This window comes from Thalia democratica, chromosome 7 (genome assembly GCF_965202585.1).
Source record: "Thalia democratica chromosome 7, ktThaDemo2.hap1.1, whole genome shotgun sequence".
Classification (NCBI taxonomy): domain Eukaryota; kingdom Metazoa; phylum Chordata; class Thaliacea; order Salpida; family Salpidae; genus Thalia; species Thalia democratica.
Window position 1 is genome coordinate 33,736,855 of NC_139171.1, and position 68,629 is coordinate 33,805,483.

The following is a 68,629-nucleotide window of genomic DNA, read 5'->3' on the forward strand; positions in this document are numbered from 1 at the left end:
TTATGATATCTGTTTTGTTACCTTTTACTTCGTATCACTATATAAAAACGAAAAAGTATTTTAAACTACAAAAAAACTATTACAGATTGCTGAACAACTTATTTCAGAATATCCAGCTATTCCAAGCAACTTACGTTTGAGTAATACTGAAAAGTTGTCAAACTTAAAAAGAATAGAAATTGGAATGAATATCATAAAATTTCAAACAAACTTTGAAAGTTATTTAAAGCTTACAACCGTTATCATTATCTAACACCTAATAGTAGTATAAAAATGATTGAAGTTATTAGTTGCAACAACTATAAGATTTTTTCTTTTCTTTAAACACTTTAAATTGTAATTGTAGCAATATAATAAGACTAGAACTACTTAACTCAAAAACAAAGTTTAGAAAAAATACTCAGGGTTTAGAAAAATTAAGTTTATAAATTTACAACGATTACAATCTTCATATAAATATTTTAGAATGTAAAAATTACAAATACATGTAATTGTTTACAAAAAATGAACAAAAAATAAATTGATCGAAAAAAGTACTTAATCTAAAAACAACTCTAGCCTTAGTTATTCAAAAACAAAAGTTACACAAAACTTGTATTTAAAGTCTTAAGTTGTGTGCTTTGCAAAGACCTGACAATGAAAAACACTTTGCAGATCAAAATGTCTTTACAAACATCTTGCCTGTGGAAGCAACTAGTAGAACACCAAAGTTAGTTCATCTACTAGAAGCGAATAACAAACAAGTGAACGGAATGCAACTGAATGTGGCAGATGGGTTCAGTTTGACTGATAAACGAAATAACGAGCCACAAAACCCGCATAACTTCGGGTGCACATCAGCCACCCCTGCTGAAACTCATCATCACAACTCAATGCCGGAAAACATCAAGGAAAACAGTCTTCCTGGAACGAAGAATGAGTCTATGTCGGTTAACGATGAAGCTGAAGCATTGTTTTCGAAAAAATCAAAACCAATCCATCAAATAGAGGTGATTTATTCCGACATGGTTTTGTGCTCCAGCAGTCTTGGTGTGGATTTCTCCTACGCAGAAGGTGCAGGTGACAAGACAGTCACAGTCGTCCGCGATCAGATCGAAGGGGATGAAGTACTCGATAGAGATTTGCACAGATGTTTCTGCATTTCTAAGAACGAAAGTAAAGGCGAACGTAAGATTTGAATAAGTGCATTTCTTAATAAAACTGAACAAATAAGGTGCTAAAAAACTGCTTTTAAGTCTTTTTCAGCAAAAACAAAAAGTTATTGGTTAATTTAAGTAATAAAAATTTTATTTTTGAAATGAATATAGTTGTGTAGGAAACAAAACAGTAGAAAGTACATAACAAAATTGAAGACTTATAAATTAAGTTAATGACTAAATAGACTACTTTAATGCCATTTTTTTCTTTAGGAAGTCCAAATTACCAATGCAGAATTTGTGATCAGATGTTTTTGACTTATGACGAATATTTAAAGCACCTGACGCATTTTCACATCGAGCTTCAGCCTATTGTGTACAAGTGCGCCACCTGCTGTATAGAGTTCTCTGATTTAAACGAGTTCAAAATGCACATTAAATCGCCCAAACATATCGATGGTCTCGTAAACCAGCAAGAACCACCAGGGATGACAATGTCACCAGAAATGACAATGTCACCAGGAATGTTTTCTGGATTTTCATTGTCTTCCTTGTACGATTGAGTTTCATAGTTTTGAAAAAATCGCAACTCACATGAAATAATGCCTCCATAAGTATAATGCATTACAATAGTTTATTAAATTTCTAAACCAAACTAAGATTTTACTTATAAATGAAAGCTCTTATTTTATGTTTATTATGTTGTCTAACTGGCTAGATATTATATCAAAAAGTATTTGGATGTAAAATTACAACAAAAAAAAATATAAACAATTTGTTTTTGTTATAAAATGATTATTTAAAACAGCTTTATTTATAATTTTATATTGCAACTAAAAATAATTCAATTTTTTTTGATAGCAAAAAAAATTTAAAATTTGAATTAGATAAGCTAAAAAAATTAGTTCAGGTAAAAAAACCTAAAAGTTTTATCATTTAGATACTTTTCATTGCTTATACAAATAATTTTAGAAGTAAGGTTATGATAGATTAAGTCAAAATGTTAAGCTATTATTTTCAACTCTGATTTCACCTTTAGTTGTAAGTTAATTAACAGATAATGATTTATGTAATAAACTAACTCTAAAAAGAAGTGTTTTATGTTGGAGTTAGATTAAAAAAATGAAGACTTTTTAGGTTGAATAAAAGATAGCTTTAAAAACATAATAATATGTTACTTCAATTTCTACCACTACTTAGACAACTTTTTAATGTATAAAACTTTAAAAACTAGTAAAACTATATTGTTTTGACTGAATTCTACAATCAAAGTAAACATTTTATTCAATTATTATTATAAACCAAAGTAGTTAGAAAATTAAACTTGAGATTATTTTCCACTATATTGAAATTATTTGTATGAGGCTTTAAACAAATAGTCAATCTTAGAATATGATTGTATAAAACCTTGTCCATTTATACTTAGCTTAGAAGTATCAAATATTTATTTTAATCTCTTTACAAATTTATTTCTACCTTTTTACACTTTTACTTTGGAAATACTTGGGAATTGTTTTCATAAACTTTTATTAAAAACCTTCAGTTATTTTTTTATTTTGACCATAAAATGTTTATGTTTTACTTTTTACTTATATTCATTAGAGTCTGCTTACTTCTAGTACTTCTAGTTTATATGAAAATTAAACGTATCAACTGCGTGACAAAAAACAATTTAAGGAGTTATTATTTGTAAGCGTTCTCAAACAAAAGTGATTGCTAGGGTAAAACACATTTTATAAAAATATTTTTTACTTTACTCCGAATAGAAGAATACTAATTTATTAACACACAATTAACCTACTAAAAATTCAACTGCACCATGTTTAGTAAGCTAACGCAGCAACAATAGTATTTAGAAAGTAATTAAAAAATGCTGGAAACTATTTTAAAACTATTCAATGAACACTGAACCAATTACAGTGAATTTTTTTTTTTTGAAGCTTGAATTTAAGTATGTAGTTTAAAATTTTGTTGTATAAATTCAGTGTTAGTCAGCCTCTATTATTAGTTACTCAAAGTTGCTTGAAGTAATTTTTTAAGTGATAAAAGATTTGGAAAACAAAATGTTTCTATAAAGGGTCGGAGTTTTCAACACAGAAAATATTTTGATTATATGAGTATTTAATTTTTTAATTTTTCTTTTAAAAGTCAAAATCTCTCTGTTGTTAATTGAAAGAAAGTCTTTACTAAAAAGTACTGTGTATAGTTTATAATATTTGACGTATAATGAATCCAAGTTATTGATATAAATTTCTTAAAATAAGTCAATAAACTAAGTCTAGTTTTTTTTTTCGAGCTTTTCAAATGGACTAGTTTTGATAAAAACTTCCTTAAATATTTTACAAATAACTCTAAAAAGAAAAGCTAAAAATTATTTTAAAATAAAGATATAATTATTGATTTTTAATACTTTCGCTATTTTAAAGACAAATATTTTTAGATTGTACAAATATCTTTAAATATAGTAACAATGATAAAGATTTAAAAAAATTAGATTTTGATTTTTTTAAATAAAAATATTTAAAACTTTTTTAAAGTGAATGAGCGAATACATAAATATAAGTGTTTAACTTTCTGTTGTTTTTGTTGATTAGTGTGTTTAATTGAAACTGTATTTGAGTTTTATCTTTTACTATAATCTCTAACTGAGCGTTTCGAAGAGTCATTAGCAAACACCTTGCTTAACAATTTTAAAACGTTGGTTTTTCTGGTTTCTTAGATAAATGCCAACTACAACGGTTTAAAGTTGAAATTTTAAAGCTTTACAACCAACTACAGACAAAATGCAATTTAGTTAGTCAGATAACAATTTTAGTTGTTTAAAGGTAAAAAAAAAGTTTTGAAATATACTTTATTTATAATTTTGTAAAGGCTTTTTTACACTAAAGTTCTAGCAGTTTAATAATGTAGTAGCTATAAAACATAGTACTTAATTATAAAGGAACATGTTATGCACACCAACAGGGAAGTGTAAACAGGGAAACAGTTAATTAAACAGTTTAAACACTTAGTATAAAATACACGCAAATTCGTTTATAAATACTAGTGTTAAAACTTCGAGGGATTTTGTTGACTACAACAAAATGAAAATATTTTTGTGTCTATTCATGGTCTGTTTTAAATAAAGTATTTTGTTTTGTAAATTTCAAATTGCCATTCTACTGCTTGTATTTCATTTAGCAACTTTTCGATCTTAACTAAAGTTTGTTTGGAAAGTCATACGTCGTATGCATTTTTTTATGTTTTCTAATATTCATGTATAAACTTAATTTAAACAATAGTGTAGGTTTTTATTTCCAACTGTTTTTAGATAAATTAAGATTATGGTCTTTATTGTTTTATTTTCTGGTATGCGTCTTAAATATATTAAACACATGTTATATACTACAATTCTTGCTTTATATATGATGCTTTCATAATAGAAACCAAACTCTTTTAATTTTATTTAATTTAAACTTTTAAACATTTTTTTTCTCAAGTAACTTAGATAAGGTCAAACCACGTTTTTTTTAAAAGTATTTTATTGATAAACACGTTTGAAATAGTAACTTTTTTAGTTGTTTGTTCCATACACTACAACTATTTAAGCTGTGTCCATTAAGACTTTAAAATTTGCTGCACAGCTTAACGTGCAAAAAGCAGATGTAAATGAATTGCTTTTGTAATTTTTAACTTATACAGGTTTTATTTTTCAGATTTTCGCTGGGTTTTCTAAAATTACGAAAGCAGTTTCAAGTAAGTCTACCTTTTCAAAACTAGAAGTATTAAGCTAACTGTAGATGAATGATTTTTTATAATTTAAGTTTTCTTATAACGAAATTAGTCTGTTACAACTTAAATAATTGTTTAATAGACACTTTTACTGTTAGTGAAACCTACTTGAAAATCAAATGAAATAATAATAAAAAATGAATAAACTTCAGAAAGCTATTACATATTGAATTTAAATCAAAACTTAAATTAGAATATAAGTAGTGTAAGTAAAATTTGTAAGTTATTTACAATTTATTTTATGTTTGGTCTTCCGAATGGTTAGTTTTACGAAATTAAAACCCAGTACTTTTCACAACCAGACAATAAATATCATTTCACAGAAATATGCAGTATTAAAGTTACAACTGTTGCTGGTTACGAGTGCATATTTCCAGCGAAGGAACTAGGTCATTCTTACAACTACTGCATAAATGATTGGCAGGAATATGGAGATAAAAAGTCATCACTCAACCCATGGTGCAGATATGACCCCACAGACCGCGATTATGTTTATTTGCCGGACACACCTTATTATTGGGACAAATGTTACGGTAGTTTTATTGAACTGATTTTCTTTAAACTTTATAACTATGATAAGTAATATCTGTTTTAGGAATTTTTTCAGTGAAGTTTTTCAGCAGATCAATATACTTAAAATGCTTTAATAAACTCAAAGTACACTGTGCTTAATAAAAGTTCCTTTTAAGACAAACAGTACAAAAAAAAAACCTTTGCTATCATAAATTCTTCCTCTTTTATACCAAAACTAACACCACAAGCTCATGAATGGAAATTTGAGTTTGAAGAGAGCGTCATCTCAGAAGTTACAGACGATCACAGCGCGAGGCTGTACAAGTTTGTTCCAAACAACAATTTCTTCCCCGAAAAGTTTCCCACCATGGGATGGAACGGTTTCGAAAACGTTGCAGATTTCAAAACAAACTTCACCGTCGTGGAAAGCAGCTCGGCTTTAACCGGATACAAGGTTTGTGACGCCATAGTTGTAGTAATTTATTTTTTGCATGGCGGCTGTTGGCAAGGTTGTGTGTTAGAGTTTGGGTCTAAGCGTGGTATTCTTCTAGGATTCGCGGAAATTTTGCAGGTATCTAAGAACTCTTTATTTAAGTATTAAAAAAACTTTTTTAGAAAGATAAAACTAATACAACTACAACAAATGTAAACAGTCATTTGTAAACAAAGGTTTATTTAGAAAAAGTACTTAAAACAGTTTAATAACATTGTGTTAGGTATTTTTTTAGTTGGAGCATCTGCTCTAATGCCCCATCCCTGGGTCTTAGTAAACGGTAACTGTTATAATGTAGCGGTAAAACAAGCCTTCCAGAAATATTCATGATTTTTAATCTCTTTAAACATAAAAAGTACTAAATTTCTTCAAGTCCATCTTTAGTAATTTATCAAGTAACTTTGTTTTTTGAACAAAATAGACTTTACTGAATCATTTTAGGTATTTAATGTTGATCTTATATACTTTATTTTTATTATTTGTAAGTTATATATCCACTTAAATTGATAAAAAGTATTTATGGCTAGCCCAATTTGCTTTCGTATAAGTTTAGTCAGAACTGTACATAAAACGGCATTGTGTAGTTTTTAGATAACGAAAATATTTAAACAAGACATCGTTTAATTAGTAGTTAAAAGCTCTTAAACATACTAAATATTGACTAATTTAACAGTAAATTAAAATTTATATAGTATTTCAATAGTTCCAATTTTTTTTGTATAATACTTCCTAATTGCACAGATTCTTGTACCGACAGAAGGCTCTTTTGAAAGAAGGATTTACGACGAGTCGTTGGAGAATCTCAGGTAGAATAATTTAAACAATAAAACAAAAGTCAAGCTAAATATAAAAAGCATTACAATCGGCTAATGATAATATTTTATTGTAGCAACTTTATATAATTCGGTCAATACAGTTCAGAATTTAATTATACAGTAATAACAGCTGTTAGAATTTATGCAGGAAAATACTCGCGCCTTTCAAAGGAAAAACTGATGCAAGATATTGGTGGGTGAGAGATGTAAACGGCAATAACAAAGACTACTGCATCGCGTATGACGTCAACTACGACTACGTATATTTGGAGAAATGCAGCAAAGGCCCGTTGGCAATTGCAAGGGAAGAAAAGGTTTGAAATACAGTTGATGGTTGCTTTAGATCGGGGATCGGAAAATTGCGGCCCGCGGGCTACTTTTGAGCTGAAACCAAACTTTTATTAAAAAAATTATAACAAAAACTTAAAGAAAGGCTCTATATTTACAAATTACTAACCGATTGTGCTGTATCATTAGTTATTTCTACTTTCTAAGACTAAATTTAATTTAATCATAACTGTGTTTAAAAACATGTATATATACTTCTTTTAATTTCTCTTTTATGTAATGTTCAATAACAAGCGATAACTTGAGTAATGTATAAAATAAAATAATCTTTAAAACATATAATTTGGTTATATAGTCTATATTTTATTTCAAATAAAACAATTCCATTAAAAAACATGAAAAACTTATTATTTTTATTTAACTTTTTTAGATTGGAGTTCCACATTACAATCCTTCAAATGAAGAAATAAGTTTGTAAAACTTACATTTTTAGTTTTATTAAAACTATATGCTTTCAAAAAAAAGAGGTATCAAAGTTATATCCACTAAATATAGTCTTAAAAATGGTTGTTGTAAATACTAGAAATAAAAAATGTTAACAAGCTATCATAATACTTATTTCAAACTACATAGTTATAGATCACAACTAACTGTTTTGTATAAAATATAAGCTTATTTTGTGCTTTTCTGGCTTATGAAAAGTATCACGTTTATTTTTTCCGAAAAACCGCGCCAATAACCAACTAAGAACACAATCGAACTTCAAACAAATCAACAACGTACTTTTGAAATTGCGTGTTTGTTAATAGCATGTCATCACAGTCATTCGCGACCTTTCGATTCGCACGAGGCAAGGGTGCAAGTGCTCGTTCCGCATGAGAGAGCTCGACCACAACTACTACACGTGCATAAGCGACAAGCATGAGTACGGAGACAAGGGACACGTCTGGGAGCAGTGGTGCAGGATCGACACGCGGGACGACAGTTGCAGGAACATCAACTACACGTTCGGAAACTGCCACAGTTGGTTGTTTGAATGTTGAATAACTTATATATATATATAACTTTATGGGTAAAATATTGATTTTACAAAATTAAAACTGTTCTAAAAACTATCTTTTTCCTGGTTCCGAATTTTGCTTCCCATTCTCACTCTTTCAAATGCAAATGTTTCACACACCAGGTTACAACTACACGGTGGAGTTTGCGCGCGACGTCAGCAACCACGCCCGCAACTGTGACGTCACATCGAGGTCCGTCATCTCTGACGTCACTTGCGACCACCGCAACAGGTGGTACACGTTCGACGGCTCAGGCAGTTATTACAATTACGCGGGAGCGGTCGGTAAAGCCTTTCAGAACCTGTACAGACCGGGGGAGCTGGCCGACTTCAAAACGAGCTTCAATGTCGTGCTGAGCAACGAGACCGAAATCGGTTACGAGGTTTGTGACGTCACAACAACAGCTTAAACGAGATTTGTGTGAGCTTCGCTAAAAATTTTGTACATACGTGCGTGAGTTTACTTGTTAAGTTTATTTTCTTTTTTAAAAGAGTAAAATTAATTCTACTTGTTGATAAAAGTTGTATAAACAGATTGTGGTTCCAAAGAAGTTTAAAAACGCGAATGAAGAGTTGAGCCTCGAAAGAAGAATTTATGACGAATCAATGAATAATCTCAAGTTAGCCATCAAGATTGCATTAATTGCAAAAATGCTTATTAAATGAAAACCGATTTAGAATTTCCAGATGCACACTAAATCACAAAAAAGCAAAAAAAAATACCTTTCTAACAACTATAGTAGTAATTTGAAAACTATACAAAATATATAATAACATTTCGTTCTACACAGACAAATACTCGGTCCGTTCGAGGGAAACGAAGCGTTGCGCAAGTGGTGGGTGAGAGACGTCAACGGAAACAACACGGACTACTGCATTTATTACGACAGAATCGACCACTTTGTGGGGCTGCAGGGTTGCCAGCATGCTAAAGCGGCAGCGATATACGAATACCCCGTTCCAACTTAAATTTAAACTGCTGCCGTGATTTTAGTTTAAGTCTTTTTGTGTTGCTTGTATGTTAAAGCATTTTCGTTTTGTAATAAACTACAGTGAAATGTTTGCAGGGTTCTTGTTTAAAGTATGAGGCTAGTAATGCAGTATATATAATCACTATTTTTATCAAAACTAACTTTTATAAATTTCAATTGGCAATCAAATTTAACATTTTACTTTAAATTATTTTACTCTTTCTGTTCAGAGACTTCTAAATTCACGTTTGATATAAAGGTAACGCTGCTTTATAAAACTAACTTAAAGGGTTTTAGCAATAACTTTGCGTATATAAAGTAGTTACAGTGCACAGTCGAATTAAACTAACTACCTTTTTAAGCAGTTGTATTCTAAAAGTTAAAAATATAAAGACTCGTCTTGTGCAGACTTTATATAGATCCAACTAGGGTCTCTAAAAGTGAGTCAGATGGATTCCTTGGGGGTCATTTCAGAAATGTTACGGGTTATGAGCTGCAAAGAGATCAAAGAGGGATGTGACTAGTAAAGGAGCCATAAGGCCATAGTTTAAAACTTATATAAATATTCTGGACTTAGTAATAAAGAGCAAAATAAAAAATGTCTTAGGCGTATTAAACGGTTGGTTTGGACTTATACTAGACCAGGATTTTCTATGGTGGGCAATTTAGAAAGTTAGTCGGCCATAAGCTGCAAAGAGGGAAGGGGGGAGCAAAGATCGTCATTTAAAACTTACACTAAATATTCTGGAGCTGCCGATGAGAGCAAAAATAAAAGGTTTTAGGTAAATTAAAAAAAAAATTGAGGAAGCCATTGCTTTTTTTTTCTTTAAAGGGGGCCTTATTAAAAAATAGTTTGGGAAACCCTGCCCTAGACATTCGGCTCGTCTGTAGCAAAAGTTTAAACAAAAGGTCTGGGAATCAATTTGGTTTCGGATAATTCACCAAACCAAACTTAGCCTATGGATTAAGCCATCAGCATCCGATGGTTTTAACAAAATTTTAAAAACTTTATGAGTTAAAGTTATATTGTCAGTTTTTAATTAACTACAACAACGAAAATTTAAAAGTGTTACCTAAGAAAAAAAAACATTGAGGTAGAAATTATGCGGGAATCTGCTGGGTCCTGGTGTTTTTGCTTAGGTTGCGGTGTGAACGCTTCTGTGCAAAAGTAAATAACTATGTTTGGAGTCGACTGGTACAATAGCTCATCGGTACTATGACTGTCTGAGGAGTCCTATTAAGGATGAAACCAGCCTTCAGACTGACTGTTGTTGAGAGTCGAGTGGTGCAGTCTAGTACCTATTTTATATTAATTAAAGAGTTTTTAACTATTTTAAATGGGTAAAACTGTTATTTAAACTAACAGTATACTAGGTATCGGCAACAATGTTTGTCTTAGGATAAAATGCGACCGCAAAGCAGAAATCTGCGGCCCGCGATGTACTTATTAGCTGAAAACTAAACTTTTAAAATCAAAAACAAAACTAAAATTGAGGTAAAAACTCACAACTAGGTCTATTTTTAATAACTACTAATTACAAGTCCTTTTTTAATACTTAGTTGTTAATACTTGTTGTTTAAAATAACATTTTTATTTTGATTACTAAATTTGTTTTAAGTAAATGAAACCCTCGGGAGACTTTTTTTCATAAAGTGCGGCCAGCAAACAACTGTTTCTATGAAAAATGGCCGGAAATTTATAAAAAGCTACACTGTTCTATAATGCACTTACTTTTAAACATAATTAAAAAACTAAACTAATTACTTTTATTTTAAGTAGAGTGTAAAAATCATGCTTTGTTTTAAGTAGTTGTAAAATAGAAACAACTTCTCTTAGAGGTAAAATCTTTTTAAAACAACATGAAATGTCATGATTTATAAATAGCGACATATAATAGATAAAACAATTGCGTTAGGTATTAATTCAAAAACATCTACTGTAAGTTTAAATTGTTTACCAGAGGTTCAGAGTTAATGAAAATACTTATTTTATCTTAACCTGCATCTTAATCGAAAACAAAAACACTTTTAATCGTAAGTGGGCGTTATAGCATCTTTATACGTATTTTGAAACCGGAAAAAGCTTCAACTTTCATTCAACTGCAGCCATTGCGCCAAGTTTACTTAATTACTACGATGGAAAAAAGAGAAAGTTTTTATTTTTCAACGAATAAGATTTTATTAATATACAAGTTAGTGAGTAAACTTTTTTCAGAAAGTTTTATAATATTTTTGTAGTAGAGAGCTGGTCACGTTTTTCAAAACAATTTTAATTTGTATTGCTTTAAGTTTTAGAAAGTTCAAAAAAGTAATTTTTTAAAACACGTTAAAAGTTTTTTTTTTTAATTACGTTAATAAAGTTCAGTCTATGACTTACAGTGATGTCATTTTTCGTTTGTAAATGATAATGTTTAATGTTTTATACTTTGTATAACTATTTCACATAAAACTACTTAAACTGTGTGTATAAAAAAGTAACATAATCTATTCCAAAATTTAGGTAAAAATTTTCTTGCAATACGATATAATCTAAATACCTAAAGTTTTTATAATTTATAATTTAGATACTTAAAGTTTTAGCTTTTCTAAAACTGAGCAAGTTATTTTTACCTCAAAGTAAATATAATAACTTTTAGTTTAGAGCTTTTTTTTCTAAAATGTTTTGTACAGTAGATAATTTTTTTAATTTCCTGGTGAGCTTGATTAAATTTGAGTTTAAGCAACTTTTAATGATTTTTAAAAAAATAGCTAAAATTTTTTTTTGAACAAAAACAAGATTTTGTTTTATTAAGTTTAAATAGTTTTATAGTTTACTATGTAAATGTGTTTATTTAAATGTTATGACTACTTTTTAGTTTTAGGAAAGCCGTTTGTTTTTTCTTAAGTTAATAGTACTTATTTAAATTCATTTAAAATTACGTAAAGTTTCTTTTTAGTATGTTTTTGTCAGAAGATGTAAAAAAATAACAAAAATAAAAATAACTTATGTTGATATCTGTAAAAATAATGATATAATTTACACTAGTTTTACATACTTTAATTAAATGTAATTTATATTTTTTAGAATGCTTAAAACTTGTTTCTTTTAACCAAAAACCTACTAATAAAACTCTTTTTAATTCTAACCATGAATTCTACAACTTGTGTTTAAACGTTTCATTAAAGTGATCAAACTTTTTGTACTATAAAGTTTTTTCTTGTATACACCTGGCGTTTAGAACTACCGACAATCAGACTAAATTAAAATCTAATTATAGTTTAGAAAAATGAATATCATCGTGCGTGAATAATGCTACTATAAAGTAATACTTTATGTCTTACTAATTAGTTACGTATTTGAAAATTTATTACAATTCATCAAATTAAAGGTAAATAAATTACATTCAAGTTTGAAATTTATATTAAATTTCAAACCTGATGAACTTAACAGGTTTTTATCGTCTTTTACGCTTACATATAAAATTGTTTCCTGCCTTGAAAACAAGTTTATCTAATCACTTCAAGATAAACTTTAGTATTTAAATTAATACTTTATAAGTATGTAAACTATTTTTCAAAGTTCTAAAAAGTTAGTTTGTAAACAAAATAAGTTTTTTTAGTACTTATAAAACTAAAAACAACTTTTATGAAAAGCTTAAACTTGTTAGATAAAATACAAAGCTATCAAAAAAAAAATTAAAAACTAAAAACTTCCCTTGAAGGCAGTCTTTTTTCATTCATTTCTCGTCGTAATTAGTTAAGTTTGTGTTAAAACTTTAAGTTTAACTCGCATAATTAATTTTATAACAATAAATCATTGTTTACGATTAAATCGATTTTTAACCAGTTGTAAAGTCGTTACTAGTTGTATAAGCATTTATACAAATGTAAGCAAACTGTTGTAAGTTTCTAAGCATTTTTTTTTCCTTAACGTTCTATCTACTTTACGCGCTTAAAAATATAACAACTACATATTTAAATTTGAGCAATAAATTAAAAAAAATTTACTTTCAAGATTTAATCAAGTAATTTAATTATATAAAACGCAAGCATGGGCAAACCATATCCACAAATAATAATTCATGTTATTGGAAATGGTGGAGTTGGGAAATATTCTCTCACCACAATGTTTACAAAAGGGTGGCTTCCTGATAAGAAAGAGGACGAAAGTATGTTTTTTTTCATATAACTAGAGCTGCATTTTGGTTATAGTTAACAAATCATATTACAAAAATGTGTAACGATTTCGATAAATTGCCTTAAATAGTTTTGGCAAAGTATTAGTATATTTGAAAAATAATTAAAATTAAGAAATAAATAAAATTATTTATTTATTACAAAACTTAAATTTAAAAACTTAGATCTTCGCACAAGAGTAGTTTCTTATTTAAATAAATTTATTATAAATTAAGGTCACACCAAAAAGCTTAAGTTGGAGAAGCTAAAGTACGAGATCGTCGTAAAAATATTCAACGACGGTGAGCTGCAAAACTACAGCGAACTTCAAAAACACGCCATCCTGTTGGTCTACTCCCTCTCCGACCAGTCCTCCTTCCAGCCAATCAGAAGCGAGGATTCAGCCGTCCGCAAGGCGGTCAGCCAATCAGAAGTGCCCGTGGTCCTGGTGGCCAACAAAGTGGACGAGGCGACGCTGTCCAGGCAGGTCGAGGAGGAGGAGGGGAAAAGGGCGGCAAAAGAAATGAACTTTCTGGACTTTTTCGAAACCGCCGCCACGTGCAACCGCAACGTGCAGAAGTCGTTCAACCGTCTCATCATCGAGTGTTTGGAAAAATTCCCCGAATTGAGGGACGCAGCGAAGAAACGGGGGTCGAAGTGTACAGTTATGTGATTGGTTTAAAATGTTCGGTTGTCCAATCATATCAGCAAAAAGCGGCACTTAGAAATGAATTTAACTTCGAGTTTGTTTATTTGTATTTGCACACTGATATGTTGCCTGAATTTTTTTTTTCAGAATTGTTTTAAAAGCCCTTTCAAATAGTTTGGCTTTAAACTATTTTACAGAGGTACGTGTAGTGTTTAAAAGTTGTTTTTGTTTTTAACAACTACAATAGTTATTTAGAGCGCTTTTTTTGGTACATATTGCTGAATGTACTAAATTCGTTTTTTATAAACTTTTTAATAACAGTTAAAAGAAATAAAATGTAAATACATAAACTTAGAAGCTTTGTTTATAGAAATGATAAAATATTTTGTTTTGTACTTCTGTTGTTAGAAGACAGTTGCTAAACAAAAATTATACTGTAATTAATGAACAATTTTGATGTTAACTTTATTCTCCAGTGTGCGAACATGTTTTCTTTTGCTTTAATCTCTAGAGATGAAATATGAAAATATTAAAAAACAATAACAGCTGCAAAAACTATACTAAATGTCGCAGTTTAATAACGATAAAATTTCAATTGACACTTCAACTGCGTTTAGCTTTTATATAAATAGTATGTTGATCTTGACGTATCGGTCAACAAAATTTTCTATTATTTAATAATCACTACTTGTTTTTAATTTTTTAACTAAGCCTAACTAACTTTTATTATTTCAGTTCGAAACATTTTTCAAATTAAAGTTTAGTACAAACTCTAACTTTTGTTAAAATATTTTTGTAATATTGCTATAATCTTCTTTAAATAACCAGAAAATAGTTTTTAATCAATAAGTTATAAATATTGTTTTGATAATACTATTAAACTTAAATGTTTACTACATGTTTTTTTTTAAATAAAACACCACAGAGTTATGTAATTGATAAACTTATGTATATATAAATATTTCAAGATAAGATGTAACATTAAAAGGCGTTAAATCCTAGAGATTCTGATAAGCTAAGCTTGTCGGAATATATACCACAGATGTTTTTGTGTTAAAACTTTGTTCCGACTAACGGCGTTTCACTGCTCTCAAATAAATTTAAAAACAGATCTACGGAGTCTAAAATATTAACACACATTAGAAAAAATGCATGTATAATTATGTATAATATTTATGTGAGTAGTAACTATAAACAAATTTTATGGTTTAAAAACAAAGTTTGTTTAAAAAACAAAGTTTTTGTGAATAATTTTGTGTTTTTATTCCAAACTTAATCGCACAACACTTCTTGGATACATTTTAACGTCTTGTCAGGGACAGCCTATTTGTTGATACTAATTTGTTAATACTACTTTTTAAAGACTAATTGTTGATGTAACGTTGTTGTTGATAGTAAAGAGCTTTCATTTTAAAATGAACGCTCTTAAAAAGACCTGGTGCCCAAAAATGCATTTCGCTTATCGAGTCGCACACCACGGATACCTTTTAATGTCTTGTCCAGGACATTAAATAGAAAGGAGCTTACATTTTCAAAATGAAACGAGACCTAAAGTAAGCTAAAGTATTTGGTAATATGGATACTTGACCAAAAGGTATGTCATTTAATTACAGTTGGGCTTTTCGGATATTTTACACGTTTACTTGAATGCTTTTTTTTGCAATAAAGTGATAAAGGTGTTTTGTTGTGTTAGTCAGTATTTCATCCTAATAATGTTTGGTCATGTACTAGTTACGACAAATGAAAAGAGATTTTCGGATAAATATATCCGGTTTTTTAGGTATGAAACAGTTGCTTCTAATATAATTTTGCTACCTACACTTGATCTTTACTTCTTTCTAACAGTAAAGCTTTTTTTAAATGCTACGAACATGAATCTTTAGATTTTCACGAAAAAATTTATTAAGATGTTGATAGTTTTATTAAATAAAAAACATACCCTGTAAACGTCAAGCATAAAAATAGTTATTCATTAAAATTGCAACAATTTTTTTTTATAAAATATAAAACTTTTTCATACAGTATTGTTTTTATTATCATACGATGTAATAAAATTATCCATTTTCGTCGTGCGACGTTGTACTCAGGCATCAAAACCTGAGCCAGGTAAATAGAATACACACGAAAAGTAAAACAATTACAAATTTTTAACATCAAATAGACGCCTAACTCTATAAACTATAAGTACAATTAAACGAAAGTCAACAGAAGAAAAAAAAACCTTGAAAACTCACAAAACATAAACTACTATGGCATATAAAAACTAACGCACACAAACTATAATTTAAATCAAGTTTCAATGCACTTCATTCTACTGTCTGCTCACAAACAGCAGCAACGGTGCTCTGAAGCTTGCACGGACCAGCACCAACTTCGTGATCTTCTTTGTTGTAATGCAGGCAGTATTCTTCGTTGTCCCCGTTGATGTCCCGGATCCAAAACAACTTCAGTCCTTTATTAGGCTTTAAAGGGTCCAGTGCAACTCTGTTTTTAGTTTGGATATTTTGTATGCGCAGAATATAAACTTTTTACTTTGAAAAAATATTATGTCACAAAATTTATTAATAAGATCTTTTGCTTTTTTTGACTTGTTATAAACTCTAAACCTGTGATAGTTCTATTGGAAAAAGTTAGGCCCGAAAAATTAAAAGATTTAAAACGAATAAAACTTAGTTCCTGCTACTATAGTTAAAATTTCTTTAATAAGCAAGGTTAAGTAACAAAATTAAAATAAATTTAAAGCAAGAAAAGGGATTATTGCTTAAAACTTAAGATCTTAAATAGAAGACAATCAACTTAAACGTTTTTAAGAAATATAAAAACTCATTGATTAACGCTTTATTTATTCAAAGCAAGTTCTAATAAGAAGTTTCAGCTTTTTTAATAAATAAAAATAACTTTAACTCACTTTAAATTCAACATAGACTCCTCGTAGACTGGCCTATCACTTGAAGTAAATTCCGGTACGTTGACTTTGAAGCTACCATCGGCTTGTTTGGAAACCGTGAAGTTCGTCTTGAAATTTGCAACGTGCTTCGCGCACGAGTATCCATAAGCTGCGTAGTTGTCGTGGCCTTTGTAGTTGGCATCGTTGTAAAATTCGAAGTGCCTGGCCTTGTGGTCGTTCAGCTGTTCTGACAACGGACTGTTGTTCCCGTACGATACCTTCCACTGGTGTCCTTTAGTTTCAAGATTAGTTTAATAGACTTCTTTAAAAATAATCTAGGTTTTTTATATTGTTAACTGGTTTTAAATTCTAATTAAGTTACTTTTTTAAGGCAACCGACATTTAAGACTAATGACATGTTAAGGCGTTTTACATACAATTTTAGTTTATTATTTATATTGCTAATCGGTTTTAAGTTTCGATAGTTCACGCGATTTTTCCAAGGCAGTCAAAGTTCAAAGACCTACAAGTTATCAAGTTATACTACATCTCAATATTTTTTTTTTTTTTTTGTTTCAGCCAAAACTAACCGTTGCAGTATCCCCACCATTTTTCTGTTTCAGTGTACCAACACCAGGGCTGGTTACCGCCACTTCCATCGTACACCCCATCCCCATATTCCGACCCGTCACTGAAGCAGTACTTGTACTTATGACCGTTCATCTCCCTGTCCAAGTTGCACCTGTGGCCCCTTTGGTCGCTTATTGTTACGTCGTACAAGTCTGTGGGAGCGTTACGATCAAAATTGTTTCAAATAAACTTTTGTAAGTTGTACAAATTATAAAAATCTACAACTGAACAATAAGAGTTAGTTAAAGTTTGACGTAGCAGTTGTTTTCTTTTTAATTCTTGTTACATGCTACGTCAACAAAAACAAATACATTAGCAGACGTATTTGCTTTAGTGTAACAAATCTATTAAGTAAACTAAAACAATATTGATAGCTACTGACAAAAAGTATTCTAAATATTTAGAAAATTCAAATTGTAGTTAAAAGGTTACTTGAAGTAGTTTGCTATAACTAAACTAAATACCACTGAATATATCATAAAATTACTAAAGAAAAAATTAAATTAAGTTACTTAATAATTTTATTAACAAAACCATAAGGGCGAAAATAAAAAAGATCATATGGACCAGTGTTACAGATACAGGACATTTGATAAGTTTTAAATACATTCGTTAAATTAATATATAACTAAAAAAATATAGTTACATGTTTCAGTTGATGTCGGGTTACTATCAATAGATCCACCATATCCGTAAGTATCGCAAAAAGGTGGGTTCCAACCTTTATCACAGTGACAATTACCTTTGTTGTTGCAAATCTGTTTAAATTAAAATCATCACATAAGTTTTAATCAAAGTAGTGTTAGAGATAAAACGTTTTTTTAACTGCTTCAAGTTTTCCACTTGACTATTTTTGCATAAAACTTTAGTACTAAACAGTTTTTTTTTTCAAGTTTTCTGTATACTAAAATTTATATGAACAAAAAACCAACCCCTCTATTGTTACAACTGTCAGGACAAGCACTTTTGTGTGCTGGTTTTGGTACACACTCTTGGTTGGAACACACCTGTGAATGCATTAAAATTGAATTTATCTTTTTTCTATTGAGTTACTTTTTCGTTTTTGTAGTAGTTTATTAGTAAAAGGTAAGTACTATAAAAACCAATTAAAAACACAAAAGCATAAAGAAAACATAGCTATAGTAAATACACTTACAAAAAAAACTCACTTTGTCCTGTCCGCAAGATGTGCCGTCTGAAACTAATCTTTTTGTAGGGTAGCAATCATTGCCGCCCATTTGCACCATTCCGCCATTTCCATAATCCTGAGTTCGTGGGACGTGGCAAAGAAGACTGCCGCACAAAACATCTCTGCGGAAGTTGGTTTCGATTAGATATTAACTACTTTGGAGTGTTTGCACAGTTGTAAAGAGTTTAGAAAATTTAAATGTTAACACTTTTATAGTTTCGTTTATTATCAATGGAAACAAATTTTAAATTATTTTTTAAACCTTTAAAAGTAAAGAAACACCAAATCTATAATAAATTATTAGGATATTTTTCGTAAGTAAAATTAAGAACATGTTTTGATAAATACTTTGAAATATTTTTGCTTTAAAATGACCATTTCAAGAGTTAACTATATTTAAGCTAATTTTCAAGTACAGTGCGGCTGCAAAACCAACTTTTGCTCGCATTTTTTGAACGAACCATCCTCGTTCCTTCCACAGTTTCCTTCACCGTTTCCTTGTCTGTTTCCATATGCGTAACAATCATCGCCTGACTTTCGTGCAGCATCTTAAAAAACAAACTTCGTTCCGCAAATTTCAAAAGTGTAAAATCCGAACAGTATAGTTAGTTTTTAGTTTAAAAAGTTGTGAATTTTTTAGAATTTTAGGTTTGTTTTTCAGCTTTGTATTATTAACATTTTGCAAACAGCCTTAATGTTCAATAAGAGTTTATTATTATTATATGTTTTGGTTTCAACTTTTAGTTCATTGTTTTAGCTTCAAAAAAGTGTTTAAAAACTAAGTAATTTTTGATAAGTTGATTAAAAAGTGATTTGTGTATAATGTTTTATCATAATAACATTTCTTAAATATACATTTATATGTAAAACTAAACTAACGTTGCTCCATTGTTCTTACGCACTGGTAAGTGTGAGTGAGACAAATGCCCTTGTGGCACTGTTGGTTTGTTTGGCACTTTTTCCCATCTTCAACATATGTGTTGTTTGGACACTTTTGAAAAAATTGTTTGTTAAACTCTTGTTTTTTTGCATTAATAAATTTGTATATAAAACATCTTAAGCTTTGTTAATGTCACTAATATTTCAACTAAAATATATTGCCATAAAAACTGTTCATAATCATATCAATAATAGATAAATGCTCAAAGGTAGATAAACTTTAAGCTTTAGTGTAAGAAGGAATAGTTTAAAAACAGATAATTGAAAGTGTATTGCAGCTGTATACTATCTTTTCTTTTTTAATTTTATATTACTCTTTAAAAATGTTATGTTTTCAACAAGTCTTCAACTTTGTTTTACTGATATTATTAATAAGACAATTTGTAGGATAGTTTCCTAGTTCTAAAAAACCAAAGCTGAAATTTTTGAATAAAAATAGTCTTTCTTAGAGCATTAAACACTCATAGAATTAAAATTATTTTTTTAAGTAAATTTTTTAAACAACGAAACCGCTCACATATGGCGAGTTTCCACCGCAATATTCGGGCAGGTCACATTCGCGGTCTCTCGCCGCCCTGCACAGCGTCCCCCTCGGTCTGATGTTGCACTCCTCATCGCAACACTCCCCATCGCCACATGTCGCGTGAGGCAGCAGCTGGCAAGTCTTCGGGTTGCAGCACTTGCTGTTGAATCGTTACAGTTAGTTTTTGTAAACTATCTACAGTGTTAGTTTAAAATTTGTTAGGAATAATAAACGGCTTTCAACATAGATAGTTTAAACTGATTTCGGAACCTTATAAATTGTAACGCTTTTTGACTTTTATGATAGAGCTTTTTACGTAAAAAACATACGCAATGAACGAACTAAGCTTAGCAGTAAATATATAAAGTCTGTTAATTTTCAAATCTTATAAAAACTAACTTAAAAAACAAAAAGTAACCACTACTGGTTAAAAAAGTAAAATATTAGTTTTTTTTTATAAAATAAGTAGATAATAAATAAACAGCTACCTAACATATTAAAGTTTTTCAAAATTTGAACAAAACAAATAAATTATTTTAAAGTTTTTCTATAGTTAAAGTGTTTTCAAAACACCAAAATATTACTAAAAAAAAAATTATTTTAAGAATAAATTTGTTTAGTTTAAAAACTAAGTTTGTTAAATAAACTTGTCTATAAAGCAGTGGCGTCGCGTGGTATTTTTTTTAGGTGGTGCAGAATTTGAAAGAAATCCCCTTCTTTAAAACTCTTTTTTATCTTAAATAAAGAACTTTTTCTACAACAATTACATTAAATTGGTAATGTAACTTGGGAAATTTTGTTTAAAAATAAAACATTAAAAAAAAAAATTATTTAAGAAAATAACTTTTTACAGATTTTAAAAATTCAATATATTTTTTTAGATATAGCTGGTCAAAGTCAAAGGCAATAAAAGGTTCCTTATGGGAGGCACAAACTAAAACAGCGCTTAAAAAAAAATGTTTTACCCCCCCTTTTATGCCCTTAAAATCTACTTTAGAATTATTTGACTGAAATTATTTTATAAAGTTTTAATTTAACTACAACTCATCTTTTATCAATATAAAAAAATCATATTAACTTTTGAGATATGGTAACTCACAGTCAGAGGTACAAAGGAATCCTTATTAATATAATATAAACTCCAACAAGAAATAAATCAAATCACTAAAATCATATCTTTTTTTTAATAAGTTGGCCTCAAAATCTTTAGATGTTTCTTTTATAAAAAAAAAACAAATTGCTGAAATAGATATTTGAAACACTAAGAAAAAAAAAGTTATAACAAAAGTTTTTTTTTGTATATATAAAATTATATATTGATACTTAAAAATGTAAAATTTTTCTTCAACAAAAGTAAAAAAAAATTATAAAACTTAGGATGAAAAAGTTTGATAAAAATTGCTTTAAGAATGATGGAGAATATAGGTTTTCAGTAAAATTGTATTCTTTTGCTGTTTTGATTTGCTCCTTATATAATAAATCATTGTACTCTCTGGCTTTGACCGGTTGTAACTAAAAGTTTAATTGGAAATTTCAAGTTTATTAAAGAGTAACTATTAGCTTTTTAAAAAAGTTAAAATAAGAACAACATGTAAAAAAGTGCCTATAAACCTTCCCCCCCTTACCCCTCACTATTTTGCACTTATTTTTTTACAAACATTAAGATTTTTATTAACTTTTTTTCTAATTTTAATGTTTTTTTTGGAGGTTTAAAATTCAATAGTTTAAAAGGGTATCTTTTCTTTATTTAATTTTAATATGTTTTTCATTTTGATGACGGTGTTTTTCTCAGGAGCTCAATTTATTTAAGTTTAGTTGGTGAGGCTGTTGAACTTTTAAAGAATTTTAAAGATAATTTATAAATAAGTAACTCTTATAGCAGTAAAAAAATAGTTAGTTAGTTTTCATGTGGCCATAGGGGTAAAACACTTATTTTTTAATTTTAGATAAGCTTGTTATTTTCAGAGTAAAAAACTAAACTTGTTTTAGTCAGCCTGAATATTTTTATAATTTGGTCTGTTTTAATTTATCTTGGGTCATCTTGAGTTTTTAACATTTCTAAGTTATCCTGATTATGAGGCAAGGCAACCATGTTTCAACAATTTTATCTAAAACTTTTGCTTTGTTTATGAAAAAATTAAACCAAAAGTCATATAAAGTAGACTAAATTTTCCTAAAATGTTAAACTACTCTAAGTAATCAAAGTTTCTAAGTTAAGGCTATTTACTTTATTTAAATAAGTGACTGTTTCATTAATACTAGTTTTCATTTAATATAAGTCTAAATTATTTTTCTAGTTAACTAGAAGTTAATAATAAACTTCTTATTTTTTTTAGAACTTAAACTTTACATTTAAATATAATTTAATTAAATGTTTTATTAATTTTATGATAACAATAATCAATTATAATTAAGTTTATGTATGCAGATTAAAATAAAAAATCAATTTTTTTAGACTTTAGTGATTTAAGGTTCTTATCTTTTTTTTTTCAAAATATTTAATTCATGACAAGTTTTGTTCTTTTATTGTTTAGTTTTAATAGAAGTGATCTGTTAAATTTAAAAAAAAACATGTGGGTATATAAACTCAAGTTTAATCCTTTGCAGTAGCTTAGCTTTGTTTCTATTTTATGTTTATAATAGCTTGTAGATGACACTTAAGCATGTCCTGTTTTAGGGAATTTTCAACTTAGTTTACTTACCGCAAGATATTGATTTTGCGGTAATTCTTGAAGAAATTTTGCTTTTTTGAGTTCATTTGCGGCAGTCAGCTAAGAGTTTGCGGCAGTGAAGTGGGCAAAATGGTCGTTTTCAAAATTGGAGTTTTAAAAGAGATTTCGTTCTAAAAATAACGAAAACGCTACAGATACTTTTTTTTTCTTACAAAATTTCAAGGTGGTGCAGTTGCGGCAGTGCAACACCCCACGCGACGCCCCTGCTATAAAGTATATAATTAGGCTTCCTAAAATTCAAAGAAAAAAAAACCTCGTGCACTGTTCAGGATTTCCACAGTCGCATTGCTCACCAGTTTCAACTTTCCCATTTCCGCACTCTCCATAAACATTACTAGGGTGCGGAAAATCCTTCAAACAGCTTGTACGATCTTCATGTTTTGCTCGGTTCAGAGAATTTATTGAACAATATGACCACCTTTTCGGCAGCTGTGATCTTCGAAAAAACAAAAATTTACACTTTTGTGTAATTTTTGTATTATTCAGAGGTGGTAAGTTTTTTTTTTCTTTTTTAATGATGTTTTTGATTTAAAGTACATTTACCGATTTTTTTGCTCTAATGTTCCTTTGAAGTTACAAACTTACGTTGTTAGGTACTTTAAACTAATTTGATGTTAAAAATCTATGGGTAGAATAAGTAAATTCTCGAGAAAGTTTTACAACAATGAAAACAAACTAGTATTTGCATGGTTTAAAGATAAAACATAGTTTTGTCCCACTATAATCTATTTATTATCAAAAAAAGAACTCAATTAAGCAAATTCCGGCCTTCAAATGTTTATTACAGCTGGTTCTATTTAGCTTTAACATAAAGAGAAAAAAAAAACATGAAAAACATACAAAAATTTTAACTCACCCTTGCATATAAGTTTTAGACATGATGCAGTCAGCCTTTCTACAACACATGAACCTATTAATGTCTTCATCGTGCTTCATCCCGAGCAAGTGTCCTATCTCGTGCGCGAGCGCCAATGCTGCGTCTTCCAATCTTTCCAAATCCTACAAGGTTTTTTATCAGGATGTGTTTATTTGTTTTATTTTTAATTGATATATGTAGTCAAGGCTCTGGTCGATTTTTACTTGAACTTTTATCAGACCCCTTACATGCCATTAATTTGATAATCTTGACTTTTTTTATTGCAATATTACGCAAGAAAATCTTTTTTACACTTTTAAAAGCAACACGCACATAATTAAACCTTATTGTCAAGACCCCTTTTAACCTTTCTGAAGCAAAACAAATGATCTCACCCTGACAATGGCGACGGAGCGCTCGGAGCACATTTTGCCATCCAAAGAAGCTCCGCCTACGTCATAAACGTGCGTGAATGTTCCCCCGAACAAGAAAACTGACGCGTCCGATCCGTGCCAATCGTTGGGTGTTTTGTCGGTGACCATGGAAGTTCGGTAGGCCGCAAGTTTCTTAAGGTCCTAAATTGTTATTTTTATTAATATTCTGGTTGTTATTGTAGTGGTTGATTGCACAAGAGTTAGGCTCGTGCATCAGCACCCGAACCACTTAAACAATAACACATGAAAATAAAGAATAATAATTAATTGATATGAGTTAAACAATCAAAATGAAACATTCAAATTTTATAAAATTCTATTTAAAAAGAAGTTGTAAAAAGTTAATTTAAAATAAATAAAGTTAAAATAATATTTTAGGTGATATAAACTCTTATTTTTGTTTTGATTAAAAAACGCTTAAAAGTTTGTAATGGTATTTAAAAAGCTTGAATCAACATACTTTATCTGGATTTCCAGTTATATCAATTTTGTTAGTATCCCAATACTCAATTGCTTTTATTCTTATAGAGACACCAATTTTTTTGAAGTAATAGTCAGCCAAGTTCACAATTGAAACAACATGCTGCAACCTCTCTTTTTCTGTTTCAAGCTTGTCGTACTGCGGTCATTACTTTTGTTTAGAAAAATACTTTATCTAGCCACAAATAATTACTTTAAAAATATTCTCAACTTAAATATCTGTTGTAATGAATGAAAAATTTACTCACACTTAATTTACCCATGACAACTAGAAGCTCTACGATATATCCTCGGGATTTCTTTGTAGATCTTTTAGATCTACCTTTTAGCTTAAAGCGTCCTAGAAAATATAAGTTTAATAAAGTTTGCCATAAGCTCTTTCTGCACAACAAACTGTTTTTACAAAAGACGTCTTACTTTTTAAATTATTAACAAACATAAAAGTTTAAAAGGCTATAACAAGCCAATAAATTTTCAGTTTTTAAAAAAAGTTTTTTTTTTCCAAATACAAAGACTTTTTACCATTTCTAATTTCAGTCATGTCGAATTCTGAACTTTCGTTCGCCACGTCAGCATGCATGGCAGACTGAATTGCTGTATCGTGATTGGTTGGATTTTGAGACACGTGATTTGAAACTGTCAAAAGTTTGTTTGACTTCGTTGAAGTTAAGCAGTAAACTTGTTTATACTATTTTATTTATAACAAAAGAAGCATAGCATAAATTTATGCTGAACTTGAAAGTTAGTGTTGTTAAACATTCAACTAAAAACTAACCTTTCTGTTTCGATAGTACGACCAAACTAGCTATCAAAGCTAAAAGCAGGCGAAAGCGGTTTCCTTGATTGGTCATCAGTAAGTTAAGGTAAATCTGTTGTTTTGTTTGTTGTTCAGTAAGCTTGTTATTTTATTTTAATAACTGGTATAACTTAGTTGCAATAATTTGAGCTTTTTAAATCAAGACGTTGTAAAAGCGATGGTTTTTTGCACTTAAATTGTCAAGCGACCAATCTTGACGAATAAAATGCAAAAAACTAAATGTTTTACAGCAACTAGATTTAAAAATGTTTATTAATAACAAACTTTCTCAGAAATAAATCAAAGCAGCGGATACCTCTTTTGCAGTTATTTTTTACAGAAAAAACATTATATTAAGAACCCAAAGAAAACAGAGATATAAGTTTATAAAAACTTCGTGTTTATAAAAGTAAAACCTCTTCTTATAAGTAACTTATTCTCAAATAGTTATAGTTATTTTTATTAAATTTTTTTAAAGCTAGCAAAATATTCTAAAAAAATTATTATGCTAGAAAGAATTTATAAAACAGTCTTTTATACTAGATATAAAGTGTTTTTAATAAAGCTCTAAAACAGGGTTTAGGTTGCATTTATTTGAACTACTCTAACTTTAGACTTTTTTTTAATTTTTAGCATTCTTGTTCGAATTATGACTTTTATTATTTGAAAATTAATCTGTTTTATACTATTAAACATAACGAACTCATTTAATTTTTAAGACTAAATCTACCATGTTGTAGCAGTTTTTTGACGATTTAAAGTAATCTGAACTAACATCTTTTGAAAATACAGTATGATATAATTTATTTTGCTTAGTTTTTTATTTTGGTAATCTAAAAAAATTATAAAAGAGGATTATTTAATTAGTAAGTAATATTCAATCAACCAGTTTTAAATTTTTTGTACTTTAAGTTTTAATGTTTTACAAAAAAAAAAACGTTTCTTCGACGAAAAACATAAGAAAATTGCATACTGCGTATTCTTTTAAATTTAAGTTAATAATTTTAGAAATGACTAAAGTTGAAATATGTAACGAAAACTTTTTATAAAAATGGAAATTTAAGCGTCATTAAAGTAATAAATATATGCAAAAAATTTTAAATTTTTGAAAAAGTTTTGTTAAACCTTCATCTCTCATTTATTTTTTACGTCAAATTTCGAGCTGATCAACATTAAAACAGTTTCAAAAATATTTAAAACTTACAAAACTAAGCTTCTTTTAATTCCATTTTTAAACATAAAGAAAACTATTTTATATATTATTTTATAGTTAAAACTTTCATTTGATTGTTTAGTTTAAAATAAAACTTTGTTTTATTAAAACTATAAATATTTTCAAACAAGTGTTGTGCAAGACTGTATTTATATTTTTTAAATTACGAAAAAAGTTCTCATTTTAACTTTATTTTAATAAACTTTTATAAGATAGCAAAACAGCTTTTTAAGCTAAAGTTTTTATAGATTTTTCACTCGTTTAAATATAAACTATTAGTGTTCCCAAAAATTTTAAGCAAAATAAAAGCCCCTTTCATATGAAACGTTTTCCTGAAAAATGCTACTGAAGGTATCATTAAAAAAGCTAATATTTTTCATTTTACACACATAGCTTGTTTATATATATAGTCTGTAATGTAGTTATATAATGAAACTTTTAATGCACCTAAATTTTTTCATTATGATTAATATGTACCATAAAAACAGGAAAATGACATAATTGTACACTACCTAATATAAATAACATGTAAAATCTTTTCAATTTGTAATTGAGCTTACTCTATTTATAAAAAGAACTGTTGTGATATTAATAAAGTAGGTTTTCATTAATTAAAAGTTTATTCGAAACATTTACAGTAAAAAAGTAGTTATTTAAACACAAAAATAAATTATTGAACAAAATTATGTTTTACTATTTTAAATGTAACTGTGTAAACATTACAAAATCTTGGAAAATCCATTTTATAAGCTTTTTTTTTGTTTGTGTCTCGACCACTGGGTTTCGATAATGCAACGTTCAATTCAGATAGTTTTCAAAGCCGTCATTAGGACACCTACGCCATTAGGCTCCACCATTTGTCAGTATTAGTCTACTATCTTTATTTAAAAAAGTTTGTTCTGTTGTATAAGTTGTAGATGTATTTACGAGCATTGAGTAATTTAACCTTGTGAAACTTGATTTATATTCATTGACAAAATAGCATTATATCTTACCATATATATATATATATATACCAGATTACAAATTGAGAGCTTTATAGTTATTTGTTTGTAAAGCATATAACAGTTTATTGTAGTAGTTTATAGTATCTAACTAACAAGTTGTTTATTTAACTATTAAACTTGACCGCTTGTCTATCAACAACAGCAAATGAGACAATCTCGGAGGTTTAGTTGCGTCAACTTTTTGGATGTACCCACTAACAAACTTGGTCTGTTGTTGATGGTCGAACAGTTCACTCTAGTGGTCACTTATAAAATATCAAAACCTTTTATATTATAAAAAGTTGAACAAATTTAATTGGCTGTTTGTAGTTTTCATAATATAGGTGGAAATTCCTCTTACTCTTTGTAATAGAAGTAAGCAACTAACTACTTGTTATAAACGATTAATTGTTGACTTAAAACACCTGCGGGCCAAAAATTTCAGCGTTCGGGCTGGATCCTGCCTGCAGGATGACGTTGCCTTTCCCTACTTTATAATCTCAAGAGTAACAACTTGAGACTTTATTTATAAAAAATCAATTAACAAGAATGCAAAAGCTTCATTGATTTCCACAAAAGTTCTTACTTATGTTTCATCTAACAACAGTATAAATTGTGAGGTAATTTATACAATTAGATTTGAGAATTATAAAATTACTATTGTTTAATGAACGAAAAAAAGCGCACTAAATACATGCTTCTTGGAGCTGATGAACAAAAAAAACTTTGCTACTGATTTGCACACCACTTTGATGACACCTTTTTAACATTTTACCCAAGACAGTTCTAATAGTTCTAAAGTTAAACCTTAAATACTATGTTTCATAGTTAGAAAATGCTAATACACATAAATAAAGTTAGAAGTATCTACTAATTTACTTTTAGTTATATTTTAGAATTTGCGTTTCTACTATTCTGTTGTCTGAGTTTGTAATAATTAAAATTTTTCTTTAGGTACAAAAACAAAGACTTTTGAGTATATGAATATTTATCTATTAAACTTTTGGAATTTTGTTGAAAGGTCTTAAAACTGCTAAAAGAGAGAAATTTTTTAAATTCTTATAAAAAATTATAAAATTTTTTTTATAAACAACACAATCTTTTTCTTAGTTATGACGGTTTACCGAAAAAGTGTTTCCTTGGCCAGAATTACTATAACAAAGTCGATTGCTGTGCAATTTGTGTAGAAATATATTATAAAAAATTAGGTTTAAAATACAACAGCGTTATAAACTAAACTTTTTATTCGCAATAGTTTTTACGAAAAATAAAATTAAAAGGAGTTCTGTAAATTTTTGTTAGAAACAAGCTTTATTTAAATGTTTTGCACAAATTGTTCCTAAGCTAAAAAAATCCAATGCAGTCAATACCTTACTATGTCCATCCCGAGCTTTATCTAAACAAAAACTGCAATATTTTTCTTTGTTTTGTGTTAATGAAACCCTGTTATTCACTTCAATTTTTAAATAAATTTAAACAGTGACCTGAAAGTAACTTTAAAAATTTTTCAATAAAAATAAGGCATGAGTATGCCCGAAACCTTCTCTTTTCAATTTTTTTTTCAATGTAACAGTTCTTACTATTGTTCCACACTGTTTTAAACAGATTAAACTTAATATAATGTCTAAAATTAATAAACACTTTTAAATTATTAATAGAAAACATGACTCATAAGAATGAAAAAAAATGTAATATTTTTTTGAGCATTCACTTATTGAAATGTATATTTTCAAATTCAAGGTACAAAACTAGCGTAATATAATCATATTAAACGACAAAAAAAGACACTAAAAATGTTTGGTCCTAAGACCTGGTGAGCGAAGAACCTTTCGGTTATCGAGTCGCATACCACGGATACCTTTTAAAGTCTTGTCCAGGACGTAAGCTTTGGCAATTACTAAAACCTATAAGGTAATTAAAAAACATTCTTCAACAGTTTTACAATAGAAAACAACAAGACCTTTTAATAGCGTAGTTCTTACTTAATCAGCATTTTTCCTTATTTCCGTTTTGAACCTTTTTATTCACTTTGTTTTAAAATTTTCATCACTTTTATAGAGGGCTAGTTAAACTGGCGTTCTTATTACTAAAAATATTATTTTGTAATATATTAATTTATAGATTGTGGTATATCAACTGCTATGGAAGTTTTTTGGTTTGTTAAACAAAAATCAAAACTTTGAATAATAATGAAAAAATAGTTATAGCTTTAAGTTTTTGACTGAAGCAGTTTTTGAAAGTAATATAAATATTTAGGTAAAACTATTTAAACATACTTAAAATAAAACTTTTCATGTAGCATAATTTTTAATTTAGTCGACATATATAATTAAACTAACTTTTAAAAACGGTTAAACAGTGTTTTCATCTTGAAATACAAACGTATTTTTTACTTAACCTTTAGTCTTCACGGTGTGTACGAAATTTATTTTACGATGCACAAAAATTTTAGGCTGCACAAAATTTTGCACTTAACCAGGGGTCAGCAGCCTTATGAAACTTGCGGGCCAATACTCTAAAAAAATTGCTTGTGGACCGCACTATTCAGAAAAAAAACTTTTCAGAGCCGCATTTATTTAAAAAAAGTTCTTGTAATCAGTAGCAAAATATTATTTAAGATTAATGATATGATAAACTAAGCAATTTTAGAGCACTAACAAAAAGTATTAATTGAATTAAGAGCCTAACTGTAAGTTTTTATTACATTTTTATTGATTTTAAAATGTTTATTTTTGACCGTAAAGAAGCTCGCGGGCAGCAGATTTTGACTTTGAGGGCCGCAGTTAGCCGAACCCTGCACTAGACATTCCGGTGTGCGTGGTGAACAGCAAAAAAAAGAAATCTGCTGCATATGTTATGACTTATGAGCTTAATTTGTTCTGAGTGTTTTTTCCGATTTAGTGTGCACATATTTAAATTACCGTGAAGATCTTTTGAATAAACATGTCTTTTTGAAAACAATTTAAACAGATAAGCATCACCAGCTTTGAATGTTGTTAAAATTCCAACAAATCTAACCATTAAAATGTTTAAAAAACAACGATAATATAAAATATTGTTAAGTTAGCAAATATATTTTACCATTGTAATCACGTAAATTTAAAGAACTTTGTAGTGTGACGTTTTGTTACCTTATTAAATGAATGAAGTAGATATTAACTTGATTTAGTCACGAACAAACTCTAAAAATAACAGGGTATTTTATTTATTTTCATGTAGTGGACATGAAATAAAAATTTTTTGTGTATAAGTTACCCATAATTAATTTTTTATTTAATAAATTAGTAATAATAAAATTGTTACACTTTTTGTTCCTTTATTAGTTAGGACAGACAGTTAACTTAATGAGTCTTAACTGAAACTAACTAGTTGAAATAATTTAGTTGTTATAAAGTATACATAAACTTAAATCATGAAGAATAAATCTTATTAACTAAATCTTATAATACAGTTTCTTAGAGTTAATTAACTATTATATCGTTTAAAATATTTTGAAACTAGAATTATTAAAGCTTACATCATCTAAAAAACTTAAGGAAGCTTGTTTTTTTAACAAGTTTTACTACTAGATTTTTTTTTAAATTTTAGTTGTTGAAGATAATACTTATATACAGTATAATTTAGCTCACAGATAACAGAAAGTCGTCAAAGCCAAAGCTCGAATTTTCATGTGCCATGATACAAGCTGAAGTAAATTTTGATCATACCACTTGATACATCTGACCAAAAGCTTCTGACCGTCTCAGTCTACTGAAAAATTGTACTCTGATGATCAAAAAGTATACTAAAAACTTTTTGTAAACTAATTCCGTTAATTTTCAATACCTTAATTTTACACATAATTGAAGTTATGTTATATTTTTTGGTTGTGTTTAGTAATTCATAAATAGAGAAAGTTTTTTAAATAGACAGATTTACACTAAAATGTACTTTAGGGTGCTCATAAAAAATGATATTTTTAGTTTTCATCTCTACAAGTTTCCTAGATCATGAAGTATCATAAAAACACCTCGTGCAAAGTTTGAGGTGAATTGGAAAAGCTTTTAGAAAGGTTTGGCTCGATTTTCTGAAAACAAACCTTTTTTTTTTGATCTAAAAAAAAAATTAATTAACTAAAAACCATTTTAAGTTAAAAGCTTTCATCTAATTGTCATGAACTCTGCAAAACGTGTATTCGTTTTAATTGCCAAATCTAAAAAAATTTTAGATCCCGTACAGCTTACATTGGGATTTTTTCAGAAAATCGAGCCAAGTCACCCTACATGCTTAAATTTAAACTTTTTTGTCGTAATTTTTCATAAGATCCTTAAAAAATATTTCTTCATGGTTCAACAAATAAGTAATGAGATAGTATAAACTACTAAAAAAGTTGTTTAACATAAAATTTATATTCGTTTAGAATTAAGAATGTTAAAATTGGAACATCGGAATTTAAAAAGTTGTACAATTAAAAATAAAGCACAAATTTATTTTGGGTTTTTAATAAATATCGATAATAAAGGTCTTAACAGGTTTTTTTTTAATGTTTTTGTTGAAATATAAATTTTATAGTCCTTGACAAAACGTTATATATATGTGTGGTGTTCGACTCCATAAGCGAAAGGTTCCTTCCCACACTAGATCCTATGACTAAATGTTTTGAGTGATTTTTTTTTCTTTCAATAAGTAATACTATTGCTACAAAATTTATAAATAAAAATTTATTGAAATAGGAGGTTTTTGCTTAAAAAATATCAAATTTAAAATCAAAGATACTGTTACAAAAAATAAAATTAAAAATAATTCTATTTTGATTAAATAATACTGTTTACACATATTGCTATGCGGTAGGTAAATAAGAAAGTAAACTACTTCAGCATTAATAGTGAAATAACATATCTTTTCAAGTGAGTTTTAGCTAAGGGAAATTACTACTAGTATTTTATTCTAGATTAACTTAAGTTGTTTATTAAACCTTAAATCTGCAGCTGAAGCTTACAATCTTATTCACAAATTTGAAAGTTCTGATTTGGAAATAAAAAAAGAATGGCAAAAACAAAACCAATTTCTTACTACACCCAGTAAAACAGTGAGTTTTGTACTTAACTAATTTTATATCAGTTTTGTAAAATATCAATTATGTCAAATGATCATTTAAAGGTGTTGTGTAACCTTAGATGGACTTTGCTTCTGCAGCAATTGATTATTAAGCAACAAAATTAAGACGCTCAAATATTTGGTCCGACGACCTGGTGCACAAAGAACCTTTTGGTTATCAAAGTCGCACACCACAGATACCTTTTAACATTTTGTCCAGGATATTAACATATAAAATATTATGTTCAAAAAAAAACTTGCAACTTATTAAGTGTTGGTCAGTAAATAAAAATAAAGGAATAAATGAGGTCAGAGCACACAAAATTACTATTCACTAAACGGTTTTTAACAAACAATCAATTGTTTCTCTATATAGTTAGCAGTATTCTAATATTTTTGCCATTTTTCAGGTTACTTAAGTTAATCAGCTTATACTTTACTAGAATACCTTATACCTTACTTTATAAATTAACTAGAAGAAAAAAGAAAGCTACATACAGCTTTTATTGTTGTTATATTGATTTTAAAACTTAACTAAAATTTAAACTTTACCTTAAACTCAATCTTAATATTAAAATTTGATTTGTTTAGTTCTTTAAGTAAAAATTTTGAGTAAAAATTTGGTTTTATTTTAATATAATTGTTTAAATGCTATTTTCCATGACTGTCACATATTTTTTTAGATTTATTTAAGCACTGACCAGGTCTTTGACCTAAACTTAGTTTGTAAAATAAATACTTAAAAGAATAAATTCATTAATCACCAAAGTTCAAATTTCCAGAAAAGCTCAAGTTGACACCAATATGTTTACTTAAACTCATGGGAAAACGTGAAACTTTAAAATTAAGCCAAAAAAATCTGGAATTTGATATTTTTATATGAAACCTGAAATTTAGAACAAGAAATTAAAAAACTGGTTTTTGCTTAACTTTAGGTGAGCACGCTTTCCTTTTGTACACTTTTGTACAATAAACAGGATTTTTTAGGTTTATTTTTAATGAATTTCAATTTTATTTTGAAAATAAGTACAAGCAAAGCCCTGCTTATGTACTTATATTACTGAATGTAATTTTATCTGGCACCTTAGGTGACTCTTCAACTGTATATAACAGTGTCATTTCAACAATGCAACTTTTAACTTTTTTGTATTCTTTTAGTATTATGGTTTATGTATGTTACTTGTGAACTTAGTATAAAGTTAAACTTGTTTTGTTATAAAAATATTAATTTAATTTATCTAATATTGTAACATATAATTTAGAATGACACTAAGTTGAATTGATACTATTGTTAGAGTTAAGGGCATAGGGGGTGTGTCCGACATTTTTTTTTACTAAAAATAACATTGGATTATATATGAAAGCTTAAAGTACAAACTACAAGCCAGTTTTTATAGAATGAAAAAGCATCATTTAACTTTTGATATAATACGCTTTTTATAAAAAGTTTCCAATACAAACGTATGGACCACAAGTTTTTTGGGGTCAATTTTCTTGAAAAATTAAAAAATCATTAAAAACCTATCTTCTCCTTCATTTTTTGAGATAGAGACCTCAAATTTTCAGGAAACGTTCCTTTTATAGTTTAAAAGACTTTGAATGTTAGAATTTTTAAAATGTCAAAAAGTAAAAATTTTAGATAAAAAAACAAAAAAACTAGTAGTTTTTTTTTAATAAAAATTTTATTTTTCAAAATTAAAAAAATTCCTACTTTAATCTTTTTAAAATTTGATAATACACTTTCTGTGAAAATTTGAAGAAGATTGCTTAAAAAATGAAGGAGGAGATAGATTTTTATTAAAATGGTCTTTTTTTTGCGTTTTTAGTTTGCTTGCCTTCCATTAAGAACCTATTGAGGTCACCGACTTTAACTGCTCATATCTCAAAAAATAATTTGAATTTTTCAAGCGTTTAAAAATGTCTGATAGCTCAGATAAAACTCTATAAAATAAGATCAGCTTGTAAAAATTAAGGTGGACCCCGCCCAATTCCCTTAAATAAAGCCTAAAAAAAGAAGTTAATTTTTATACTAAGTTCACACCAATATGTAACATTCATAAATCATAATGCTAAAAAAATACAAAAAGTTTAAAAGTTGCATTGTTGAAATGACACTGTTATATACAGTTGAAGAGTCACCTAAGGTGCCAGATAAAATTACATTCAGCAATATGAATAAATAATATAAATATATAAATAAACTTCAAAATAAACTAAAAATCATTGAAATAAAGCTGAAAAATTTCTTATATTGAAGCAAAGCGTGCTCACCTAAAGTTAAGCATAACCAAAAACTGTAATCTGAAATATTTTTACATATTTATCTGATGATTCTTTTTTGTATTTTTTAGAATTTTTTATATTATAACGCCATTCAAAGTAGTATTGCATAATATTCTTAATATGTTTACACTACTAAAATAACTTTTTGCACTAGATTTAGTTATATACTAAAATTGGTCAACAAAACTCGTACTTTTAGAAACCTTGATTAAATTATTTAAATGTAATGGTAACCTTATATTGCAGACTAGTTTGATTTATTTGTAGTTCTTATAAAATTCTCAGTTTAATTCAGAGTTATTTGATTTTATTTCATTTTACAAACTCCAGCTAGTTTGGATTTTTCTTTTGAAATTCTGTGTAGGTTTTAATGATTTTAAGGGCATAGGGGGATTCTATCTAGATTTTTACAAGTTGATCTTATTTTATAGAGTTTTATCAATGTTTAACTTATTAAAAAGATTCAAAGTAATTTTTGAGATATGAGAGATCAAAGTCGGTGACCTCAACAGGTTCCTATTGGAAGGCAAGCAAACTAAAAATGCAAAAAAAGACCATTTCACTAAAAATCTATCTCCTTCATTTTTAAGCAATCTTCTTCAAATTTTCATAGAAATTTTATTATTAAATTTTAAAACGATTGAGTGCAGGAATTTTTTGAATTTTGGAAAACAAAATTTTTATTAAAAAAACCCACCTATTTTTTTTTTGATTTTTAATGTATAATTTTTATTTTTAGTGTTTTTAAAAATCTAACATTCAAAGTCTCATAAATTATAAGAGGAATGTTTCCTGAAAGTTTGAGGTCTATAGCTCAAAAAATGAAGGAGAAGATAGATTTTTAGTGATTTTTAAAATATCCGAAAAAATTGGCCTTGAAAATTTGCAGTCTTTATGTTTGTATTGAAATTTTTTTCTAAAATTTACAATATATTAAAAGTTAAATAAGATTTTTTAATTCTATAAATACTGGCTTGTAGTTTGTTTTCAAGCTTTCATGTAAGATTCAATGTTATTTTTATTAAAAAAAAATGTCGGACACACCCCCTATGCCCTTAAATCTTTCTTTTTTGTAAAAACAGTCTTATTAGTTTTAGGTGATCATGCTAAGGTTGCCATTCACTTAAGTTACCATTGGTTTGTTTTTTGTCTGAGATGTTAATTAAGTCTACTTGGTTAGATATAAAGTTTAACAAAATGTCTGTAAAGTTTCAGTTTTTTACAAAAAAAAATATATAAAAAAACTCAAATTTTATTAGCTTATTTTTTAAAAATGAACTATATGTACTTTTCTGATAAACTCATGCTAGTTTGATGTAATTCAGATTAGCTTTGGGTTACTCAAGCTGATATATTTGTTTTAAAAAGTGGTAAACCTGTTAACAAAAAAAAAATTGTTAAGTCAAAATGTTCTATATGTTCAGCAATACCTTTTTTTACAGCTTGATCTTGTCTTTTTATAGTTTTAACAAAGCTACAAGTTGCTTTTTCCAGACTTATACAATTTATATTATTTTTTGAGGTATAGCTATTCAAAGTTCAAAATTAATCTTTAGCTCATAGTGATCCTAGCAAAACAAGTTTGCTGGAATATAAACAGTACTCATTCTTTATCAACTCACACATTTTTCTGTGTGTTAACAAGCTAACCCAATTCTACTGAGCTCTGTAAAAAAATAAATACTGTAAGGAAAGAATAGAAGCTAAAGTAGGTGTATGTATATGTTTTAAAAAAATTAAAATAATTGTTGTAGATTAATGGTCAATAATGGATGTCATATATAATGATAATCCAACTATTATAAAACTATATAATATTTATAATTATTAAATATAAATTAAGATCAAACAAAGTAAAATTCAAAGTAAAATTGAAAAATAGAAATATAATCTACTTACATGAAAGTTGAAGAAATACTAATTCATAAGACTAAATGGTTGTTTACTATTCGAAAAAGTTAATTAATGATTGCTTCACAATATTATGTACTAGTAATTTAAGATTCCTTTACCTTGCATTACGTGATAGATAATATACTCTTTATGTCTAGAAAAAAACAGCCAGGCAATTAAACATAGTTTTTCACAATTATTTCAAATACATAATAAGTTAAGAAGATGTGTTATTAAGTCTATATGTTAAAAGTAACAAATATTAATTGCTAAATTGATCAAAAAATTAGCTTATAAATTTAAGTTGAAGTGCCACGAAATCCTGTAAACTTATCATTTAATTATAGTTTAAGGTAATTAAATCTATAGAAACTTGAGGTAACATGTATCTATAAAATGTTAATAATGATTAAGTCTGAATTATAGCACAAGTAAAGTTATATACAACTGAAAATTACAAACTAAATTTTAAAGATTTAAACCCTTACACGCAGACCCGAAAGACACCAAAAAGAAATTCTTATTAAGCATTCCAAGCCCTGAAAAAAATAAAATTACAGCATTTTACATAAAAACATCACAACTTAAACTGCATTACAGTAACCTCTCGCTTATTTACGCACATTGTGTCCACAGAAAAAGTGCGTAAAGATATGAGAGATCGTAAAGATATGAGAGGTACCAGATATACTTAGTATAATGGCTGTTTTTTGATATGGCTTCTACTTAAAAGCAGACTGGGGACTTTTCCACTTTTTAAAATTTTGTTTAATTTATTTATGAATATGAAAAAAAAAGATAAAACTATACATATGTTTAAAAAAAAGGATTTAAATTTATATAAATAATAGTACTTATAGAAAAATTTTCTAGTTTTAATATTAAGTAGATTTTACCTTTATTTATATGTGACTTATTTGATATGTAACATTTATATACTATTCTACTTAGCAAGTTTAATTTATAATTAAGCATTTGTTTAAAGTGTAAGCTCTATGTTATTAAACATCACTGCTACTTTTTGCTATGAAGTTTAATTAGATTTCTTTTTTAGATGTTTGTTCATACATAGGGTAAGAGTGTTGTATTATTTGTTTGTGTTTTAAACTCTCATTATTTTTTATACTTTCATTATTTAACACAGTCATATTTCTTTCATAATTTTAACTTAAACTCTTGTTGTTAACAAAATTTCTAATATATTGAGGTATAATTAATTGTTTATCATTTAGTCGAAAAACATAAGTTTACAAAGTCTAAAGATATATAAAAGGTGATAGGCATTTAAAAACACATTTTAAATAAAAATATAAAATAAACCTAATTTGTGTAGTAATAAAAAAATTTGAAATTTTTATTCTAAATTTTTTAGAAGTCTAAAATGCGTAACTAAACGAGAGTGCGTAACGTCACGAGTGCGTAAAGATGCGAGAGGTTGCTGTACATTTCATATTAAGTAAGATAATTAATTATTACTTAAAAAAAGAGCAGTCGGGTGTTATAAATAAATATTTAAAGTATTATATTATACAAGTGTTATAAATGTATAATAAACTAAGAATTTATGTTTAATTCGAATGTAGATATGTAAAATAACAAGGTGATTATGTTTTAAGTATAAACCTGCAGGAAAAATGCTTTCACCAATCTATTGGGCGTAGTAGGTATAAAAGCACTTTTATGATTTGAACACATGCTTTCTATTAAACTTGGAACTTAACACATTAAGAAAAATGAAAAATATATAGTTCAGTAAGAGGCAAAAAACCAGGTTTAAGAATAAAAAGTGACATGTATAAAAATAAATAAACAAATTAAATTTATGTATTAGTTTAGGCTATACAGTTATACTAATATATTTGATTTGAGTTTGTGTCTGTTCATGTGAAAGAAAAGTGAAAGATGAGAAAGTGCCAACATACTATTTGAATAAGAACCACCAGTTGTGTACACAGTTGTTTGAAATATCAAGTGTTTTGCTTAGTTTTGGAGATATAACCGGCCAATGTTGAATAGTAAGACAGATTCCTTATGGAAAGGGAAAACTAAAATGGTGAAACTACTAAAAATCTATGTTGTAAATTTAAGTTCAGTACCTCAAAAAAAAAAAGTTCCTTGCTATATCAAAAAAGTCTCTCCTTAGAAATAGTTAAGTTTTTGATTCAAGCTGTTTTCTTTTTAAAAAATAAACAAGATTTTATTTTTGTCTAATAGTAAAATTTTTTTAATAGTTTTTCCTACAACAGATTTTGCTAAGTATTGAAATAAAAATTTCCTGAAAATTTGAGGTACTGAACAGTAGGTCCTAAAACAAAGTTAGACTCTAGCTCAGGGTTTCCCAAAGTGGGCGATATCGCTCCCCTGGGGGCGATTTTAGTAATTCGGGGGGGCGATAATTAGTAAGGGGGCGAAAAGGGGGCGATTTTAAAATTTTTGGTTGTCATAAAATTTTTACTTTATATTTTGCTATTTTACTAATTTTAACTTGCTATAAAATATTTGACCCTGAGGTAAAACTTAAACGAAAAAGTTTATTGTGTTTATGTAAAATATAAAGAAAAAAATCAAGTACTTATGGCTCCTACTTTCATGTTAATTACATATATTTTCTTATTTAACAATTACTTATATCATAGACGATCGGAATTCCTCTCCCTATTTTTTAATCTGAAATATATGTTATTTAGGATCATAAATGGTTTGTAAAAATCTATGTTTTCTATATTAACTAAACCTCATGATACTTCCAATTGTTTTTTGAAAAGTTATTAAGTTAGACTAAGAAATAAAACTATACAGGGTTGCCAATTTACCTAGAAACCTGGAATTTGACAATTTACGCAAAAAAAAATCTAAAAATCTGGAATTTTTAACAATTTCAACATATTAAGTAGTAAAATTTCAATTTGACACAAAAAAGCTATCATGTAGATAAAAATATAGATTCTTTTCGTGGCAGATCTTTTTAAAGTAAACAACTCACAGGAAACCTTTTCAAACTTACAAACTGGCCTTGAACTTTAAGTATTTTTTTCCAAAGAACGATATGAAAGCTTTTGGACTCAACAAAAACTAAGGCAAAAGTATCCAATCATTATAATCTTAATTTCAATCAAGTATCCAATTTAGATTGTTGTGTATAGTTTTTTCTTCTAGCTATGTTGTTGAGAAAGCTTTTAGTTTAGTTATCAACATCTTGAGCAAAATATTTAATCTAGTAATTTGTAAAGGAGGTGACTTGAGGCTTTATTTGACTGATTTAGAATCAGATTAGAAAAATTTGCAAGCATTCATGAACCTCATCCTTCGTATTATATTAGAATTCAGTAGCACACATTATTTTATGAAAGTTTTATTTATTTATTTGATCTTTTAAAATACTTCTTATTATTTATTGTTTGTATTGTATTTAAGTAGTATTTCTATATTAAAAATTATTTTAAGTTATTTATTCTATAACAGGTTTGCATAATTCCTAAAAAATTTTAATTACGGTAGACTTCCTCTTGAGTTCGCACTTTTTAACCAAAAAAAAAGTTCAAAATTATGTTTTCTTAAATTCAACTTAAATAAAGTCTATTACTAACTACGTATTAATAAAACAAAAAATACACAATATTTAAAGCTTATATAGATCTTTTTTTTTTATGAATGTTTGTTTTATGTTATAGTTGATTTCATGTTTATTCATAAAGTTATTGCATATAACATATTTAAATTTATCATTTTGTATAAAAAATGGCAACAATTTTTGAGTTTAAACTTTTTGATTTTGTTCAAAGTGCGAACTGAAGAGGAAGTCTACTGTATTTATAAAATGGTTTACGTTTTAAATATGTTAATAGCTTTGTTTTGACCTGGTTAATTTTGTAATTTATATTTGTCGATTTACATTACACTAAAAGTTTTTATAGCATAGTGGTTAAAGTATTTGTTCGAAAGAAATTTATTTGACATATTTTTGTCAAAACTCGTTTAATCTGTATAAAAAAAAATTGATAACCATTAAAGTTTTAATTTCAAAAATTATTTTTTGGTTTTAAAAGAGTATAGATTTGATGTCTCTATTTGAAATGACTTCAAATTTTTTATTTAAAAGATTTTTAAACTCAAATTTATTTTCTAAGTTGATTTATTATTGTTAAAAAATCTATATATTAAATAATTTTAAACTATTAATACAACTGTTTTTGTTTTATCTTATTTTTTAATATATTAGCTATTAGAATATATTGTTTAATTAAATATTTCAACAATAGCTTTTAGTTTTTCACTATTTTCTTCTGGTAAACTATTATAGGCTAATAACTAGAGAAAAAATAAAATTAATAAGTTTTAAATAAGCCATCAAAATGACTGCTACAGTGACAAAACAAAGTTTTAACATAATTTAAAGAATTTTTTAATTGATTACTTTCTATTACCAGAACTAACTGTAAAACATTTGATTTTTTTAAATTTAAATAAAGAAAAAAAAAGTTAAAATTAAGGTTTAGTTTCCTAAAGGTTATTCCAAGTCAAATACTATTTAATAGTATTCTACTACAAAAAATATAGTTTAAAATGTTTAAAATTAAATTTTTAATTTTACAACTAACTTGCTTATTATATATCTTAGCATTGAAATTAATAATTTTACTGCATTAACAGAAGCTATTGATAAAACCACTTTTCATGAGATAATAAGCCAGTCGGTCAAACTTCCTAAAACTAGATCAGCAATGGTGTTTTAATATTTATTTTACTATGTGTAAAATAATCTGTTCATTCTTTTATAGTTTTTTAACCTCTGGTATTTAATTTTAGAACATGCCTACTTATAAAATAATTTAAGTATTTTGTGCGGCTTAAATAAGTTACTTAGTGTTCACTTCTAAATGTCCGAAATTCGTTAAATGAGAGATAGTTATAATGTCAGGTTTCAGTTAAGATTTCAGATGGGTAGCGTACGGTCTAGATCCAATCAAATTTCGATCCGCTAAGTAACTTGAAAACTACTTGTGCAAAATAAACAAAATTTAGTTTTTTGATGCTTATGATTTTGAAATAGACTTTCAATTTGGTTTTCAGTTACTTTAGTATTTCCTAGATCACAATAATAGTAAATAATTTTATTACAATTATGCTCGAGCTTTTTAATTTTCTCTATGTTATTTTTTTAAATTAGGCAGCCTGCAATTACATTTTTTTAACGAGTTGAAATAAGAAAAGATTTTTTAGTAAACATGAATTGCTGACTACAAAAGTTGTCCACCACAACCCTAAAAGTTTCATTAGTTTCAAAACAGTTCATATTTAATCAGGATTGATTACTGATTAAACAAGGCTTTTTAAAATTTAAGTAATTTAATACACTTTACTGGGCTTATAAGAAAACAACTATAACTTAATATCCCAACCCTGTAAACTACTTTAAACACAGCCCAAAAGTGCGTGCATAAGAAATACCAGACTAAATTACATATCGAACACAAACTTTTAGGCTCAAAAGTTTGTACTCAAGAGAAAAACTACATTTTAAAATCGTGGGGGGCAATTATTTTTCAAATTTCTTAAAAGGGGGCGATATAGTAATTGAGTTTGGGAAACCCTGCTCTAGCTAGACTAATTTAATGCAATTTTAATATAGCTAAACTTCAAACAACAATATTGGCTTAAAAGCTATCAGAAGCATACATAAATAAAGTTTAATTTTTTTAGAGTACCATGCCAAACCCTTTCTAACTAGTATATATTCAAAACATCTGTTTCTTTTACCCATTACTATACTTCCAAGCTTTTCTGGTGCATTATGGTCCTTCAATTGACATAAGGCTAGTGGCTCATTATTTCCTTTAGCACTGTTAAAACTAAATTGTGCTTTTCTACTGCTAGAATTATTATTATAAACTTCAAATGAGCTACATGTTAAGTAGTTCTACATCTTTCAAGTTCATTTAAAGCAAAAAATTCATCAAAAGGTGTTTGAGAACAATTAATAAAATATGTAATAAGAAAAAACAAAATTACAGAAACATCTAATAAAGTTCAAGCAGATTTGAGCCTGAAAATTTTTATCTAATGAATTTGTTCCTCAAAAAATTACAGAAAAAACAAAGAACATTTATTTAAATTCTAGAAAATTTTGAATTTATTTAACTCCACGCTGAATTGTTCCTGGCTTGTCAATAATTATGACTTACAGCAGCAGTTGAAGACCCAACTGCAAGTTTTCAAGCTTATCAAAATCAGCATCTTGCTCATCAGCAACAAGCACATCAAAGCTTTGTAGAAATATATAAAAACATATTTATATCTCCAAAAACTTTACTTGTAATATTTTTATTACACTGTACTTTATTCTCAAGGTTCCCTGGCAAATTAAAATTTTACAACCTACATAAAGGCATTTTGCATCTTTGATAAAATAAGAAAATAACAAACTGCTTCTTTTTTGTTTATTTATCCAAATCTTTATTCAATGTATGTTTTTTTATAGTTATGAGTAATATATCTACTAATAATAGTATCTGAAATAATAAGTCAAAAATGAAAAGTTTTAATTTGTAGTTTTAAAAAAAAAACATTAGTGGACTAAGTAGTTCTTTTAACGCACTATATTTTGCTTAAAAAGTTTTAAAGTATACACAATTTAAAATTTGAAAAAAAAACAAGCTTAGAAAGTTTTAGGTAATTTGTTATAAGAATAGAAAAAACGGCTGAAATATGTTTTATATTAAAAATTAGAATTGAAGTAAATCTTCTCTCATAATATTATAAATTACTTTCCTGAAATGTGCAGAAAAACATAAACTATGTTTGTAAAAATTTATTGTTATTGATTAAAGTGAAAAAAAAAATCTTAAAGGGTTACCACACACTTAAAACACTCAGGATAAATTAGGACAGTTTGGAACTTATTAGAACTTCAGGATGACTCAGGCAAGTTTAATTTTCTTTAAACTCAGGAAGACAAATGTCAGTTTTTTTATAGAAAGCTCAGTTTTAAGATTTTTTTTTTTAACCTCAGTTTTTTTTTAATCTAAATCTTAAATGAGATCTGATTGTTCTGATTTCAATGATTCGATATATTATAACCAATTTTTTTCGAAAACTTTATTTATATTATTAATAGTTATTTTTATTAATAAATTAAATATGTATTATTTTTTAATCGTTTAAGATTTTGTGAAAGAATTAAAAAACTAAGGATGAATCAGGACAGTTTTAGGTCACTCAGATAGTTTTTTTTTGACTTGAAGAGTGGTAACCCTGCATCATACTACAAGTATTCTACTCTAAAAGAGTAAAAATGTATATAACCCACTATCTTTATTTTTTTATGAAACACTATCTCAGTTTAGTGTCAATAATTACATAACAATTTTTTTTGTTGCAGGTTTGTTATTATTAGTTTACGAAAAAAATCAACAAAGTGTACTTTAAGGTAAGAGGTAATTGTAAAAAGCTTAAAATATTTTTTTTATCCTCATATTAATATTGATCTTTAATTTCAGCTAAATATATATATTACTATATTTTTCATTTTAAAACAAAATTATTTCAATTAACTAATGAAATATGATTATTTTGTTAAGAGTTCCAATGTAAACATATGAAGAAAACTTTATTGAAAGACTAATTTTCTTGGAATTTTGAAAAAGTTGCTAGAAATATATATTTACCTATGTTTTTAAAGCAGTTATTTTCAGGTTGTTATAATAGTTTTTTTGCAATATTAGCAACTACTTGTAAGAGAGTTATTAATTCGTTACTTGTTTGAAATATCTTACTTTTTTCTTTAAGCAGCAAAAAGTGATTATTATGTTTATTAAAAAAATGTCTTTACTTAGAAATTAGCAGATATTTTTTTACTATTTTATAAAGATATGACTGAAAAAACTTGAAAATGTTTTCTCAAAAACTGTAAGAGATATATTTTAAATGAATTTTATTTTAACTCTATAATTTGCTCACCCGTATTTCAAAAGCTACAATGAGTTTCAAAAAACAGCAACATACAACTGGTAGCTTAGTTTTTAATGTAAAAACAAGGCTAACTTTAAAAAAAGTTTTATCCTCTCTTTAGCCTAATAATTTTAGTTTAAATTGATCTGAGTTGTGTTTGATAATTAAAATATACACAATATTATAATTAGGTGTATGGGGAAAATACAAGTTATTTTTAGGCACACTTATATAATACAGTTACCAAGAGTTGTATTATTAATAATTAGAAATTCGGTCAAAGGACATCATAGTTGTCTGATTGAAATAAGAAAGATTAGCTTGAAACTTAAAGGGGATATTTAAGAATTTCTTTTTCAGTTTTAAATTTTATTGTCAAGTTTATTTTGTAACTTATTTTGTAAATTCAAACTAGATAACTTGTTTCCTGTAAAATTTTTAATATCTGGTGTTATTTTTTAATTTATGTTTAAGTGAATTTAAGTATAAAACTGATCATTCACTTCTGTAATCTATGTTGTATTAGGTAGTTTTAATTTAAGTAAGAATATTTCAAGTATAAGGACATATTGTTTAAAAAATAACTTTTTCTTTCATTCTTATTGTTTTTATTTTTTGTATACTTTGTAACAGTATGAATTTTTATCTTTTATAATTTTTTTAGTTTTTATGACAATGATGTTGTCGTGTCTTTGTTAAGGGTACATGTCAAAATTGCACAGAGGTACACTTTTGCATTTAAGATCAACTTTAAAGGTTTTGATTTTTGCAAAAGTGACAACAGTTTTGCAAACATATTTAGTTTCTAAGTATGGCCCGCAATTACTAAGTGCCTGCAAACCCCTGTATTATTAGTTTACAGCTCACTTGATTTTGAAAGCCAGCCTATTACTTATTAAAATCTATAATGAGTCTGAATAAAGAATACAAAATATTATTATTTAAGTTACAAATTTATTAGTAAACGTTATATTGTCTAAAGTACTTTCAAAATCTTCTTCAGTAGACAATTAGAACTGATTAATTCAAAATCTTCTTGCATATAAAAGTTCAAAAAAGGATATTATTACGTAACTATAAATCAAGTTTTAAGGTAAACTATGTTTTAAAAGTCTGTCTTTCAAAAGTTTTTCAAATAGTAAATCTTATTAGTATCTCTAGTTTAAACTCGCAAAAACTAATTGAAATAAATAAATAAATATGAAATAAAATCAAAGACAAAGAACTAAAAGAAATTAAATTGTTAAACTTTGATGTGTTTGATTTAATGTTTTATAATATTTTAGAATGTAAAATCAAAATAAAATAATAAAAATAGTAATTAAAATAGTAATCGAGCTTATTGTTGGTTGAAGTTAAAAAATCAAAAATAAATAGAGTAAATAATCATAATAAATAAGTCTATAAAAGTAGTAAGGCGTATAACCTTAACTTGTTAAGTTATTTAGAAATGTATAATCAAAAAACTTTATAAATATTAAAACATGTTAAATAATAGTAACCTAGTCAATTATCTGTAAAGTGGTAATATAGTTTTGTTTATATTTATTGTTGCTTCGAGTTTATTGATCCATTTACTTTCTAAAAAATCTAAGTCTGAATAATTTTTAGTGGTGTCTACAAAGATAATTGAAAAAGCTTCTTTTAAATCTTTTTTTGATGTTTTGTGTTTTTTGGCGTAATGTATTTTAAGTGCTGCTCTATCACTAACATCATCTGTGGTTGTACTCTTCCAGATGTGTCTGTGAGAGCACCATCTTTGCGAAAAGGACGTGATTGTCTGGCCGACATAGAACTCTTCGCATTCACTACATTTCGCCGCATATATCCCAAAATTTTTGCAATTTAAGTTTTTTTTCAATTTTATCGTTTTTCTGTTTTTTAACTTTACTAAGCTTGTTTTCTTTACCATTGTATCTTTGCAAAGCAAACATTTACCACAAGGGGATGAAATTCCTTCTTCATTATTAACTTCATGAGCTAATTTCTTGTAGTTAGTTAGTAAAGTTGCAATAGTTTGCGGTCGTTTGTATGTTATCATCACGTTTTGATTCAGTTGTTTTTCTCTTTCTGTTAATTTAAGCAAGTTTGGAAAGATTGTCGTCCAAATGCTTATGTTTTTGTTACTTTCCTTCGTTCTTTTTGATGGTGGTCTGAACCGATTTTTCCATTTTTCTGTTTTTTCCAGCATCTCTACAACTAAACCCTCGCAAAAGTATGATTTTATGCACTTATCTTTTAATAGTTTTAAAGCTTCTAAATAGTCACAATCCCGTTCACACAATCTTCTTAATCTTATAGATTCGCTAAATACAATAGATTTGTAAATTGAGCGAGGATGATAAGATCTTCCATTGATGTAAACCCTATTGATAGCGGTAGGCTTTATGTAGTTTCTTACATAAAACCCACCTTTTTCTTCTTCATCTATGATGTGATTGACATCTAAAAACTCCAACTCTTTGTTTTTACTTTGGTGAGAAATTTCTCTAAAAATAAGTTTTAAATCATACTTTTGAAACACAGTGTTTCAAAAGTATGATTTAAAACTTATTTAGTATGATTTATTACAGTTCTAATTGTCTACTGAAGAAGATTTTGAAAGTACTTTAGACAATATAACGTTTACTAATAAATTTGTAGATTTTTTTGTTAAATAAAAATAACTTTTTTATTTAAAACGATTGATAAAGGCAAAAAAATCACAAAGAACTTCACACAACCAAGGGAAGATTTGAGACACTTAAAACTAAAATATTCTTACTGTTATTTAAGTTACGTTATTTCTAAAAAGATTTTTTACAACTTGTTTTTTTATTATTTCTATTTCTGTTGGTCTTGGTGACAAAAACTAAACACTGCTTTTTAAAAGAAACTTATATAGTATTATGTACTTTAAAAATATGTCTGACTTTTTGCTTTTGGTTTTTGCATAACTAAATATTGTGCTTATTAATAATTTTGAAGAAATGACAAAGGCAAAATAGTTATTTTCTGTCTATAAACTAAGTTACAAATTTTTTAGCTATGAGTTTCAACTACAACAATGTTATTCAAAAATATAAAGTCTTAATAAGTTTTAAATGAAATTAAATGCTATTTTTTATAACAGAGAATTTCCATTATTAGCAGACAAGTTTAATGTGATTGGTTTAGATCTGTATGAAAGTTTTGGTACTTACATTGAAGAGAATGTGAATACATTGAAAGATCAAAGTTAGTAATTAAGATTTATATTTATATTAAGAAAAAGTTATACAAAAGTTGTGCTTTAGAAAAAAAAAAAAAATTTTAAGTTAAAGTGTGACAAATATCTTTTAATATTTCAGTAAGTGTTTACTACTTGATAACAACGTATCATGTTTCTGTTATATTTGTAAATTTATTTAAAAAATATAAAGAATGATGTTTATTTAAAACCTAGTTAAGAAACTTAGTCAATAGTTGCAAAATCTTGTTAAGGTTATCAATACTTCCTTAAATTCAATCTTCAGATAACAATGCTAAAATGTTACCTTTTATAGTACAGTAATTTTAAAGTTTGTTCAAGTATTTAAGTTATAAAGAGACAAATTTAAAAACAAGGGTGTGTTATAAGTATTAATTTTGAATTTGACAAACTTAGGTTTAATATGTACAAATTTAAAATGAATTAAAAACATAAATTAATAGAATAAAAACAAATTCAACGTTATGGAAAATTACAAAAAAAGTAAATTAAACAATATTTAAATAAAAACTCAACTAGCATACTACTTAGATTAAACCCCTTTAATATAGTAAAATCTAGCATATATGTTTCTATGTTTTCATTATAAGCGTAGTTTTGTTGCATCACCACCCTTAAACCAGTACACTATCAAGTACACTCCATATACTGAGCCATAATTCTAATTAGAAAATCAATAGGATGTCTCTATGCAAATTTTTAAAAGAACTTTTACTAATTTGTTTCTTAATCTACGCTTTCTTATGTTTTATACAAGATTTTTGCTGAGCAAGTTTGAAATACAACACCACTTAGTTGGGAGATAGTGGATGCTGCCCGGAATTTTAAGTTTTTATTGCGACACACTATCTCTGGTGCCAGCCCAATTAGAAGGTCATCTTTCAGTGTTACTTACGGTTTGACACAAACATAAAATTTTAAAATTACGTTAAAAAACTTTCAAAAATTTTTTTATACTACAGTTAGGGTTGCAAAAAAAAACCTAGGATTTGAACAAAAATCACAAAGTGATTTTTACATGTTAAATAGTTAAACTTCGATTAGATACAAAACATCTAACATAAAAAATAATTTACCCACATTTTAAATAGCTTCACAGTTTCTTTTAATGTTGTTATACTATTTAACACAATGTTTACTTTAAATTTAAGGGCATGGGGGGGTAAACACCCTTTTTTGGTTTTTGATCTTATTTTATTTGGTTTTTACTAAGCTACAAGATGCTTTTTACAAATTTTAAAAATTCAAAATATTTTTTGAGATATAGCCGGTCAAAGTCGGAGGTAGCAATAGGTTCCTTATAGGAGGCGCAAACTAAAACAGCAAACAACTAGAAATCACTAAAAATATATCTCCTCCTACGTTTTTTGAGATAACTGCCTCAAATTGCAGGAAATGTTCCTTGCAATATTTAATAAATTCTGTTGGAACAGAATTTAAAAAAGATGAAAAATAAAAAAAATTTAACAAAAAAACTAAAAAAAAACTTTTTTTTGTTTATTTTTTATATATGATTTTTATTTTCTAATTAAAAAAAATTTTCCGACAGAATTTTCTAAATATATCAAGGAATATTTGCTGAAAATTTTAGGTAGTTATCTCAAAAAAGTAGGAGAAGATAGATTTTTAGTGAAATAGTCTGTTTTTGCCGTTTTAGTTTTCGCCGCCCATAAGGAACCTATTGTTGCCTCTGACTTTAACCGGCTATATCCAAAAAACTGTTTTTAATTTTTTAAATCTGCAAAAAGCATTTTGTAGCTTAGTTAAAAATATATAAAATAAAATCAAAATCCAAAAAAAGGTGTTTATCCCCCCCAAGCCCTTAATTTTATACTAAAAATGGACCTAAAACCTGTATTTTACAAAAACTAGAGGAGTTTAGAACACCTGAAAATTTTTCCTAAATCCCTTTGGAACCCTGTACAACTTTATGATTTTTTTATTTTTTGAGTATTTTCAGTTTAAATCAATTAGGATAGCTTAGAAAATATATTCCTCATAGTTTTGTATATCTGAGGTATCATTAAAACTATTTATCAAGCTAAAATACTTGTTTAATCGGTTGATTGTTGAAAACTTGTTTTATGACATGTTTTGAATTGAATAAGCTAAAAACTATTAAGAAATGGTATAATGACAAGCCTAATCAAAGTGTATTAAAGTTCTTTGTTTTTAAGTTTAGCCTCAATCTCTCAGTATATGTTTTTTTTCCTTTTATCTACATAGTTTTTAAAGTTTATCTGTTCTTCGTGATATTTTTTATACTTTTTATATCAAAATTCCTTAAATAAGTCAGAGACTCAGTAGAAGCACCATATTTTTTTACTTATTTATTAAAAAAATTAAACCACTAGATTGTGATATTGAGCTAAATTTATATAGTTTTTAATAAAATACTTGATTTATTGAATTAGTTTTAGTACTTTTGATTGTTTTGTTTAGCCATCAAAATTATTAATATTCTGTTGAAAATTTTAATTAATATGTTAAAAATATAAATCTGTTTAAAAAAGCATTATTTTTCTTGAAAACACTTTAATACTATTTAATAGAAATCAAAAATAAAGTTATGACTTAAAAATCTGATTTTGAAAACTTATATTTTATAGTAAATGAAATTTAAAAAACGGTGACTGTAATTAAGTTTTGTCTTAAATGTTTAATCGTTAATGATGTTTTGGTTTTTTAAGATTAAATATTTATATATTTTATAAAGTATTTTTGAGGTGCTTAACTCTAACATATTTTTTTATAATATGGAGAGATTTTTAACTATTGATATTTATAAAAATCAGAGTTGGTAAAAAACCTGGAATTACGAACCAAAAACCTGAAAACATGAAATTTCAAACTATTTTTACGTGTAAAGTAACGAATTTCGATTACATGTGAAAAATTTATCATAATGATAAAGACCTCACCTCTAAAAATATCACAGTTAAAAAAAGCAACGCTCTTGTAGGTTTAATTAGTAAAAATATGATGATATAAAAATAAATAAAAGACAGAAAATTCATAATTTCTAAAACTAGCCATATTTAAGGTTTGAAATATTTTTTATCCGTATATAGTTAGGGTAAATAACTATGTATCAATATGTTAATAAATAAAAAAAAAAAAAAAAAAATTCATGCTGGTCATGATGGTAAATAAGTAGTCTGACAAAAATATTTATTAATGTGTAGTGTTTAAATATATTAAATCATTGCTGTAACTAAGAGTTTTTGAAATTTGAGTTGTAAGAATTCGAACTGTCTTCCACCCAAGGAAGTACATACTAAATATATCTATTTTGAAGTATAAAATGTTGTTAAAGTACTTAAAGAAATAATGACCAATAGTCATTAAAAACGTTAAAATACCAACGAAAAAGAAATTGATAAGCTGTTAGATTTTATAATAATTGCATTTATCAGTTTTAATACGAATTTAAATTGTTTTTACAAATAAGTTGTTGTCTTCCTCTGATCAATACCACACGTTGTCCAGGGAAATCTTAATAACATTTCTACGGGCAGAAGAAAAATTAAAAGTAGTTATTAAATTAAAAAGCACGTAGTTAGAATGGCTCTAATGGATGGAAGCCATTGTTTTCCTAAAAATTTTATCCCGTGATCTAAAAATTTGCGATGTTTTCTACTAATGTGCGTGTTTAAGGCGCGATGCAGATTTAATTTTCAGATATCAAAACTTGCTTGATTTCATCTAAATGCAATGTTTGTCGAGAAGAGTAAGGGTGTTATTTGATTGAAAAGAATTTTAACTCGATAAAAATGCGCTTGTATTGATTTGGAGGCTTAAGTATTGACAATAAGTGTTTTTGTGCGTAGTATTATGAATTACTCAAAGTTATTATTTCTTAAATTCTACCGAACCATATTTTTTAAAAGCCTAGCCTTACTTGTCAAAAGGCATTATTAATTAATAAAGTTTAAAAAAAATTTATTCAGTAAAAAAGCGGGATTAAAGATTGTAACAAAATAACTTGGAAGTATTTTTTGCTAAAACTTTTTTATCGATTTTTTAAACTTTAGTTTTGAAAGAATACATGGTAAATGCATTAATTTTGTTTTTATCTTTTTGAATATGCGTAAATAACTTGTTTTAAGTTTATAAGTTTTTATTTATTTTGGTAGGTTATTTGTCTTTCTGTTTGAAATATTTTAAAACTATAGTGTGACTAAATAGATTTTTATCAAAACAATATTTTGTGCAATATTTCTGATTATATCATAAAATTTTAATGTACTTTAAGTTTTGTTTGGCTTTATATTAAAATATATTTTTTTATATAAGTTTACAATCTTTTACTTGAAAAACAAATTGTATATCATTTCTTCAAATTTGTAAAAATATATAAACTTAATTGAGATCAAAAAAATACATTAAATAAAAAGTTACAAGTGTTTTTGAAGTTTTTATTGAATGCACTAAATTTCTCTAACAATTTAATTTAATTTATAACAATTTAAATAAAATATTTCAATTATTTCTTAATGATAGTTTCAAAGTAGAGACAACTTACAAACTTTATAGTCTTCGTTTTATCATTAAACTTATTATCAAATACGGTCACTTGACTTATCGTGCTCATTATAAGCTTAGTGTCTGTCACAATAAGTTTTTATAATTTTTAATATAGATGTTTAAAATTACTTAAACCTTTAAGAATGGTAAAAATGTTCACTTATACTTAAATATTTACACAAGTTTTAAGGTTGATCTAAATTTTTTTAATATATTTTTGCAAATGTTTTGTTTTGCAAGCCTTGTCTTATAAGCATTTTTAGTTTACAAAGAAGATTTTGACTTAAGTTTAACTTTTATAATTAAAATGCTTTTTTCTTTAGAATTCTAGCGATGGTGCACAAAGGTGAATAATGTTTTTTACAATTGCTCAACTTTAAGAAAAATATAGAAAACGAGTAAGTAATTTTTTTTAAATATAAGTTATTATTTTTTAGACAAACTAGTATTAATAAATAGTAAAATTACTTTTGCATAAACATATATAGTTAAAAGTAAGAGGTATTTGAAGGTCAAATCAAGAACACTGTTTGAAAAATCTTTTGATATCACTACTAATAAAGAAAACTAAATTAATAAGGGCATAGGGGTCCAATATTTTTTTTGTTTTTCTAAATTAACAATGGCTTTTATTTCAAAGCTTTGAGTATAAACTATAAGCTACTTTTTATAAAGCAAAAATGTTTCTATTAACTTAGAGATATAAAACTTTTGTATAAAAAGTTCCGATACACCTTATAGAATCAAAAAAAATTAAGGTCAATTTTTTCAGAATTTTAAATAAGTTACTAAAAATATATCTACTCCTTCATTAGGAAAATAGTTAAAATTTTCTAGCAAATTTACTTTTCAACATTACAAAAAATTTGTAGGGAGCGTATTAAAAAAGCCATAAAAAATTTATGACTAAAGTTTTAAAAAATCAATTTTTATTGAACTTTGTTAATATTTTTAACTAAAAAATCTGTTTTCTACAAGTTGATTATAGTTAATAAAAAAAAAAACCGTGAAAACTTTTAAAACAATTGCTCGAAAACTGAACGAGAAAATATTTTTTAGTGAAATAGTCTATTTTCGCCAATTTAATTTGGGCCTTTTATAAAGAACCTATTGAACGCTCTAACTTTGATCGTTTATATCTTAAAATTTACTTTGAATTTTAACAAGCGGTAAAAAGTAACAAGTAGGTCATCTAATTATGAAAAATACATGATTGAATTTTAGAAAAAGCGTTAATCCCCCTATGCCCTTTATGTGTTTTAAACTGATAAATTTTTAGTAATTAGGAAAGCAAACTAATTTTAAAAACCAGAGTCTAAATATAATTTATGTTTTTTAAATAGTTTTTAAAGTTTTAGTCGACAAATAAACACTTGATTATAAGTCAGGTTATAAATTCGAGCATAAATAATGTCAGAAAATCATAGATATTACAAATATAAACTATTGTAGGGAGGTATTTTTGACTTTAATATACTATTTGCAACATAAAAAGTATAAGTCGAAATATGTAAGTTAATTTTTTATCATCACAAACTTTTTCAAAGTTAAACTATATTCCTTTATCAAATGATTATTTTTTTTTTAGTAAAATGAAAATAAATAAAGAAAATGAGCAATTAAAGTTTATACATGTCATGTTGCTAGTGGTATATTACAAATATAAAGTTTTATTCTACGTTATTCTTATTCAATTAGATGTAATTATTTAACCTCATTATACATACTTTAACTTATGTTTAATAAATAGATTAAGATTACCAAATTCGTAATTGGTTCTATATTTTTTAGATTTTATTTTATTGTATTTTAAACATTTACAAATCTTGTAATGTTCGAGTTAAATTATTTAATGAAATTTTATTCAAACAATCATAAAAGTTCTAACACATAAACTGATTGTTTTTTTGTCACAGGTATTTATTAAACAAGTTAGCTTCAATCAGTAAATATTCAAGTTTCGTTTAAATATTTTATTTTATAAGTATCATTTCATTTATAAGAAAGTGCATTTTACATTTTATTTAAAATCTGTTTACTTATTAATAATGCATATTTTAAAATATCACGATTTGTTTTGCAAAAATTTATTTAGCATAAGTATTTGTGCAGAGCTATTCATCTTTATAGATATTTCTTGTGTTCTTATAAGATAGCATTCCATTAATTTTATTTGAATAAAAGTTTGAACTCAATGATCGACAGTCACTCAACTTAAATTTTTCACGTCAAAATAAATGACATATAGCGATCATGTGAAAAATACAATTGCGCGCTTCGAACTATTTTCTTTAAATTTATTTGATTTTTTTCAAAATCAATAAAATTTCGGTGAAATGAGGTGTATGATACTTCAGGAAAGGAAATATTATAAGGATAGGAAATAACCGACCAATAAACAATATGCTTGAAAATTGTCAAAATTGTGTTTTTCCGCATTAAATTTAGCTTTTTAACCTTTAGCCATTTTAACATTAACGTATCAACTTTTTAATTTAAATAATTCGTTGATCATAGATTTGGTCATTTATATCACTTGTATTCCTATTATACTTGCTGAAATTATTTTGTTGATAAAATTTTTCAAGACTTTACATTCAATAATTTTTGTTTTATTAAACTATTAGAAATACTAAAAGATGAAATATATTTGACATTTATAAAGAAAGCTAGTTTTTATTATATTTTTTACTTCAATAGGTTGGGATACTGTATCAACAGTTGATGTCAACAAAACAAAGCATAATTAAATCATTTGCTTCACTGCAATTATAATATTCTTAAGAGCTATTTTACTTTAGTTACATGTGTTGCTTAAAGTTAAAAAAATTGTATCAATTATTTAAGTAAATGTTAAAACAAGTATTTAAACTAAATTCAAGTGGGTGGTCTTTTTTTGGAAGTAAAATTTATGATTTCGGTGCTTTATGAAAAAGTATTAGAAAAAAGTTCAAAAAACCGAACAGTCTATATTGCGATTTCTAAAATGGATTTCTAATGTTAATATGTATTAATTTAGTTACACTTGTTATTTTTTAATGATTTGTTTTAAAAAAGTACAAAAGTACAAATAGGATAATTAAAAAAAAAAGTTTTGTCATGGGTTCACTATAAATACTGACCGTACTAGTATTTAATATTGTTAAGACAATTTAAAGATTTTTCTATGCTTTTAATTAATTTTTAAAATTTAAATAGCGACAAATAAATTGCTCATAAAGTTTGGTCTAACGACCTGGTTTATACAGAAACTTTCGGTTATTGAGTCGTACTCAACTTATTACAGTTTAATGTCTTGTCCAGTACTTAAGTATAATTTACTGTGACTAATTTGAAAATTAATTCGAAATTTGACTGATTAAGAGCTTTTGTATAGTTTTCTAGTATTGGTTATGAATTTCAACTTTTAAAAATAAGTTATTTTAATTTTATTTTTATTAGGTTAAAAAAAAAAAACTTTATTTTACTTAAATCAATTTATACATAATTATTTGTAAATTGTTTTAAATTGAATTAAATGATACGTGTGTAATTTATAAAAACTACGAGGTTTTTTTGCTTTAATTTACTATATAAAAAACTTTTTATATTTACAATTTTTTAAATTAACATTCAGTTAAAATTTTAATAACATAAACTTTTCTACGTTTTCTTTTCTTCATATATAAATAAAAAAGAGCAACTTAAAATAATTTCAATTCTTACCAGAAGTTTATTTTAAAATATTGTTGCATCAGTTAATCCAAAACATAGTAGAATTTTATCATAATTTTTTTGCCTTAAAGTGACGCTATATTACTTCTTAAACATTCTGTATTTATTTTGTACATATTTTTATAGTTTTCTAGTAAATAAGTGTTGTTTCAAGTTAAGACAAAAATAATAGATTTTAGAAATCATATCTAAATTAAACTTATTTTTCAGTCACAAAATAGAAAATCATGGTTTTGATGTACCAAATTTTCACAATGTTTTAAATTCGTTCCATCAATCCTTCTCTCTCTAGAGATATCCGGTATAATGAAAGAAATCGTCGTGAGTTTTTATTTAACTTTTTTTGAATAGCTATTTTTTACGTACTTTTAATTAAAAGTTGTAGTTGTTTAGTTTATTTTCTAATTTTATGAATAAATGTAAGACTTAAAAAATATTGTGTTAAAGTTTAGAAATAAAGTTCAAATCACCCACAAAAGAAAGTTGAAATTAACAAAAGAATTAAAATCTAAATAAATAAATCTAACCTTTAAGTTTTTAAATGTGAAAATATATACCTGCAATGTTTTATAAAATGTGAATATGCGTATATTAGTGTAAAAGTTATTATTCATATTGTATAAAAAAAAAATTGAATAAAACTTTTAAAATAAACACTTATTATATATTTTATATTCAATTAAAACTATTAGTTTAACTATATAAACACAGAAAACAAAAAAAAAAAAATTTATAAATGCATAACGGTCTGGTTAAACCAAAAGTAAAACTTTAAGTTTAGTGGCTTAATATGTTTATTGTACTAAACAAAGTTATAATATTTTCTATTTTGAGGGGCAACAGATGCACCCTATAGTTCAACTTAAAAAGTTTGATTTAAAACGAAAAGTTTAAACTTTTAAATAGTTTTGGCATGGATAGTTTCATTCACTTGCAACTAATACAGTATATAATGCTTATTATCAATATTTTCTTACAGTTTTCTTCCACATAAATGATGAATTTTACAAAGAAAGTCAAACTGTTTATTTGCTTTGTGCGTCGTAAGAATTTTTTTTTGTCGTTTTGACGTTTTTTAAATGTTGAAAAAACTAAAACTTGTATTTAAGAAGATTATTTAGTACTTCTGTTATTGTAAAGTATTAGTGTTTTACGTGAAAAGCAATAAAAAGTTTTTTTTTGTCAAATGAAAAATTTGATTTAAGCTACTTGCTCTTTTTCAATGTTGCTTTAAGTTTTTTGAAGTTTGCCTTTTAAAAACTTAAGAATTGCTTTGTTTTGTTTCTCACTATTTAAAAAAGCTTACTAAAAAACGTTTTAAAACAAGTTATAGATTATTAAACTGTTGTTAAATAAATGTAAGCAAGTACAAAAAAGCATTTAATAGAAATATGTTTGACTCAGTTAAAGTAAACAGAATTTTTTTTTTAATTGAAATACGTTATTCGTACTTTGAAATATTAATCAGCAAATTTAATAAAAAAAGCTATTGAATATATAAATTGTAAATATAAACGTACTATGTATAAACATTTTTTGTATTAAATAATTGTTAAAACAACTACTAAAAATTAGAATTATTCTCAGGGTTGCCACAAGGTCAGGAAAAACTTTAAAAAAAAGACAAAAATCAGGTAAAATGTGGGTTTTAATAAAAGTCAGGAAATTTGACAAAAAAAAATCTAATTTTGTCAGTTTAAATTTTCAAAATTCCTTATTTTCCAAAGCCTTCAAATGGTCAAAAATTAATTAAAAAACCTTTAAGTCAGAAAAAAATTGGAAAATTTACCTAGAATTTTACAAAAATATTTAGTTTCCAATCCTTCATCTGGTATAAATTATCCTTTATAAAACTGCATTCTATTAACATATTGAACAAGTACCCTACTTAAACAAGCATTTTAGTACTGATGATCTGTAGCAAGGACACTTCCATAGTGAAACTGATTATATAAACAAAAGTTTATCTAGCATAATTTTAGAATCAAAGATTTTTTGTTTAAGTAAATAATTAAATTCTTTATAATTAAGCAGTTAGTTTAGTATTTTATTTAACAAGTTGATGTTTATACTTTACCTCTTTATTATATTTTTTCAAAGTTGTTTAAATTTGTAAAATAAGTTATAAAAGAGGTATCTACCATGATTATGTTTACTTGTTTGTATTTTTGTAGAATAGTTTAAGTTTTTTAATAAATCAAAGTAGATTTATTTTTTACAAACTTCATACTAAATGATAAGAGGAAGTATTTTAAACAACAGATATATAGTTAACTTTTTTATGTATTTTTTTAGAGTTACTTAAGTATATTTTTTTCTAAATGATTTTTAATTTAAGGATTTTATTTTAAATGGTTTGGGTAGTTTTTTTATTAAACTAAGTGAACAATTTATATAACTAATACATGATTTGATAACTACTTATTATTATTATTAGATATTTTTACGTTCTAGGTTGTTTTACAACTTTTATGCTAAGTCTGACTAAAGCTTACTTTTTTAGTTAAATAAATAGATTATTACTGCTAGAGTTTAAGTTTGTTTTTCTTATAAAGGTGTTAGTTTAGAACTATTTCTAAAGAAAAGCTAATTTAGGAAATGCAAAAAAATGTGTTCTTTTTTCAGACAAGCCGTGTTTATAAGGTAATAGTACAAGTATTTTGCTGATAAAGTTGTTTATTGCAAATACATCAATTATACACAGATGGTTCAAGTGATGTAATGGAAGTTTGATAATTAAATTTAGCAAAAGACTGTTGTTCAAAGCTGTATTAAAATTAGACTGAAAGGTTTTTATAGTTTTAAGTGTTAGATTATGTATTTTAGAAAAAGTTTAAGTTAAGAGTTTGATTTAGAAAAGTCAAGAAAATTTTAGTAAAAAGTCATGAAGTTTTTCTCGGCTTGATCTGTGGCAACCCTTTATTCTACTAAATGCGTAAATTAGGTCAGTAGTGGATTAAGTAGATCCACTAGATTATTTAAAAGTTCTCTGTTGTGAGCAAAAAAGCTATACTATTGTTCAGATCGAAAAAAAAACTTAATAGTATGTTAATGGTAAGTATTAGGAATGTTTTTTGTGTTAAATCAAGGCATTATTTATTAAATTTTTGTTTAAAGTTTTTATAATCTAACCTAAAAATGTCTTGTATACTGGAAAAGTAAGCTTTCTCTCAGTCGTTAACAAATTTTATTTCTTGTAATTAAGAGATCATAAAGTTTTTAAAATGCTATTAAAAACTACATATTTTAATATAAAAAATAGCTTAAGCGTTTTTATTTCATCTTAATCCAAGAACCGGTTATATTACCTAAGAAAGAAACTTTATTCTTTACTACTAAGTGTTAAATTTAGGGAAAACTAAAGCAAGAGAGAAGCTAGCACTAATAAACAATATATTTTGATACTTAATTGAACTCCTAACCAAAGTTTAAACAAAGTTGGATGTATCAAACCTTTGCCGTTAGTGGTTTAAAATAAAACTTATATTTAATTTTTATTGTTTTTTCAAATAAAAAAGAAATACTAGAATTATTGTTTCTTTTTAAATTATATTCTTAAAGTTCTGAACGTTATAGGTATTTTAGTGTATTCTGATTTAAAATAGCTTAAAAATTTGAGACTATTTACAAGGTACATACTAAAAATCGTTTTACTTATTTAAGCATATCAATCAATGTTTGAAAAAAAAAACGTTAACTGCTACAACTTTTTTATTATTATTATTTATTTTATCGATACGTTCTTTTTTTTAAAGTTTATATTTAAGATTATTAACATTTGAAGAATAAGCTCTTTGCTGTACTGTACCTTAAATATTATTATAACAATATTAAATATTATATTAATACCTGACAATGTAAAAGTTCAAGGTATATTAAAATGTACTGTATATTTCTTTGTTATCTTAAAATAGGGTGGTGTATATTAAATTATTTTATAACCAATATGTATGGATAACTTTATAATATCATTTTATACTTTTATAAAGTTAACAAAGATAAGTTTATTATTAAAAAAAGAAGAAGATTTTATTAAGATGTTGGCGACCTTTACTTGCAAGCTGCTTGAACTACTTACGAGCGTTGACTTAGCTCGATTAGCATTTTTTTGAAGTTTTAAAAAATTCTCTAAATTTTAATTCTTTAATTTCTAATTAATTTTTTCCTTATCTTTAAAGCTAACTAAGATTTTTATTTTTCTGCTACCGTGGCCGTTAGAATATTGAGGATGTTTGAAGTTTACAATCGGGTATGTTTGCATATATTAGTGAAATATTATAAATTTGGAAAAAAAAACAACAATTCTTGAAAACACAACAAAGTAAAAATATAAAAATATAATTTCTTGCTAAAACATCGGTTGAAGTAAAAATATCCAAAAATCATTTTTTTCTAAGGGGCCCTACTCAAAAAGTCAAACCCCAGTTCAGTTGATTTTTTTTAATTAAAGGCAAAGGAGCATTTTCTGCAATAAAAAAAATCTCAGTTAGCTTTCAAGACAAGAAAAATAATGGGATCTAAAATTGGGAAATTTTTTAAAAACTGCAAAAAAATGTAATCGAGCTAAGTTAAAGCTCGTGAACTATTTCAATTCATAATTTTATGTTACTCAGAAGGTTTTCTGTTGTAACATTACAATGTCTATGTGACGACATAGTTGAAGTTAAGCAAAACATCTCATTCTCATATTTTTATTTATTAGTCAGCATTTATAAACGGTCTTTAGTTAGATATACATTAAAACTTAGTAGAGAACGTGTAATATTCCTAAAATCGAGTTTAAACCCAATTTTACATTAAACGGGATACCAGTTAAATTTATACTTTATAAAAAACACGTATAAAATTTTTGTTTTATTGATCAAAAAAAGGTTAAGTGTATTTACAATATCAAAAAAATTATAATTTAAAAAACATGCACAACAGTACTACTTTTTTTTTTATTACCGAGTTTTAATTGATCAAAATAAAAGTATGTTTTTACAAATACAAAAGAGTAAATATTTGATGCGGTGCTTATTTTAAACAACTGTTGTACCATTTGCAAAATAATATTTTATATTCTGAGCAAACATTTTATCTTAACGAATAGCAAATGCGTGAAAACATAGAAAAGCGACAGTTCAACATTTTATGTACAGAAAGATGCGTGAGATTCTTAACGTCTTCTTGAAAGTCTCCTTTTTTGAGCAGATCTTCTTGAAGCGGCTTTCTTTTGAGCCATCTTCTTTTGAGCTGCTGCTTTCTTCTGAGCGGATCTTTTCTGACTGTCCCTGCGTCTCTGCATTCGCTTATCTGCCATCTTTCATTTAATTTGCTCGACGCTATCAGTTACAAGTCTAAAAAGGAAGTTTTAAGTTAAAAGTTTAGTGAAAAATAATCTTATACAGAATGCATATCTGACTTAACAGTTTAGAATGACTGAGTTTTTTCAATATAATTTAACATAATACTAATAATCTTAAACTATAGTTGCGTGTATTTTCAATCTTTTTTAAGTTACAAGTTCTATTTGACAGACAAAGCTGTATTATTTTCATAATTTTTCTAAGCAAACCTTAACTAATCTATATATAAAACTAAATCTATAAAAACAAGCGTTTAGTTATATACGCAGTTTCTTTTAGCTGTTATAGTACTTTTTAAGAACGATATATATATTTACAGTTAAATTTACAACTGCTGTATAGGCATCGCCCAAATGTTCTTTTATACATTTTACAGTAAAACAGAAAAAAGTCTTTCTCTTTTTTGTTGGAAGTGAAAAAATATACGAAGAACTTTTTTTTAAAGTGGTTTGTGAATTTAAAAAATTAGATAAAATTTTACTTAACTTTCTGTATATACTTGGTTTAAAGTATTATATGGTCTTAAATAAAAATAAGTTGTTAAAAACTTAACTGTTATAACTTTTAAAAGTATTTTTTAATGTGTTTTTTCATCGTTTTGTAAATTAAAAAAAAAAGTGAAACATTTAAAATTAGTTAATAAAACTTAAAATTAGTTTTATTAAAACAAGTTTTCATTTACCCAAAAGTTATATCTTTATTTTGTGGTAACAGTTCTTTTAAACATGTTTTTATACAACTTTAAAAAAAAATTGCATGTACATATATTCAATGCATATATAAACTATTGTTAGGCTTTTTCACTTATTTCAAAGGTTTTATGAAAAGGTAAAATGATTTTTGGTGTTTTTTTTTTTTGACAAAAACATTTATTAACTTAATGTTTTGAGTACAAACTATAAAGTTTTACAACATAACTTGTTAAGAGTTGTGTGTTTTTCATTTGCACAAATTGATAAATCTAAATTTTAAGTTCATACTAAAATAAAACACTTAAATTGTCATTAAAGTCAAACACTATTTAAGTTGTTCACATTCGATAGTTTACAGACCAATTTTTAATTATAAACGAAAACAACCTAACGGACTTAAAGACCTTAAGTAAATACTTAATAATTATATTATTTGTAACTAAGTTGTAAACTTGGCATTAAGTGTTATTTAAATTTTTACAAAATATTTAAGTCTATCATTTATTTATATTTTCAAAATGGAAGAAAAAAATTGTTGGTGTTTTTCATTTTTTAGTATATTTATCAAAAACTACAATTTTTTTTTACATATGTATAGTATGTAAGCGTATTAAATTTGTTACTTAAAACAGCTTTTAAAATTCAAGCCTAGAACATGATTTTATTTAAAGTTTTTTTAGTGGTTAATTATCTGCATAGTTAAATATTTAACAACTTACATAAGTTTGTTAGCATACAGCATAACTAGAATTAATGTATGGCTATTTAAAACTGATTTACGAAAATACTAACTGATGAATAGAAATAATAACATAATTATAAATTTATAAACTATAAAGAGTTATTAAAAATTAATAGTTTTTTGCATACGTCTTAATGTTTAACCCTTGAATTTACTTAGTACATTTTAAAACGTTTGTTTATTGAGAAACAATAAATTATAAAAAAATAACTAAATTAGTCTCTTCATTAGTGTACCTCTAGCAGTATGTGCTGTTTCAATTAAACTTTTAAGGTGATTGTTTTAGAAGATGCCAGCTTAGTAACAAAGATGCCAGATTTTTAAAGTAAAAATGTTTTTGTTTTTTTTATGTTTGATTTTTAAATTGTGATTTTGTATTTTTACTGAGTTTAGATATTGATTTTATAATGTTTATAATTTAAACTTTTTTAATTGGAAATGCTTGTTATAAAAAATTAGTAGTGTCTATAAACTGTTAAAACTAACTTTTACTAATCATGGAATTTAAATTTTTATTCACTGTTTTTATATGTAAAGGAGCAACTTAAATAAGTTTTATTAAAGTTTTATAAACACTTTAAGAATAGTCATGAAGTTGTAGTAAGATAAGTAACTAAGTGTTAAGAATAAAAATGCTTTAAACTCTTTATTTAAAATATTAAATTTATGACTTACAATTCTAAATCGCTTATTTATAACTTTTTGTTATATTAAAAAGTTTTTGTTTTGTTTTATACAAAATAATATAGTTTTTACTGTTTTGGATTACAACCACGTTGATTGGTAGTTTTTTTTGTTTTTTTAACAACATTCAGAATAAAATAAGTTTCTTCGAACAATCTGAAAGTAGTTTTGGTGGCAAAATGTTTTAATTTAATAACAATGTCTTGTCAAAAATATCTTACTTGTCGTCATAGCTGTTTTTAAGATAAACTTAAATTGTTTACCATAATCGATTAAAACGGACGAGGTCGAATAAACAACATAATATTTACAACGATAATAAACTTGTTTGACACTAAAAATAATTTGAATAAAATGGTTTATGGTTCTAGGATAAGTTCAAAAAACATAAAACAGTTTTTTAAAGTTCACCTTTTTATTGAATGTTGCTTGTTTTTGTTATTGATATTTCAGACAGTTTGTGGAAACAACTTTATTCCAAAAATAAGCCAAGTATAAATTTGATAACTGAAATGTTTTTTTTGTGCACCAGACCAAACTTTTTGGAATGCTTTTTTGAAGCTCAGTAACCTATCTATAAATAAATAACAAAAAACTTGTTTCAGCTGCTTGACCAGTAAAAATTACAAAATATATTTTTCATAGAAATATTAGTTACACGCAAAGTAATAATTTTAAATAATACTTCAAACATTATTAGCTAATTCATATTTCATGTAAAACAAATAAATAAAACACTCTCTCAAGTTTTTTTCTGTGATAGTTTATACGTATTACACTGATTATTTATTGTGCTTATTACTTTGTTAGTTTTAACTTTTTGTGTTTTTGTTTAAAAACTTTTCATAATTGTAAATTTGTTCTACTGTTAAGTTCTGACGAAAAGTAGAGTAATACGTATTAACTATCACAGAAAAAACTTGAGAGAGTGTTTTATTTATTTGTTTTACATGAAATTTTAAATAAGTAAATGTTTTTGCTAAGTTAAATATTTTCATATTTATATTTATTTATTTATTTTTTATACATGTTTATATTTTAAGTATCAATTAGAAACGTATAACGCAGGTTTAAGTAAGTTTAAAACTACTAAAAACAATATACTAAACAAGTAACCTGTCTTAAAAATTTTAATCATCATTACCAACTAATCAGATTACTATAAAATATCCAAAAATTTCTTTAAATAATAGATAGCTGCTGAGCAAACAAGTTTCGATTTAAAATGATATTTAAATCGTCTTTAAAACAAGTGATCAAGTATTAAAACAAAAATTAATAACCTAAATCATCTGACGCACGTTTCTATTCGTGAGAAATTTTTTACTAAATAATATAGAAGTTCATCATTTGTCTTCAAATAAAACATCATAAGCTAACATGATTTCATCATTTATGCTTTTGTTTATTTTTTCTTGAAAAAATTATAATATTTAAAGATAAGTGAATACAATATGACTTAACAACATTTTTAAATAAACAATACATAATTTTCTTACAGTTTTAGATTTAAACAACACAGAATTAAAAATAGAGATAACTTGAAAACTAAAACTACACATTTTCAAAAAAGGCTTAGACAACATTGAAGTGTCTTTTTGTGTTTATTTTAGTTTACGTAGTAAAACTTTACGCTTTAAAACCTCAAGACAGTTGTCTTCAAAGTTCAAACTTTTATTTACTATTGTCAATATAAATACATATATTTAGAACGTAGTTTGTTTTTATCATAAAACTTTCAAAATATAAGTGCAAACATTTTTTCGGTACGAAAATTTTGAGCAACATGGGTGCTAAGTCGCACATATACGCAAAAAAAAAATCTTAGTTACTTAATAAGCTGTCATAAGTTTACTTTGAAACTATAAATATTAATTTTATTGTTATTAATATATTCGATTCATACCTTTGAAGCACTTACACATTAAATTGATATTTCCAAGTTAGCTATAATTTATGAAGTAAACAGTTTGTTCTTGTGAAACTTCTCAGAAAAGTTTTAAAATAACAAAACAGTTTTTGATACTTCCTGGTTATTTATATTAGGATAAGCTACATAATATTTCTGATAAAAAGCTAACACATTTCACAAGCTCATAATTCTAATACTTATATATAATAGCTTTAAGTTATTAAACTAAAAAACACATATTATTAGTTTAAACACGATAAAGTTGTATGAACTTATTTATTTAATTTTTTATTGGTTTTTAACTGTTTGGAGTTTCTCGAAATATTGATAACTTATCATTTTGGACAAAGATAATATAAAAAATACAAGTATTGATTTAAAATTGTTCTTAAATTAATCATGAACAAGAATAAATCCATAATTGTAGACATGAGACGTCTTAAGTACGTGTTTGCTGTCAGTTAGAAAGATTATACTTTAAGATTTCCAAATTTGCAATTTATCTTCAAACACTCTAAGGACAAAAACAGTTTACAGTCAATTTCATCTAAAATAACTTTGGGAATGCCTTTAAATAAAGTAAAAAAAACTCAATGAAATATGTTTTCAAAATTTTAAAACCTGCACTTTATCAAAAACTGTTTTTTTTAGTTTCGATAATCAAAGTGTACTGCTTGAACAAAGTTCTGTTAATATAAAAATCTCAATTAATTTGTTAAGTTTCAAGTTTCTATATTTGTAAAAAACATACAAATACAAATTTATTATTACGAAAGTTAATTTAAATAATACTAGTCTTAAAACCCTTACTATGTTTAAATTTATATTTTGCAAACTGCTCAACATTTGCGATAAAGTAAAATACTAAATTTACGGTTTTAGTTAAAGGTTGGAAAATTTGTTGATTATTAATAAATATCTATCAAATGCAACTATTGAAAAAAAAAGTTTGAAAAGCTTTATTTACAATTTTTTCTTTTGATACAAAATTTAATATAAAGTAGAAATACAGTAGAGAGTATATAAATTTTCATATATTTTTCTATTAAAATAAAAAGTACAAAAAACAAACAATATGTTAGTTATAAAACATATAAATTAAACAAGTATTTTTTTTCATTCTTTTTACAGTCTTTTTTAGTACTGTTACTCCAGGTTCATTCTAAGCATGGATAAACATCAGTATACAACTAAAAAGAACCAAAAAGAATTAACACGTACACTAAATGAATATTTTCAACTTTCATGAATGAATCTGCTTAAAATTTAAAACTTCAATACTTAAAAAGTACACTTGTTTTAAGAAAATAAGTATTCCAAGTCATTACAATTACTTTTATTTAAATAATTTTTCTATAATGTTTAAACGTTTTTCTATAAGACTTATAAATGATTCGGAAAAGGTTAAGGTAAGCCAGTTAGTTATAACATTTTTATATTTTTATATTTTGTTATTGCATTGGTTTATTTTCATAAATGTCTCTATAGTATAAGTACATTCACCTCTCACGAATCTACGCACTATTTTGGTTACGCACTCTCTTATATTAAAAGTTTAATAATTCTCAAAAAAAGTCAATAAAAAATTATTTGAAAACTTTATAATATTGCAAATTTATAGTATGTATTTAGTGTACAGTACATTTAGTTTTTTTTTCTATATCTCAACAAATTTAATGTATCTATACTGAAAAATATAGGAAAAGATAGATAATTAATAAAGTTATGATTAATAAATGGTTTTACTCTTTATATACGAGGTGCCCTCCCCTTTTATACTTTTAAAGTCAAACAATGTTCAGTTCCTCATAAAATATGACTTAAAGTTTCATTTTAACTTAATAGTTAAAACAATTCAAAACTATTTTTGTAAACAAAGAAGTGAGAAAGTCTCTGAACTGTATATAATCAGTTGCATTAAAAGATTCCGCATTTTTGCTTTGGACACAATGTGCGCGTAGATTCACTAGAGGTGCCTGTACTTTGCTTTTTCTGTTAATTTTTTATATTAATGTTTGAACTTTTATGATATATTTATGAAAATAAATATAAATGTTTTGTTTATAAATTATTGTAGAGTTTTTGAACTTTTACTTAAATGCATTAATTTTCAATTTTAAATTTATGTATTGTTATTTAGATTTTTAGGGCAAAGGTTTACAAGTTATTTTTAAGTATAATACAAATGAAAATAATAAGTATGATAGTTTAAATGTTTGTAAACCTTAAACTTGTACATTTAGTTTTATGAATTTCCTTTTAAGCTTTCATTAACCTAATTTAAGGTGTTTTTTATGAAAAACGTCATTAACATTCTTCTTAACATTCCGAAGTTTTATTAATTAGAGTTAATTACATACAAATGTAGTCTTAAGTTTTCAACAAAGCTATTTATTAATAAAATTTGTTTCTTGTTGTGAAAAAAATAATATCAAAAGTTTATACTACAACATAACAAAAATTGCTAGCTAGCTTTAAAAAATATATTTTTAAGGATTTGGAAGGTTATATAAGTTATTCTAATTCTTTCAAGGTACTTTAGATACGAGAGTAAAAATTTACCGGTTTAAAAATTTTAATTTATTAAAAGGTAATCAAGTAACAAAACTTCAAACTAAACTTAAAACGCGTTAAGTTTTCAAAAACTATTGCAAAGCAACTTTTTTTTGTAATATAAGTGTCTAAATTAAGCTAACTAAAAGTGTTTGGTTATGTGCTTAACTTAAAACTTTTAAGTTATCTTGGTTTCAAAAAAAATTATTATAAAAAAGTTAGTTACCCTAGACTTGCATAGCATCTAACGCGACATAAAACTTAAGTGATTTATTTGCTTATGTAGACAAAAAAAAAACTGTACTACATTTCAAGTTTTGCAAGCAGCACTTAACTCTAGAAATATTAAAAACTGTACAGTTTATTGACTGGAATTCTTTAATATAAAAACGTTTTAAAGCAAGATATTTCACAAACAAAACGATAAAAATTGATGCTTAATGTTCCATTACTGCTTGAAATAAGTTTCTTATTGTTGCCGTGTAAGACTTGCCTTTTTACACAAAACCTTGA

At 26.2% G+C, this 68,629-nt stretch overlaps 1 protein-coding gene and 1 long non-coding RNA gene across 2 annotated transcripts; both read left to right on the top strand.

Moving 5' to 3' along the window:
* Positions 1 to 13,077: 13,077 nt before the first annotated feature.
* Positions 13,078 to 14,203, top strand: LOC145840633 (ras-related protein rapB-like). The gene is made up of 2 exons (XM_082947951.1): positions 13,078 to 13,195; positions 13,439 to 14,203. The coding sequence occupies exons 1-2, from the start codon at positions 13,078 to 13,080 to the stop codon at positions 13,873 to 13,875; spliced, it is 555 nt and encodes a 184-aa protein (XP_082804077.1). The 3' UTR covers positions 13,876 to 14,203.
* Positions 14,204 to 32,477: 18,274 nt separating this feature from the next.
* On the top strand, positions 32,478 to 57,297 carry LOC145841008 (uncharacterized). Its single transcript, XR_014370133.1, has 5 exons — positions 32,478 to 32,584; positions 47,828 to 47,931; positions 52,795 to 52,869; positions 56,396 to 56,506; positions 57,165 to 57,297. It is a non-coding gene; the product is annotated as an uncharacterized LOC145841008 (long non-coding RNA).
* Positions 57,298 to 68,629: the final 11,332 nt, after the last annotated feature.

Bases quoted from the DNA above. Each gene is read 5' to 3' on its own strand.
- LOC145840633 (XM_082947951.1), top strand. From the start codon at position 13,078: ATGGGCAAACCATATCCACAAATAATAATTCATGTTATTGGAAATGGT. The intron at 13,196-13,438 runs GTATGTTTTTTT...TTATAAATTAAG, and splicing joins TGATAAGAAAGAGGACGAAA to GTCACACCAAAAAGCTTAAG.